Below are 72,089 nucleotides of genomic sequence, written 5' to 3' on the forward strand. Positions count from 1 at the left end.
CTTCAGAATTTACTCACACTTTACCAGTTTGGAAACCCCATGAACCGTTTGCACTGTCCGGTGTTACAAATACCAGTGCAGAGGAGAACATGAATGTTTCGCTAGAAGTCGCCACAGTTTTGGAATCGAATTAGTGGGGTCCAAACTTTATGAGGTAAAACTGCTACTTACTGCCTGCTTGATTACTTTTTAAGCGATCATTTGTATCCCCAAGGATCGCAATGCGCAAACAGCTACTAAGTACATATGAAAAGGAATTAGACATCACAGGAGTGCACATTGCAAACAATTGTGGAAAGTCTAACATGAAACAGCAATGAAAAAAGTAACATTGATTGCTATTAACGATAAATAATTTGCTTGATACTATTTGAATAAAAAATGGGTATACCCTGCATATTCTTCAGTGACTTTGATCAAATCTGTCTATCTATCTATCTGTTATATAATACCTCACATATCTATCTATCTATCTATCTATCTATCTATCTATCTATCTATCTATCTATCTATCTATCTATCTATCTATCTATCTATCTATCTATCTATCTATCTATCTATCTATCTATCTATCTATCTAATGTCCATTTTATTTGGAGCTTTTCACAAACATACAGTTTGTCGCACAGAAATACTTGTGTTGTGTTTACAGCAGGTTCCCATTCCAGTCAGAAAACATCTGGTGAGCTTTGTGACCAGATTTCCTTTTTTAACATACATATAAAGCAGATGAGTTCACAGTGAGTCACCAGTATATGCACTTTGCAGATGTTGTGATCACTGTGAACTTAAAAAATATAAATCAAAGGTTATTTTTTATTACCTAAGCAAGGTGAAGAGTCAAAATAGCAGAAAATGATAGAATATCTGGACAGAGCTGCGACTGAGTTAACAAATAAGAGGTAAAACTACAAGTTAAAAAAAAAATCTTGAAATAAATATTCAAAGAAATATGCTTCCCCAAACTAAACAAAAAAGGAATTTTCTTGGAAACAAAGTGTAGAGAACTAGAGCCCTGACAAAACTATTAAAACATAAAACAAAGGATCAAAACATTAAAATTTAAAACCTAACCACACATCTAATTACAGAAGAGCAGTCCAGTGTACACGGCTGTTATAAACTAAACATGTCACATTCATGCCCACTCTCAAATTCTATAAATTAAATGTTATACAGACAATTCAGATGTGAATTCAACAGTGTAGGTTCATTGACAGCAACATCTGCTGACACACAGTGGAACTACAGTTTGTTTGTACTCAAATTATTTAGGACCTTTAAGAAGGTGAGCTGGCTAATAATAAAAGTAACAAGAAGAAAATAAGTCTTGATTATCCTCCAAAATTGCAATGATAAGCCATACCTACTGTATGTTGTTACAGGATTATATTACAAGACTTGAAAAGCAAGGACTGAATAAAAGTATACAGCTGTGAAAATACATAGAGACACCTTGCAAACATACACTGAGATTTGTTTGCCTAGATGAATGATTCTAGTAAAATTATTTAAATTTAAGGGTCTGTGCATCAGTTTGATTGCTGTGTCTCAATTATTTCGACAAATGGTACATCATAAACATTTCGAGTTATAAAACACATTGCATTGGTCATTCCAACAGGCAGAGCATTACAAACATGGGTAGTAATACAGGTAAGACCATTATAATCCTAAAGAAAAGTCAGGAGCATATTTAAGAGAAAAACAAATTTAAAATACTTAGGAAAAATAATCAAGAAATAAAATAAAATGCCTCGATCGCATAACAGATAATGTGGTTTGAAAACTTTATTCAGATTTAAACAATCGCTTTCCACACAGGTCATTTTCCGAACGCCTAATAGTAAAAATGAACATCATTATAAAAGATTAGGTTTTAATTCTATCATAAATGTATCCACTGGACTGTTTTCCATTCTGTTTAGAATATAATATTTTAAGGAGTTAAACGGCGTAGGTTGGGTTCTCAGGCTCCTTTTTCTTACATTTTTTTTTACTTTTGCAGAACAGAGAATCCAATTCACAAAATGAACGTCGGAGGGCGCATTTAAACTAAAATCGAAACTTGGTGAAATGGCCATCCAGTTTGAAATAATCAGATCCTATTAACCGGGATGCTCATTCTGAGCCGTTTTAGAGTGGATTTTGGATTTTCAGTTGATGCGATCAGCTTGCTAGACAAATGCACGCAGGCTGAAATGAGAAATCTGAAAGCCTGGGAAACGGTACCTCGTAAACCTGGCGTATTATTGGAAAAAAGATAGATAGATAGATAGATAGATAGATAGATAGATAGATAGATAGATAGATAGATAGATAGATAGATAGATAGATCCTTTTCGTATGTACTTATTAGCTGTTTGCGCTTTGCGATCCTTGAGATTACAAACGATCGTTTAAAAAAGTAATCAAGCAGGCAGTAAGTAGCAGTTCTGCCTCAAAACGTTTGGACCCCACTATTTCGATTCCAAAACTGTGGCGACTTCTATCGAAACATTCACGTTCTTCTCTGCACTGGTATTTGTAACACCGGGCAGTGCAAACGGTTCATAGGGGTACCAAACTGGTGAAGTGTGAGCAAATTCTGAAGTGTGACTGTCAAACGAATTTCGGTAATTTTGTGAAAGACTGGTGTCCAGTCAGGGGTGCGCTCCTGGCGTGAGACCCGCATGCGGACATGTGCTCAGTCCTTGAAGCCGAGATGTGTGGTCTTACCGCTCGCTGCCCTGTTAAATACGCTTGAATTGGTTGGCTGTCTTAGTTACCCATTTTTTGGGAATTTGTGTTGAAACCTGTATGGTTTTACGAGTTTTTTTCTCCTACGATGGGCAGTAGCAAACGTGCACATCTATAACGTAATCCCTTTACTATTTACTGGTCTATTGTGTGCTCGTATGGAGAACAATCCGGGAATGTCACGACCAGCAAAGGACGTGAGGCCGTTTTTTTGTTTTTTGTTGGGTACACGTTACAAAGATATGGGTGACATATGAAGAAATGTCTGAAGCGGGAGAAGATGTGGTTTAAGGCTTTGGACGTTCAAATCCTATCACTGTGTGACTATGAGCAAGTTACTTCACCTGCCAGCGCTCCAATCGAAGAAGCAAACATACATGTAACCAGTTCTGTCTCAAATGTTGTAAGTCGCCTTGGATAAAAGTGTCAACCAAGTAATAAGTAGTTTAAACATCTTAATTCTGAAATAACACATCTCTTGCACCAATATGGTAAAACTAAATAGCGACATCGGTGATGTGCTCATGAAATTTCTTCCAGTTTACACGAAGACGGCAGCCTGGTTTCTGATAACAATTAAAAAATAATATTAAATTTTAAAGCAGTTGTTTGAAAGTAACAATATGAAAACGCTTTATCGACCGCTAAACTGTCGTTTCGTGCATTTATTTGTGGGAAATATATACTTACAGGTGAACATATTTTTGATAGTATTAGATTTCTTCTGTGTAAGTGATTTCCTTTTATTTTTGTATTACAATATTATGACCTGTGCAACACTTTAGTGGAAATAACAACTGGTTAAGGGCCTATTGGGATGAATGCCTGGCCGGGCAGATGGATGGAGAGAGGATGAAAATCGGCAAAGTAAAGGAATTATCTATTATCTGTATTTAAATGGGGGCTCTCTAATATCTCGCTGCGATGACTCTCTTTGTATAAATGGCAGTGCCAAAAGTCACGCCTCTCCTCTTGGGACTGCACCCTGAAACCGTTCGTACATGCCTTTAATGTGTCAAGGTGACCGCCTGTCATAGTCTGCGGTTTAGTGGGAAGGTGAGCTGAGGCAGGGGCGGGAAAGGCGGGGCTCACCTGTCATGAGCTCTGCCGGGGGCTGGAGAGGGTTAAATAACAGGCAGAGGCGAGCAAGCCAGAGCCCATTTCTGCCTGCCGGGTCACAGACGCTCCATAGCAATGCTCTGGAAGCCAGAGGCGCAGCATCAGCGAAGCAGGAGTGTGAGAGCTCATCAGCCCGCAGCACACCGGCCAGTGGAAACTGGGGCAGGGACCCTGTAACGAAAAAGACCACGAAACTACAGAGATCCCGACCAAAACACAGTCTTGGGTAGCACTGGAGTGAAAACGACGGGACAGCCATACGGGTGTGCGATTTTTGGATAGCTGGCCAAGGAATTAATACACTTTGCATTTCAACATGCGGGGTGCCGTGGAGGAAACTCTTCTTGTATTAATAGGTAAGATTGACCGCTACTACTGAGAACGTGCAAAGGATATACCTGTGACCTCCCTCGAAGAAAACCTTCAGAAAAATAACGAGCTACACGAGTAGATGCTCTTCTCTAGTCGAACCTAGATATTTAATATAAGACTCTCCGTGGCAGTAGTGAGAGAGATAAAGAGATAAAGAGGGCAGTCAGCGAAAACACGCGTAGCTGTTCATGAGGAGATCCTTTCCAGTTGGTTCGAGAGTAGTTTAATGAAAGGATACGCACTTCGTACGAGTTATGCAGTGCAGTCGGGACTCAAAATGCCACCGAGGGCCTTACGGCTCCTCCACTATACACTCTATAAGGGGCCCTCACCTTATAGAAAACACTGACCGGTTTTAATAAGTTTAGAAATAAAGAAGTCTTAGATCGCATATTGCCGGTTGCTTAAGAGTTTACATCTGATCCTCTTGACTAAGCAAGAAGAAAATTAACGACGAAGAAATAATACTAGCGCTTCCATCACATAGGATGGGGATTAGTGCCAGCTATGGGAACCAGAGAGAACGTTATAGTTGTCCTGGGCACGAAACCATGCATTCGGCTAAAAGAAAAATGTGCAGAATCTCACTTACATAAAAGTTTGCATTTAACGCAGAAAGCGAAAGCAGTGCTGCTGCTGCTGCTGCTTCTATACTCTTAAAAATAAATGTTTAAAACCTGTCTTCAGAGCGATGCTAGGTTTCATAAAAATCATTTTATTTAGATCCACTAAATCACAATGTATGGAATAGAACAGAGTTGTAGTTTACTCATTTTAAAAGGTCTCTTGCTGCATACAAAGACGTATGTTTTCTTAATCTGTCAGTATCTTGCTAGGTCGCTTAATATACATTAAAGGTCTTGTGTACTCTACATATTAGGAAACTTCTCACAGCCCAAGAACCCCTGCTAGAATGAAATAGTTCTTTATCGAGCGATGGTTCAACGAGGAACCACGCAAACCATTGACTGGCCAATAAAGAACCGTTATTTTTAAGAGTGAGAGGAGAACTTTAGCTGTGCTTATTCCGTATTTAAAAGTCGCTCTTTTTGAGCTGGTCGAGGTTTAGGCCTTTGCAGTCACTCTCATCCGTCCAAGTGTGATTGAGTTAAACAATCCCGAGTCCGCAAACGCGATTAATCCCGTTGCTCCACACTGTTGACGTTATGATAACTCAAGTGTCACATTTTTAATCTCTGTATCCGGTTACATTATCGACTGGGTTAACTCTTATTTAACATTCCTTGTAAAATGCTCATCATTGATGATTCATTCAGTGGGCAACAAGAACGAACATGCAGCAATTTTTAACCAAAATCTGGATGCAACTGTTTTTTTTAGTAAGTAAAAAGAAGACAATTAGTGGTGATGGTTGATTTGTTTCGAACCTAGTTTTGTAAAACATGACTTGTTTCTATGGAATTTTATTTGATTTTAATTAATTGAAAAAATAGAAGACATTAAACGTAAGTTGATTCTTTGAAAATTATTTTAAAAGATCGAAGTAACGAGTTTTTGACACGTTTTATATAGGTTTCAAATGATCAACGGTTGACCGACCTGCTCCATGTGAAACTATTTTTAGATTAAGTGCATTTAATTCTCGCTAAAATATCAATATTCCAGACTAATTTTTTTTTTAATTTCCTAATATTATGCTTTTTTTCGTATACTGAAAAGATTCCAAATGGACTCGGCCTACTTAAGTATCTTGTTCGTAAACTGTGGTGCGGGAAAGTAAACTTAGGACCCTACAGGTTTCAAATGAAATAAATTCCGCAGTACGTTCTTTAGATGCTAATCTCTAATATATGTTACATACAAGGGAGAGCATTCAGCAGATCCACCCGTTCGGTCAGCTAATATTTAAACTGCCCCATATAGTCTTGAAAGCTGCCACACAGTCTGTTTCGGTTATGTAACTCGCCATTCAAACTTACGAAGTACGCCCTTGTTTCCGTCTCTTAAGCGCGTCCACGTTTTACCCAATATCGATGGTACGAGTCCCCGTTCACTGTTCCCGAAAAGAAAGGGTTTTTGAAAATATACGTATCAGATCCCATAGGCCCTCCATATAATGTGTTGTTTTTATACGTAGGATATATTTGGCACTTGTTATATTAATTTTTTTTGCACTTCGATGATGTTTTTATGTTCCATTGTAATTATACAAACTAAAGGCACAATATAAACTAAATATTGTTGAGAAAAGATTCCTTTTCTTCGTCGCTCTAACTCATTTTGTGCATAGAGACACGTTTATGTTTTTGCCTGTACCTGCTGGTCAGGCGCTATAACAGAAGGTCTCAATCTTCAGCTGGTCAGAAGACGAGCAAAGACAACATGTCGTCCCGGTACAAAATGCAGATGCGATTAACGTAAGCGAACTGAGAACAAACTTTATCATTTGTCACGTTGCAGTGTAAAATCCGTAGTCACTTATTAAGTAACGGACTTCTGCGGGAAGAAGATGAATTAAATGTTTTTGATACAGCAGGGCGTAACACAGAGAGAGCAACTTGATTAAAAAAAAATTAATTTGCATTAAATAAACATGATGATTTCGAACAGAAATCTGTTGTTGTTCTGGGTACATTTAATGTACGTATGTACACGCCAGATGTAGAAAATATTAAAATGTATATTCAAAACCTTAAACGTGGAAAAATTCCAATCCAGTTTCCAAACCCGCTTATCCAGAAAAGGGTTGCGGGGAAGCTGGAGCCTGTCCCAGCAAGCATCGGGCACAAGGCAGGAACAATCCATGGGCAAGGCGCCAGTGCGTCGCTGAGTGAACACTCACATCAGAGACCAATTTGGCAGACCTGCATGTCTGGAGGAAACTGGAGCACCTGGAGGAAACCCATGTGAACATGTGAAGGACATGCAAAAGCTATGCAGGGAACACTTGGTACTTGAACCCAGGTCTCACCACCATGCCACCCTAGGAAAACTACCATGACTGAAAAGCCACGTATGTGAATAGACAGGCTCCTAGAATTAATCATATTTTCCCTTTTATTAATTATATCATAGCTCATATAACTTCTGTTTTCACTCTAATATGTACAAGACATTTAACTCAGACTGTCAGAATGTGTTGAACTATAATATTCTGCATGTTACGGTATTTACATTAAAAACTATACCTACCATGCATCCCACAAATAAATGGATCCACCACAAATAATACAGGAAAGTTAGTTCCCAGAATAAGAGACGATTACCAATGTGTATTTTAATGAAAAAGTCAGACTATTCATCTATCCATTTTCCTAATCGCTTTGTACAGGGCTAAGTAAGCAGAGAAGCTGGAGCCTGCGGGCACCAGGGAGGAACAATCCTTACTTTATAAGAGTACATTTTTATTTATCCGTAACCTCTTAGTGGAGGGGTAGCCCAGGGTCTATTCTAGCATTGCTTGGCGTGGGGCAACCAATCCCCGACAAACACACATACAGCCAACCCCACCCATATATATATATATATATATATATATATTTATATATATATTTATATATATATTCTCTGTATATTCTGTTTTCTTTCTAAATGATGTCGTTCAATAGTGTCAGACAGGAACAACAGCAAAATTCTGATGGGACTCCAATCATTTGTCGGGTACTGTAAAAATTCCCAAGCAGGGATAGGGTCCCCCATCATGGTGTGTCAAGCGCGATGTTAGAGTCGGAAGGTGTCTTTACACCGTTTCAGTTCCAAAACAGCACTACGCCAAATCGATATTTTACTCGCTTAATCCTTTTAAAACTAGCCCAAATAATACGCACAGCTGATCAACCTGTTTGACTCTCAAGTTCTGTAAAAGCCCTTCTATGGACTGTGATAGGAAGGCAAGGGACGCGAAATCCCTACCCGTGCATGTTCCATCTCTACCTTGTAGTCCAAACAGAATCTTAACACGGACTTGGTCCATTGTTAATACCAAAGCGCTATCACCTATAAGTATCGATCAATCCATAATTCCGAAAGCAGTGTGTAGATATAAAGAAAAAAAAACTGTCATGACTGGAGACAAACCGGGCGGATTGCAGGACGCCTCCTGTTTTGCCACACTGCGCGGCGTTTCCTTTGCTTGGGCTGTAATTGCCTAACTGCGAAATTTAGGACGAGAGGAATTTATGGGATCAAAGTAGCGGTGATTGGTTTAAGTCAACCCCCGGGCGACCATAAAACACTCATACACTTAAAGGAAACATTTTGATTGTCTTGCAAACCCATGAATCGATCATTCGCGCATTCATTAACTTTTAAAGGGCATTGTACTCCACTTACAATTGCCTCAAAACGTGGCGGTGCAGGCAGAGAGAAAGGGACAGAAAACCGCAGGTAACCTACCAATCAGCCAGGGCAGCGGAAGTGCGACGTCCTTTGATCTCCCGCCTGCGCGCGAGGGCGCGGGCGCGGGCGCGGGCGCGGGCGCGCGCTCGGCTAAAGGGTTTGGAGTCATAAAGCACTTTACGCACTCGAATTCGTCTTGGCAGCAGGCTGCGGTAAACACACAGTCAGGCCACAGGTGAGTTCAGAGCCTGTTCTCATGAGCCCTGAGGCTCATTTTACCTTCCTGCATGACTATTCCAGGAGGTGTCAAGTTTGTTTTGTTGCTTGCTTTCTCCACACGCGGTGCCGAGGGTGTGAGAGGTTGTTAGGCGCACAGGGGAGAGAGATGGTGACCCAGGCTCGACGTTTTCATTTTCCGCAGTGTTAATTTGGTTTGCACTCTTTCTTTTTCTTTTTCAGGCTTCCTGCTAACTGTGGCCCTGGGATTTGAGAACACCACCACAGCAGAAATGAAGCGTAAGTCCCAGGCTTCTATTCTTCCATATGCATGCAGCCAAAGGAGAGAGGAGCCACTTTGGGACCCAGACGTAAATTGTGGCCTTTTTTCACCCATTTCTTGTGCTAACTTTTTTTTTTTTTTTTAAACCTGCGACTCTACATAATGTTTAGATACACATCAGTGTTTAAATTTTCACTTCTCAGAAATTCAATTAAAACATAGTATGTTGCAAAAAAAATACAAATGCATGAAACTTTGGACTTTATTTTCTTTTCAATTGAAAATTCAAGTGAAGTGAAATGGTAACTTTTTTCCTGCTTAAACAAACAAACTTCAGAGATGATTTATAAGAATGACTAGTCAGGTAATTGGAATGTTTAGCCTCTGGGTAGTAAACATAAGGTAAGGAAATTGGGATTGAAAAATGCAGGGTGAAGATCAGGAAACAATATGCAAATCCAAAAGTATGACAGCTATATGAATGAAAAAAATCTTTTCTGATGATGAGTTGGCAGTGAAATGCGTGTTTTAAAAGCTTCTTTGAAATACAGGCTGCGGCATCTTTCTCTTCGTCTTTCTCAGGTTTACTTTATCCTAATTCATGAGGTGCAAGGTCATTGCAATGATGTATGCATTTACCATACTTAATGATGAAATATAATGTAATATATTATGTTTGAATTAAATTATCAATCATTTTCAGAGCATGTTTTTTTTAGATTAGGACAGTAGGGAGTTTTAACTTAACTTGACAGTACTGGGTTTCTGGCATGACCCAACAGTGGATGGAATGCACGTTCATCTCTGGTCACACACCAACCTTAAATCCTCTAATGTGCACTTATTTTGGGTGTGGGAGAAGACCCAGGTACTTGGAGAAAACCTACATGAACAAAGCTGTATGCTCCATTTAGACTTGGTAGTTACCGTGACCCCACATCTTTAGGGTTTTCGGAGGTACCTGGAGAAACCTTTTCCGGACATGGAGAGTGGGTTCAAATTTGGCATAAATCCTAATCAAACTGGTAATTGAACCCAAATTACTGAAGTTATGAAATACAATACTAGTTGTAAGGGAATTTTGTAAAGAATACAATTCAGGAAAATGTAGGGCAGAGGTTCTAAGGTTCTGTTTTAACTTGGAGCCATAAAGGGGTAGGGGGGTGGGGGGGTTGCATGTTCTCCTAATGTATTAGGTGGGTTTCTTCTCACAGTCAAATTCTTGTTAGACGGTGTGGTGACCATTGGTGTTACATTCTTTGTGAAGGACTAATATCTCATTCAGGTTTGGTTCTTGCACTCACAGCTGCCAGGATGAAACACAGTGCAACCCTGTGCTTAAATAAATAAATAAATAAAAATGGTGGATGGGTGGAAGTTAGTTAAGTATGTTCAAGTCACATATTAAGGCTAGTCTTTCATGGGTGGAGGTGGCAGTGGCCTTATGATTTCTTTCAGAGGATTTAGTGATTTGCCTTAGGGCACAGTAGTGCCAAGAAAACAATCTCTCTCTTAATGTCGGCAAAACCAAAGAGCTGGTCACAGACTTCAGGAGGCAGATGACAGCCCTGTCTGCATGGGAGGGGATGCTGTGGAGAGCATTCACAGCTTTTAATTCTTGGAGATCGCCATCACTGACCTCAAGTGGACACCGAACATCTTGGCTGTTGTCAGGAAGGCTGTCCAATTCCTTTGTTTCTTTAGTTATTCAATGTAGTCCACCCTCTGAGGCTGCATAACATCCTGGTATTGCACCTACTCGGCACAAAACTTAAAGTTGAATCACAAAATTAGTGATGCAATATTCTGTACATACACTACACAAATGGTTTTAGGAAGACAAACATCATTATTAAAAGAGTTCAGCCATTGTACATAATAATTTTTCTCCCTCTTCCATCCCAGCATGTGATTCAGGATAATTAGCACTAGGACCATTAGATATTGGCACAGTTTTTATATTTGGGATATAATGCTACTCAACAGCTCTTTGTACTTATAGCTTCGTGAATGTATGTTTCTTTATTTCATCTGATGTTGTATTCATTGTGTTACACTACTGTCACTAGTCAGTGGGGAAACGTGCAAATCCAAATCCCAGAATGCTATTTATACATGTTTGTAAACTTGAACAAATGGGTGCAAACTGAGTATCTGAAGGCTGACAGCCAGTAACATGGTTACCTTTGTTGTCTTCTGGGTGGTTCTGGTAACTCATTTTCTTGGCTTGTAGGTCCACCTCAAGCAGCAGCTTTCCGCTCACACTTTGATGATTGCCCGGATTCCCACAGCCAGTTCTGTTTCCATGGTACCTGCCGCTTCCTGGTTTTGGAAGACACCCCTGCTTGCGTGTAAGGTCACCTGTTCTTGCAGTCTCTTATGGCTGTTCTGTTTACACTTGTTCGTGAGTTCTTTCATAAAATGTGTTCAGTTAAATGTTCTTCTTATATGAAGTTTTTCTGTTGATCTGTTCTTCCAGATTATTTTTTTCTTTGTCTGCCCAGCTACTGTAGTTTTTAACTATCCAAGTTACCCAAACATTTCTGCAACAATTCAGTAATTATTTACCTTTCTGATGCTTATCTTTCTGATTATAAAATAGGTCATTACGATAGCAATTGACAAGAAGAATTCATAGTTAATTGTGGAATTATGGTGTTTGAGGATTCCTTTAGAATGCCTTTGTCTCTTGCATGATTTGGTTCAAAAACTAATCAGCACATTGTCATCTCATAATAGGCTTAAGTTTCAAGTTTGGTATTTTTCTGTCCAGCCATTTTAGCTCTAGGCCAGGGGTCCTCAATCACAGTCCTGGAGGGCCATAGTGGCTGCAGGTTTTTGTTCTAACCCGGTTACTTAATTAGAAAACAATTCTTGCCAATAATTTAATTTCATGGCTTGTTCGTGCTTTAACTCTGCTATGTCAGGTCATTCTCGTATCCTAGATTTTCTTCCCCTTTCTAAGAATATCATCCAAATGATTTGAAAGCAAAAACGGAGGAGTAATTCTCAGTCCTTCACTTTTTTCTCTTCACTTTCCTTCCAAGTATTTAATTAAACCCAATAGTGCATGATAAATACACACAGGTGTAAATAAAGCTAAATGGAGAAATGCTGCTCTTTTTTATCATTTGCATGTTATTGCTAATTAGGAGCAATTAAAAACCAAGAATACAACTGTTTAAGACTAAAATAAGAAATAAGGGTTCAAAATCTTAACGAGCGAGACAAGTAAAGTGAAGCAGAAGTGTTACTTGAACAATAAGTGCTTCTTATTAAGCAATTGGGATGGAGCAAAAACCTGCAGCCACTCCAGGGCCATGATTGAGGACCCCTGCTCTAGAACATCCTCAAGAGACTGTGACAGACCCATCATCAAGATATCGATGTTTTTGGTATCATGGGACTCTAAAACGTCGAGATCCGTTGAAAACTTGAGGTCAATATTTGTGGCGAATCTAAAGTTTTTGCTCCCCCCCATAGATGATAGGTTTTTATGGGGGAGGAAGCACAGCAAAAATAGTGTAGGCTCTATGAACCACTAAGAGTTCTGTCAGTTTCTTTACCTACAGTCCATTCACCACATACTGCACAGTTACCTTCATATCTGCCAAGGCTATTTTGCCTTAAAATAAATTAATCATGGGTTGACCCAGGCCACTGAGACACATTTTTCAGTCTTATCAATGCGTCACAATGACTTGTGCCTTAATAGACTATCACTGCTCACGGCTAACACAAGCAAAATGAGTGCAGTCAATTGCTTCGATTATGTTAAGAGACCTGTACGCTGCAGCAAATTGCCTTTTTATGTTGGCAAAAACATGGTATGTTATATGCATGTGCACCCATGCCATACAAAAACTGGAAAATGGCAAGCATGACAAACTGAAGCTTGACAGAGATATTCCTGACCTGTAGGAGAGATCTCTGAGAAGTAACAGGTAGCCAATATGAATTGACGAAAAATCAAGAAAGCTCTTTAGAAGTTCTTATTGTATTTACTATTTGTTTTTAAATGTATGTGTTTTTGATATGTAAGATGCATTGTGATAGTGCACTTTAATGAACGGTGGTAACCAAAATGAAAATTGTAGAGAATGGGTGACTGACAATTTTTAATTGAATTATTATAAAAAATCCTGCTAAATAAAGTATATGGATTTCCATCTGTAATCCATAGAGAAACAGGACCTTCTATAGCTGCTGCTGTTTGCATTATTTGTTTTTGTCTGCTTAGTTATGTATTCTACAATGCTCTGTCTGTACATTTTTTTTAATTGTAATTTCTCCAGTCGGTTTGCCCTGCCTTTCAGTTGATTTTGATTGCCTATCTGTCTTTATTGTATCTGAATTACATTTATTCGGGCAAGCCTACAAAACTGTTTTCTTATGCATCAAATTGCAATTAAGGGAAAAATAAAAACACAGTAGCTGGTTGGAAAATGACTGACTGACAATTCACAAATGAATAGGGACTATTCCATTCAGCATGGATAGTTAACATGTAGTCTGTTGTGATTTTTCATAATAGCTCCTAGAACTATTTTTCAATACTTGCATCATTTGTAATGCTTTAATACAGTAACTTTGAAAAAAAAAAATTTATTTGTATATATTGAATACAAGAATGTGCTGCCTTCTTTACCATTTCAACATTTTTATTTAGAGGGCATTCGGCTTAGCGTCTGAGATGCCATTTTCCTTGAAATAACTATTATAATTTTTCTTTGGGCAACAACTGAAAAATAAATCCTGCATGTCCACCAGTAAATAAATGCAAACTTGTATGTATGTTCTTTGCTTTTTACTGTTCCAGACAGTTCCACTTAATGATTAAGGACATGTCCATAAAGTCAAGAGGTTTTATTATTCCCATTCAACTTTTGGCTCATTCTCCTATGACCTATCTAAACATCTTTGTTAGGGTTTTACTATATGAGTAAATTCTATTGGCTGTAAATCTTATAAATTGCTTTAATGGTTTATTGGGGTGTTTCAACAAAATCTTTATTAAATTTATTGGACTAAAATCTGTGTACATTTATCTGTACACTATCTGTGCTAGGTGGGTTTTCAGATCTCATTCCTGAGGACCTCAGTGGCTGCAGGCGTTTGTTCCAATCTCCTTGTTTTAATCTGAAGCCAGTCCTTGCTGATAACAGAACATGTTATTTAATGTTATGGCTTGTTTGTGCCTTCATTCTGCTATTTGAAGTCATTCTTGCATTGCAGATTTTTCTTTTTTCATAATATTATCCTAGTCCTTTGTGGCCCAGAATAGATTAGCAATTCTCAGCCTCTCATTTTGTTTTCCTTCTTCAATTTCTTTCCAAATAGTTTATTAACACAGAGGTGTCAATGATGAGTACACAGGTGTAAGTGAAATTTGTTGAACTGCTGATTTCTTTGTTATTCACATCTCATTGTTAATTAGTTGCTGGTTTGGAAAACAAAGCAGTTAAAATGACTACAGCTATTTAAGATTAAAAAGTAAGCAAAGCTTGAAGAAGAAAGTTGAATTAAATCAAGCTTAAGAATATTGTTTGAGCAATAATTACTTAAGCAGCAGTAATTGCTCTTTAGTTAAGAAATGGGGTTGTAACCAAATCTGTAGTCACTGCAGCCCTCAAAGATAGAATTCTTACTTAAATTTGTCCTCATGTTCAATCTGACAATTCAGCTTACTGATATCTATGCATTATCAGGCAGTCTGAAAATGGCAGTATTATATCCTGAGTTGCTCACTTCTACAATACAATAATGCATGATTCTGTAGCAGAGCTTAGCTTCCTAACTTGGTGTTTATTGTGTGGTACTGTATGTTCCATAGTAATAGCCATCTAACTTTATTTTCTTGATCTTCCCTTGTGTTTAAGGTGTCATCCAGGATTTATTGGAATGAGATGTGAACACGCAGATCTACTTGCAGTTGTTGCAACCAATCAAAAGCAGCAAACCATTGCCACCTTGGCTGTGGTGTCAGTAGTGGGATGTGTGTTGCTCATTCTGCTCCTTGTCCTATTTCAGTAAGTAGTGTAGAGTCTCTTGCTTTCCTTCCACATCTCAAAGGCTGGCAGGTTAGGTTGTCTGGCATCTTTAAATTAACCTTTTGTGCAAGACCATGTGTATTCCACTTGTTCCCCTATCCGGGGTTGGTTTCTGCCTTGTGTGTGATGCTACAGGGATACTCTCTAGTTCCACCCAATAACTGGATAAAGTAAAGTTCAAGAAATGGATGACATGAACTGTGGCACAGTAGTTACGACTTTGAAATTACAACGCTGAGGTTGTGAATTCAAATCCTGCCACTGATGCTGATTGACCACGAGCAAGTCACATCACCCACCTGTGCTCCAGCTGGGGGGAAAAATACATAATTAATTGTATCTCTCAACTGTTGTAAGTTGCTTTTTGGATAAAGGCATTGGCACAATAATAGCACAGTAAGTTTTAGCTATGTATTTTCATTTCACCATCCACATGTTCCTAAGATCCATCCAAACTGAATATAGTGTGAAATCTAACCATTTAACAGACTGAGTTTACTTCATGCTTGTCTTCTTGGCAGCTGTTCAGTTTGTCATGTGGCTTATCAGTTTTCCTAATCCTACAGATAAGAAATAAAGAAGTTGTATGGCAAGGGTGGGAGCAGTGTATTTTCAACAGGGTGTGCAGGTTCAGAGTTGTAATTGGTAGGATATGTGATTGGATCACTCTGCTCTTCAGGTGCTAGCATGAAACTTGTAAGGTGATAACCTATTTCTCTTATAGCTGTTGTCGGAAACGCTATGCCTGTAGTTGGAGCCATGCCTTGACCTGTCGCCATGAGAAACCAGATGGTCTCCTCAAGGGTGGAGCTTCCTGCTGTCATACGGAAACAGGTAATAATGGCCATTGCATCACTAGTACCAGGCAGGGGAATGCATTGAGATCCCCATGAGTGTAATTGTTGCAGTTCTTCCTCTTTGGAAAACTCTTTGCTGCTTGTGTTTCAGAGGGATTGCAGAGAGACGGAGGTCAGATTACAGATAATATTGATGCATTTGGACAGGCAATTGAGGGATTAGGGGATTTGCAATCAAGCAACCTGTTGTCCTGCTCTGTTAGCAAGCTATAAAGAAAAATCAGATAATTGCTGTTAGCGTTCAAAAAAAGACTAAGTTTGCAATTGAGTGGCTTTTGTTAAATTTAATTTTATGGGACCCTCTGTAAACATTGAAATTCCCAGATAAGGATAGAAACTTTTCCACTTGTCAACCAGGGTACAGTAGAAAGCATATTTTTAGAAATCTAACCTGTGCATTTTTATTTCTTAGCACCTCACGTAGAGAAAACAAGGCCCATTACAAAGTATGCAAAGGAAAATTCAGTTATGTAAAATGAGCATGGCTTTAGCACAGATGCATAAATACTTTTGCAATGTGGAATTTTAATTGATAAATCAGTAAGTGGTGACATCTTAGAAAACTGGAGGTCATCAGGTTAGTGGTAGTGGTAGGGTGGAGTCAGCAAATGATGATTGTTCAAGAGGAACTGCATTGCCTGTAACACAATCATCTGTATTATAGCTGTGCACTGCCCTGCTTACTGCATAAAACCGCACAGTCCTTCATTTCCGGTTTACAGTGTGTGACAGCCTACTTGATAAAACAGACAGACAGCTTCTACTAAAAAGCCATGCCTTGTTCTGGTTAGTGCTGTTTATTTTATGACAACCGATGATCTTTCTGTTGGACACTTGGAGCAGAGTCAAATTTGACTTGCTATTTTGGAAAGCCATGTACCCCCAGAGGGCTATAACCTCTAGGGTCCGTATAAACTGGAGCTTTGTTCTTCTTGCACAACTAACCTTGGCTTGACCTTACTTTGCTCAGGTAGTTGAAAATATTTTAAATTCATGTGCATAATTTTACAGCATATTAACCACTCTGCAATTGCCTTGGACAGACTATTTATCTGAGATATTTATTTTTCTGCATTAGTATTAACAGAAGGAGAAAACTTCAGATTTTGAAATGTTAATTTTTCCGGAAATAATTTAACAAAATACAAAAATGTTTGTGTAAGATTTAAGAAAGGAACTAAAGTAATAGTCACTTTTCAGGTAATACCTTGATTAATTTATAGCAATATGGCCCGATGCATGATTAAATAAAGATAACAAACATAATGACATAATAAGTTGATTGAACTAAACTATTCAAAACAAGTAGGAGTAGGAAGAATCAAACTGGGCATAGGACAACTAAACCAAAGAGTATTGGTGTGGCAGTATAACCTTCAAATCATCGATTCTTACCTTGACAAGAGTGAGCATCGCAACAGTATATAAGGTGGTCATCCAGCATCAGGAAGGTCTGTCACAAGTAAAAATTTTGTGGCAAAGAAGAGTTTCAAGGTCTCCTGAAGATATGCAAGAAAATGGATAAAGTTCAATGGAACGCAGTGGTCAACCGAATAAACACTGCAGCAGCAGACGAGAGAAATGAAACAGACATCCCAGAAATCAGAAGAAGTCCAACATTCTTTTTAGCTGTGAACTTGTAGAACTCCCTGTTACTCTAGAATGGCAGTGGCTCCCTGTGGGTTTGGGGTTGTATTTCTGCAAATGGATTTGGTATTCTGGTCAGAATTCATTTAATCAGTGTTGAGAAGTACACAGGGATTCTCATCTATCACAACATACCATCAGAGAAACATCTGACTGGTCCTAGCTTCATTTTGCAATGGGACAATGATCCAAACACATGAACAAAGTCATAAAGAACTTTCTTCTGCAAAACAAAATGTGCATCAGATGGTATGGTCTCCACAGATATCTGATCTCCACACCATCTGGAATTACCTGGAGAGAGGCAGAAGCAAGCAAGACAGCCAAGTCTACAAAAGAACTGTGGCAAGTTAACCCAAATGCTGGGAATAAACCATCAGCCATTTTTTTTTTCTCCACATAAAACTGCACGAAAACATACCAAAATGAATAGATACAGTTTTAACAGCAAAGCAAGTAGCAAATATTGATTTGATTTAGATTTAAATATATGCTACTCTTTATAATACATTTTTTGATATTTAGAAACTTTTCATTACTTTATTTTTGGACAGGTTCTTCACTTTTTTTTTTTTTTTTTTTGCATGTGCCAAAGATCTCTACACACTACTTTACCTATTTTGTGCATTTGTCACCATCATGCAAAAGCTCCAGCAATAACCAATGTGTATGTTTGTGCATGGTTTCTTTTTTTTTTCCTTTTCAAAAGACTTTGTGACGCAGAAGAGAACTGCTGAGGGAGATTAAATCAGTAGTGACTTTCATCTTCCTCAGAGAGCCTATTATTTTGCTTTGCTTAAATATATTTCCTAGGGACAATCTAAAAATAAAAAAATGGTATACAATTATTTGTAACAAATATCAATTACATTTGGAATTTAGAAAGAACTGCATTCATTCATGTTGTTATAGGTGCAACTTGGAAGTGTGCCTTTTGGGTCTTAGTATTCCCAGATACTGTATTTTTGTCTACTTGCTGGTATTATTTAATGAAGCAGTGCTCCAGACATGAGGCAGAAAAATTGGAGGATGGATGAATGAAAATGACCAACTGTCAACAATAAACTCGTCAATGTTCTTTGAAGCACTATATGTTTAGAGCAGGATCAGAAACCTTGCAATCCATGATCTCAAAGTTTGGGGCATTTAAAATACTGAACACTACAATTGGTTTAATTCAGTAATTGGTCTGATTTAAGACTTCTTAGCATAGTTGTTTTCAGACAGGAGGAAAATAAGGTTTAACTGTGCTTGTCTAAACCTGGCTTCATAGGAGGTCAAAAAGAGAGATCCTAATTTGGTCAGTTGGAGCTTGGCCCTTTTTATGTGAGAAAGTAGATAGGCTTGTTTTAGAAGAGGGAGATGCAAAGGTAAAACAGCATGATTAACCTGGTCATCTTTGCAGTAGTCATTGGTGGATGCATCTAGGCAATTTTTTATTTGTGTGTGTGTGTGTATATAATATGCATGCATAGGTGTGATCACAATCTGATATTTGGGTGGCGACATACCAGGTAATGCTTCTGGGTGTTTGGCCAGTCGGCTGATAACTGCTGTTTCCTAGTGGTAGGAAACCAGATTGTGATTAGACCTCTGATCTACACCCGGTCAAGTAAGTGAACCAGCCGCCATGGCGCAACGTTTGAAGCTTTGAGGGTATAATATAGTGGCAGGGGGGATATGGCAGAAACGCTTTTAACAGTGATAGTAACCTTGGTTATTTTATTATGCTTGTTAATTGCTAAATAAGTGTGATGTCGCAAAGATTACACCGTTGAATATTTGTTGATCCAGCATGGTCTGCAAGCCAACTCTCACTATACTGCCAATATTTGGCAGCTGATGTCACACTTTATATCTTCCTTACCAAGAAATGGAGCAATACAGAGTTAGTTACCTTGCTTCATAATTGTACTGACAAAAGTTACTGCTGTCTGCATTTACTGTTGTTGCCTACTATCGAGAGTGAGTTTTGGTTTATTGTGTGAAAAGGCGCTATATAGGCGCCTGACCCGACACAGATGGACACGAAGGCACACACAAAAATAAAACACAAATTTATTTTTCTTTATCTGGGGGCATGTCTTCCCCATGTTCCCCAGCCACAGCACAGTCCCAAAAACGGCAACACAAAAAACCCACTTCTTCTTCCTCCACCACTCCTCCCAGGCAACCTTCTTGTCATCGTTGTTGTTGTCGTCCTCCTCCTCCCGATTCTGGCTCCCTGAGTAGTGACTGCAGGCTCCCTTTATACTCCACCCGGAAGTGCTTCAGGTGGTAATTAACCTCAATTAGACTGCACTTCTGGGTGTAGCTGCATTGCCGCCCATACGGGCTCAGGAAGCCTTGTAGTGCCCCCCTGCTATGGGCCCCGATGCAACGCAGGGGGGCTGCCACCAAGTGTTCCGGGGGGCGTAGAGTGCATCCCATGGCTGCTCCCCCGGATCCAGCATTGAAGGGGCCGTCCGCCACAATTGTTATTGTGTATTTTAAAGTTTCCCAGTGCCCTTTGTGGTTAAAATTAGTTGCACAATTGTATTAGTGTTATTAAACATTATCTAGAGCTTTCCTCCTTTCTCAGGATGACAAAGTCATGAACAACCCAAGGTGGTTTCTTGAAAATTTGGTATTTGTTACAGAAGAATGGCATCACAACACCATACTCGCTAGACAAACATATCTAAAATATATGCCATAAGAAAGCTGTAGCCTATCCCAGAAGTAAAAGGAGCAAGGTTAGAGCCCATGCCCAACTAAGATACCAGAGATCTAGAGGCCTGAAAGATGTCCAAGTGACAATGGGTAGAATATGTAAACTCCACACAGATGGCACAGTAACTAGAAATCCGCTAACCATTCCAGTGTACGTGTGGCAGTTTTTAGAACCTAACTGTTCAATTCAGTGTCACAGTGGGTTTATGTTTCATAGTGACCAGGCTCTGAATTGGAGACAAACTTTCATGGTTTGAGATTTTGGATTCTGAGTGAGCTCACAATTTGAGTTTTGCTTTTTTTACAGAATTCAGTAACTTTAATTTCCATTCAATTTAAAGTCACTGACATGTTTTTCTGTGGTGTTGATTTGTCTCTTATGCTTGCTTTTAAAAGTGATTTTTAAAATTAGGGTGTTCATTTAAAGTAACCAAACATGGCAGCATGCAATGAGCCCTTTAAATAACCACCACGTTTTCATGGTAACTCACATCTGACCCTTTTAAATGTAAATTGTGTGAAGTTTTGAAAAAGAATAATGGCAACATACTAATGAGTTAAAGAGTAAGTTTACTCTCACGGACAGTCTTGTAGTATTACTGCACAACATTGCTATGTTTCATATTTCAGGTTATTTTCAAATCCATATACTGTATTATGCAAAGAGGTAAGGAAACAAGTTAATTTATTATTAGCCTCTTGATTGTTTGCAGTGAAAACCTACTAACACTGCAGGTTGCCTGTTGAATTACCTTAACTAACTTCAAGAAGCTTCAGAGGGGTTTGGAATTGGCTGGTACTGTCAACAAGGTTGTGCATTATTAAATATTACTATTTTTTTTTTTTGGTTTCGGGGGTAGAGATAAAGCAAACTAAAAGAGGTTAGCAATCTGATGTTTGCCCCAAGCTGCAAATGGATGTTTTCCTACTTGTCCATCCTTACTTTGATTGCCAAGAAGAAGGTTTGCATCATTGTTGGAATGAATGTATGTATTGGTTTAAATGTAACAACAAATAGTTGATGGGGGTTTTAAATATTAAGTAAATTCTTCCAGTTAGTATTCAGGGCATAGGTTGGTTAAGATCTATTTGTTGTTCTACATTACACTGAAAAACATCACCATCAGCTCGAACTACTTTCTAAAAATAAAAGTACACGTGTCGGTCATATCTGGCATCCACATCTAAGGTGTCCATGTGACCCATGAGTATCACAAAAACATTCAGTATCAGTTTTTAATCTACCATTAGATTACATTGCTTTTGGGAAGGAGGTTAAGCAGCACATTGCTGAGTCAATTTCCATGACAGGCTGATGCCACCCAACCCCACAAACAGTAATGAACTGATACTACTCGCTTACTCAGGAACAGTTTAATGTAATGTATGATGACTATTTATTTTATAGTTTATGTTGAAGCTGCCTATTTTTCCATGGCTTTTCTAAGTCCTGAATAGTTGTTCCATGGGTTTACTAGATTTCATAAGTAAAGTGATTCTCTTAGTGCTTGCCATCATTTTTGGTTGCATCTCAGAATACTAATGCTGTATGTACTGATGTAACTCTGATTTTCTGTTTTGTCTTACAGTGGTCTGAATGGCTATCCATCCCAGTCAATGGCAACTCGGTGGTGGAACTCCAGGTTTACCTCATCGCCTTCAGTTTGGTTTTACAAACGGAAGAGAACTTTTAATTGGTGTCCTTGGTGTCTTAACGGACGCTGGAGAAAAGGAGGAGCTGTAGGAAGCCAGTATTGTGCACGTTGTGCCCTTTTCCCAGTTACTCTCAGTGTATGACTATCATGGGGCTGTCCTCTTCAGCAGCGCTGTTTTTAAGCTCCTTTTTTGTTTCTTAGCATTTGTATTCTGAGCCCAGCCAAGGTGGAATGCACCAAGTGTGAACGAACCTTGATATTCCTGGATTATGGAGGTCTGCTGTTCTCACTAGTGGTTTTTTTTTTTTTTTTTTTTTTATGAATTTTAATTAAAAACTCCTTCTGAAGGCCAGAGTAAAACAATAACAAATGTCTAACCGGACATAAAGAGGTGTTCCTCTAAGGTGATTCCTGACTATCTAGGACCTGAACAGCAAGAAATGGCCTCCCTTTTATAGTTGGATGGACATCTACGGGACGCTCTTGGAGGTTTCCTCTTTTGAAGTTTCTTCTCAGTCACTTAAAACCAGAAACCGGATTTGTTGACTTGCTGGCTTTTTTTTCCCCCCCAATTGGAAGTGCTTCATTAAAAATCTACCTGCATCTATGCTTGTTAGAGACAGAAGTGGGAATCGTCATGTTTTGAGGTTTCAAATGGACCTGAGCATTTGTTAATTTCATCTGGTGAAACTCTGAGCTTCTTTTTACAAATTTAAGATCACTTCAGTTCTTCCAACATGGTTTCATTATTGTACTTTGACATTTGTAACCATACCTGGGAGAACCCAATGCTCTCGGCTCCCAGCTTGTCACATTTGAGACTTCTTGTAGCTTACAGTATTGGAGATGCATACCAGCACGTGTCTGACATGCAGCATCACTGTATGTTCCATGTCCACTTAATGTTACTGAAGGCACAATGGTAACCATTGGCTGCATTCTGTGTCAGAGACCAGTCAAATTAGACTAAGCTGTTTAACACAAGCTTCATATTACAGCTAACCACATTCACGGTTTCAAAGCTGTTTTTGTCACAGTTTTTCACCAAAATATTAAAATGAAACATAATCTTACCACAATTTATAAGTAGCGCACTGTTAATCACCTGTAATTCCTTCCCACCCATAGCCCTCACCTCTCATTTCTGCACAAATACATAAAACCTTGTACCACATTCATTTTATCACTCCCAACTAAGTCACAGCAACCTCCATTGCCATCTCCCTAGCATCTGTTAACGTTAATTTTGAGTGATTGCTGCATGTCTAGTAAACTCACAATCTTCTAAAACGTTAAAGTAAATTATGTGATTGAACCATAGGGGAGTGCACACATAATGCTACTGGCAGGAAGGCAGGAAATGACTTGTCTCGTAGATGTGCCACTGGGTCTCTGGCACAGTGCAGAGTTTGTCTTCTTTATTGGAAAGTGACTGCAGAATTTTGCAAAGACCTTTTTAATTTATTTTCTGTGTAAATAAACACTTTCAATATGTATGTCATATGAATGGAATGAAAGATTATTTTTTTCTGCAAATCTGGAGCGTGGCATAAATTTGAGTGTGATTGTTGGGAACAGCACCACATTTAAAAAAAAAAAAATCTTTTTTCAGATAACAACTCCGGTAGTGTCAGGTGCCTGGCAAGAATCAATCCTGAATGAGATGCCATATTCCAATACTAATGAAACTGACAACATTTGGCAAAATGACAAGGACTACGGTTACCAGATCATCTCTGGTACATTTTAGCTCATTAATCTTCAATTCAGAATTGGCTCTTTAACTGTCTGTCTGTGTGTGTCTATATTTCATTTGATTTAAAATAATAAATAATAGCTATCAAACAAAATTGAAGTTGTGGGATCCAGTGCTGCCACTAATGGCTTGGCTATAGTTTTCATTGCTACTTTTAGAAGAATGTCTGGGGAGGAGCTGGTCTTGTACATTGACAAACCTCTCTTGCCTCACCCACAAATTGTAATCGTTGGCCTGGGATGGTTAAAACATTTTTTTGATGGTAATATGTATGGAATGAAAACTATGCCTGAGAGTTCAAAGCTTCTTTCTCAGTTAGATAAGACACCGTGATAAGGTGGGCAAGTGCAAGCTTGTTTCAGTCAGCTCTGTCTTTACAGCACCATACAAGTGCTGCTCTAGATGCACTGCCCCTCTTCTGCCTTTGGCACTGTGACTTGCTTTAGGATGATGCAAAATTCATGCTGCTTCCTGAGATTTTGCTATTTTGCAGTTTGGTTGATCAATAATTAATTGTCTTTCATTCAGGCCCCAAAGGGCACTTGTATAAATTGCTACACAAAAGGGCTGGGTATAAGATACTTGCAAAATCAAACTGCTGAATAAGACTTCTGTGCACTTTATAGATCTGGGGATGCATTTGTCATATGGTGACTTTTATATCTTTCATTGTGAACATTTTTACAAAGGCATTCTTTCTACAGCTGGTATAAGCCTGGTATAACAATGAGATTCAGTTGTGGGCACTGAATTTCAGACTTTGTGGTTTTCATGCCATCTACTAAAGCTGAGATCTCCAGGGCTGGTTGTTATAACACAATCATTTTCATTGACACTGTGTTTCAAATAATCAATCAGTACTCAAACTGAGTTGGCCTTGGGTGAATAAACAGTGATGTACTTGATGCCACAGGTACCCAGGCCTTCCTTTTTCTGGCCACCATAGGGAGTGAGAATGGAATAGGAAAGCCAAAAGAGAAATGGATAGTGGAAGTGTTTGAGCTACACACAACTGTTCCATGTAAAAGACACAAGAATAAGAACATTCTAATACTTGCACCCATTTCCTTATCTTCCATTTTCCTAGGTAGCCAATGCTCATGGAATTATCTTGTTTCAAATTAGTGTTTATTCAATATCAGTCCCTCATGGGACCCACTTGCTTACATTGGCTAATTTACTTAATGTTGGTTCTTTAAAATGTGGAAGGAAACTGAAGTACCAGGTAAAAACCCATTTTGGCAGTTAACAGGAACTGAACCCTGGTCTTAAAGCAGTGACACAGCATTGATACCACCCTGATTAAAATACTATATTCTTAAAATATTAACGGAATTGTTAAATGCTAGGATTTCAGTTATATAGTGGCTACCAACAAATTTCTTGGCACAATTTCTCTGAAAATACGCTTTAGCTTCTTTACAAAAATTGTAATTTATGTAATTTACAATTACAGCACACCAATATGAAGTGACTGGCTTATGGTAACACAGTGAGTCAGTGGAGGGAGCCTTGAGCTTTACAGTCCAAAGTCTCAAGCACTTGGATAGACTGCCTAACTAAAATAGAGAGAGGCATATTTCTGTGTTCTGATTGCCTGAGGAGAAGATGAGTACACCTTATTTGAACCTATGCCAGTGATGTTTTTAACCAAACAGCACTCTATACTGCTGCAAAACTTACATGGTGGTCTTCAGCTTGTGTTTAAGTGTGTTTCTAATGCTCATTGTCACAAAGTGGTCAACATGGCTTCGTGACAGCACTACAGTTGTGAGTTAGTTATGTGCTTGTTACTGTCTGTGTGAAATGTGCAAATTCTTACCATTTATATCATGAGTTTTTCTTAAAATGTTTAATTATCCTCCCACACCCCAAAGGCAGGTACATTATCAATTGTCTATCCTTAATTGAACCAATGTGACTAACTAGGTCCCGAACTGGAGTCCTGCCCAGGGTTGATAGAGTCTCAACTGGAAATGCAGGTTAGAAAATGGACATAGGGATTCTACTTCATACAAAAGTTCAAGCCAAACCAATTTAAAAGTCCTTCTGAGGCAATTTTTTTTTAATTCCTTGTGCTCCTCTGTGTCAGTTCTTTAATTAAGTGCTGTCTTTTAAATCTGTCCAGACTCTGCTTTTTATTTGCTTGTTGCTTCATTCAGGTCTTCAAGCTAGAATCCCTCACACTCTATTTTACTAAAGAAAACTAATGGATGCATTTTACTAACTAGAATGGAGCTGTTCTCTTGAGTTTGCTCATCTAGACATTTGCATTTGTGTAAATTATTTTTTGAGATATATGTTTTTAAATAGTTCAATCATGCATCCATTGTTATAAATGAATCTGAATAAGTGACACTTGTTTGTTAAGCTCCCATTGCTATATGCAATGATGGCACCTCTTGGTTATTTTCAAGGTTGTTATTTTAAGAGAATAAATCCCTAAGCAATACATTCTTTTGAAGGTAGTTAATAAAATAATCTTACTATAGCACATTTATATAGTAAATTTACATACATTTATTTGGCAGATGCCATTACCCTCAGCGACATACAACATTTTGTGTTATAATTAGTTACATTTCTTTTTCCAATTGGAGCACAGGCAGGTGGAGTGACTTGCTCAGGGTCACACAGTGTCAGTGGCAGGATTTGAAGTTCAGAGTCTTATCCACTGTGCCACATTGCTTAGTAAATGCTATTCTACTGTAAACTGTTACAAGCATAGAGCTATACAGTCCAGTTGTGTCAAGCCTGTTTTGACTATTCTGCGTCCACTGGAGATGCTTACAACATTGGCAACTGACGTGGTGTTGACCTCTCTGATCCACAAACTATTTGTTGTCTATTGGATGAGCTATCACTGTTTTTTTATTTCTCGCAAATTTCTCAGTAAACCCTTAACACAGTTGTACAAAAAAGTCCTAGACAGTGGCCATTTGGGAGATAGCTTGGTAATTGGCAATAGGTGTGTCTATGGTCAGCCTCACTAAGGTCACTAGTTTTGCCCATTCTAATGCCCAGTTGAACAATAATTGATGCAAGAAACACAGTTGTGCCTCATTTATACCACACATCACTATCATATGTTGGTGAATATAGAATTTGTGTGACGGTGTATCTAATAAACTGGCAACTCAGTGTGTGTGTGTGTGTGTGGGTGCATAAATATATAAATAATATGGAAAGTGGTAACTAGAATGTTATGTGACTTATGTGAGTCACACACTAAGTCCATGGTGAAACAGGTTGAACTACCGATGGTTCACTGTCCAGTGTCTGAGCCATTGATACCTTACCCTTCAAAGAGGCTCTTGTGTGGTGACACATTCATTTTCAGTTCTCAGTTATCCTAATTGGTAGAATATAACAACATTCTGGGTCTTAAATGTGGTTCAACTATAGTTTTACACTCTACAGAAGAAGACCACAAGCTGAGCAAATGGGGGGAAATAAAAGGAACCATGATTACCACTACTGCCTCACAGCTATAGGAACCAGTATGGAGTTCGAACATTCTCATTGAACATTGTCAATATGGGCTTTCCTCTTGAGCTCTGGTTTCCACCCACATCCTAAAGACTTGTAGATCAGGTTGAATGGCGACTCTAATTTGGCCCATTATGATAGAATATGTGTGCTTGAGCCTGTGCTACGATGGACACTTGCTTAGTCTTACGTTTTTCCTCCTGTTTTGCACCCAGTACTGAATGGTAAGGCTTCAGCTCTCTATAAATGTGTAATGGAAAAAGCAGGTTCTTAAAATTAATGGATGGATTAAATGTGACAATTGGCCTTGGGTAAAAACAAAATGCAATTTGTCCTTTGCACAAGATTAAAGTGCCTGCCTAGACAGGCACATAACCACGTAATTAGGTGGGCAGGCAGTGAAAGCTACCAGATAAGGCATTGTATTATAAAACACATGGTTGGTGATTCAATCCATGCTTACACCACTGCTCAAAAGCACATAGCTAAACATAAGCACATTGCCTAAAGATTGTAGTGTGGCTACTACTGGACTGCACATTACATTGTTGGATCAGTCTCCACCCCGAATCTTGCAATGATTGCACACAAGGGCAACAGTAAACGTCAGCAGCTTGCGTAATAGTAACAGTGTGGATTAGTGGCTAAGGCATTGGGCTGTTGTGTGAGGCTGTGATTTCTGTCCTAATTCCTAAATACTGCCCTAACTGTGAACAGCACTGCAGCATGTGAACTATAAATCATGAAGTTTCTCTTTCAATCCCAAACCCACCCCGATTACTGCAATAAATGTGCAAAGATCATGTGGCTTAGTGACTGTTTGGACTGCCGGTCAAGCCCTGTGCCTGAATACTGCCATGAATGTACAGACCACTGCCACTCAAGATTTCTTAGTAGTTGGACAGTAGCAGTAATTTTGTTCAAGTAGCTAAGGCAATGGACTCTACACCATAAGGCTAATGATCTGCATGAATGTTCAAGATCACATAATTGAACTTAAGCAGTTTGCCCAGTTCCAGAAAAACTTACCAAATACGTCCATATTTCAAGCTAAAACAGTTGCTGAGTATTGATCCGCATCTTGCAATTACACACACATTGTAAAATAGTTTATAATATCATTTTTAATATATAAAAACACCCATATTATGAGATTCGGACATTTTTAAAGAGGACCATCTGTGCGTGATAGCTCAGCACTTAGTCTTACTGCGTTACAACCTTTCACCTTGCTGTGTGGTTAATCTCAGAAGACCAAGTCATAGTAAATTTTTTGTATCTCATGGATGGCTTTGTTTTGATTTTCTTCTGTCTTTAGGTGAGAACTCACACAGGCAAATAGAAAACATTCCTTACCACAAGAAAAATCCTGTAGTACCAGGAATATACAATAAAATAATTTCCAGATCCCTGTTGTTGGAGACATGCATCAGAAACACGGAAAGCGCAGATTAATACTTGATAACTTTCTTAGCTTAAAAAGTGGACATATCTGATAAGTTTTTATGCTTTTCCTTCATGTCCCACACCCTCCATTGTAAAGCATCACAGCAGGCAACTTTTTTTTTTAACTTATAGAAAGCACTTTAGAACAATTTTGCATGGTGTGGCAAATGCATACATACCTTATTTGTGAAGAAATAACTTTGATTTGAAAAATACCGAGCTTATCATTTAAAGTATCCTCTACACTACCATGCTCTGTGTGATTGTTGAACCACTGGATTCCTACTTAATTGATGGTATTAGCAGGTGGACAACATGAGGCATAGAAAGAAGAGTCTGAACAAGACTCCTTTTCTATAGCTAATCCAGATGGTGCAGTTTCATTTCTTTTTGCTTCCTTCCTAAGTCTATGCACTGTATACCAGGTCAGGTCAGGTCGGGGAGCATGACTGGTACAGCGTGTAGCTGCCCCCACCACACAACGAAACAGCTTGGAATCCTGGTTGACAACCCCCCCAGGCAGTTCCACCCTCCAGAAATGACCATCTACCTGCCGTAGCCAGGAGTTACATGGGTGTCCTCTTGGCCTGGTCCATCCTCTCGGGTCCTCAACAATAAGGATCCTGCGAGCTGGATCCCCTCTGGGAATCGCAGCACAGGGCCATAGTGCTGTAACTGACACTCCCTCACAATGAAGGTAATGTGTCTCATTCAGGTATCTGTGAGGAACTGCTTGTTCGACACAAAGTCAAATCAGCAGTACCAAAGGATTCTCTGAAGAGACACAGCACCAAAGGAGTCCAGTCTTTGTCTCACAACCTGTGGAAAGACAGCCCCCAGGCACAGACAGACGGACAGACAGAGACCAAATGTCCAAAAACACACACATTTATTTCTCTAAACACACCTGCACCCACAATATAGTGCACAAACCCCAAAAGTCTCTCCTCTTCTTCTCCTTCTCTTTCTCTTCACTCGCCTCTACTCCCCTCCTCACAAGCTCCGTCTCCTTCCTCCCAACTCCCAACTCCGGCTTGTCTACTGGAGGAAGGCGGCCTCTTTTATAACAACCCAGATGTGCTCCAGGTGCTCTGTAACGATCTTGTGGTGATGCTTCCTGGTGTGGCAGAAGTGCCCTCTCGTGGCCCAGGTCCTTCCAGGTGTCCTGGCTGGGTATAACCCCCAGCCGTCTGCCACAAACCATATAGCAAAACAGGAAGCACCAAGACTCTAAAGACTTGGACCTACAACCTTTTGCAAAAATATTGGGAGTGCTACACACCCCTTTCCAATGATCTCATAACCCCTACCCCCATCCCCCATACTCTCCCAATCCATCTTCTGACTTCATAGGAGGAGTCACCACAGACATGAAAGTCACTGCCAAGGTAAGTAAACCTATCAATGCAGTCGACATTCTTTCTGCAGACAGACACACTGCTGATGGGTGCGCCCAAGAGGTCTGGTACTGTACTGTACTGTATTGTTAAAATTTAATGTTAGGCAGTGCTATGGCTCCTTCTGTTTTACATCTTTGTGGAACTGATTTCTAAACCCATGGCCTCTTTGTATTCCAGATTAGTTTAGTTATTACTGTGTCTAAATTATATAATATTTACTGTATATATTGCTGTCCCAAAAGGTTGCCACAGTTTCTGTTTCAAATTCATGCCTCAGTAGTTTGTTCCTGACTCCTTCAACTCTTTGATAACAGAAGTGCTTCCCAGCTTCAATCCTAAATGACAGAGATACTTTTGCAAATGATGTGAAACACTAGTGTGGACAAAGATTGTTTTTGTTTAAAAACACCACTGCCAAATGAAAACGTAGTAGTGTGTTTGTACCACCTGTATTGGACCCTGCTCAAGGGTACACCATGTCCTCTTAGGACTTTCCTCTAAAAAGCAATTGACTTTAAAGATATTACAAGGTTGTGTCCCATCCAGAGAAAAAGGGTGTCATGGAATTTAGATAACTGCCGGACAGCGACTAGCAATAAAAATTCCAAAATGGAAAGAAGGAGTTCTAGTCTGATGTCCATATTGTCCAAAAATGTGGATTGTCCTCAACCTTGGAAAGGATATCAGAGCTTGGCAAGAAGTGACCATTGCAAAATGTTGTAAAGCCACCTTGAGATCACAGACTTGTTAATGTTGGGGCAAGGGCTCAACTGGCAAGAGTTGGGGAGGCCTTAGTAAGGATAGAAATGGAGAGCAACTAGAAGTGAGAAGAGGAATGGGATTTTCCATACATGTGAGGTCAGCAAATTGGTGTACCACTCCACTGGTTAGACAGGGACTGACCTCTGTAAAGTGCAGTAAAGCTGATTTGTTGCTTTTTCAGTATTTTTGTACTTTCTAAAATCTTCATGCTTATCCCACTTTTTAAATTGTTATTTAATAAATATGCAACTTATTTTTTTTTTTATTCTGGCCTCTTTGGTGTTATTTTGGCAAGGAAAATTATCTCATGAGCTTTTAAAATGGACAAATTTGAATTGCTTAGCAAGCTTTTCACATTTTTCTTATTTTCATGAATGTGCCTGCCATCTTTCCATCCTGTTTCGCCTATGAAATACTGGGAGAGAAAAGGTTTCATCTTTTTAAAAGCAGGCATGTTTTTCACTATTAACAAGGCAGCAGACGTCCGCTGCCTGACGGTGACATTGTGTGCCCATGTGGTTTCCATGTAGTCTTACTAATTGCTAACGTGTTCAACAGCATCAGGTTAGGGAACTGCATATGCTGTCTGGAGAAAAGTACAGGTCTGTCATTAGCTTAGCATATTGGTGGTACACACTGTAATGGCCAGCAGGGCATTGTTACCCCAATTAGCTGTTCTAGCTGTCTGGAGGCAGCTAGGTCTTCTGGGAAATCAGATGAAGCAGGATTGTGTTTTTATTAGTTTATTTAAGTCTCTCCCCTTTTCACTTTGACTCACTGTTACTTAACACTCAGTCTGCTCCAGCACTGACCCAGTGCAAGTGCCTTTGGGTGAGACTTTCCCTGCTCCTCATGTTGAACTTGGAGTGAAGAAACACTTATCCAGAATATGATGACATTTTGTTAAACAGCCCCCAGGTCATTTGAATGAAGAGACCCAGTGGTGAATGACAAGGACTAAGAATATATCTCATTTGTTTATGGTAGCATTATGAAATAAACTAAAAGTTGGTCCACCCATTTTCTGACCTGCTTATCTATTTCAGGCTAGCATTCAGCCAAGGGCAGGAGCCAAAACTGGGCACAATACCAGTCGATTGCAGACATGCTCACACCCATCCACATTCCCAATCAACCAGTTTCAGAGCTGCTTTAACCTACACGTCTTTGGGATCTGTCAGAAAAAGAAACAGACTACTGAAGAAGAAATCAATACAGACACAAAGAAACACTAGGAAATTCCGAACAAAGAGCTACCTACTTGAACCCTGAACTAAAGTCTCAGAAGAGGTGAAGCCACAAGTAAAACACCAGTCATTAGTAACTAATTGTTTCAGTTTAAATGTAAAAGGCATCTACTTTAAACAGATTTTATTTTATAAAGCTTCTATTTTTAATGAAGGCTGTGTCATGGCCAGAAAAAGTCATTGTGTCCATAATAAATGTTGGGGAGCCAATTTGGCCAATTCAGTTTCAGGTTTCTTTACAAGTGAATTCAAAATGACAATCTCACCTCAGATAGCTCAGGAGCTCCTTATGTGTCCCAGCATAAGGTCAAAATGTGACATGTCACTCCGGGCACGCCTGCATTTATCTCATCTCAACCAGAAGGGGCAGGTTTTTCTCTTGCCTGAGTGAGCAGGGGGTCAGTTGCCCTCACTGGGGTTCTTCTGATTACTGCAGATGGAACAGTGCCTCCCCTCTACCTGGAGTGGAATCGCTTACCTTGCTTAAGTCCCGAAGGTGATCCACAGGCACGCAGGCATGACAAGTGGAAGAATCTTAAGTGCCCAGTTAGTGTTTGTGCAATCTCTATAAGGGCACTCATGTCTTCTCTGTCTTGTATCTAGCGCTGCTCAGATAGGCTTTGGCCCCACAGTCTCCTGGGATTGGAAAATAAATGAATGAATATGGGAAAGGGAATTTTACAACAAAAGAACTAATAAATGGCAAAATGTCTCTTTACATAAAAGGGGCACACCTGCTATGCTGATATTACAACAAAGAAATGCACAGTTTTACCTGCAGGTCTAATGCTGTTCTTTGTGACCACAGAATAATTCAGTCTTTCATCTCAGGTCAAGTTATAGCTTTTCCATTATCCAGTATACAATCCTATTTTATTCATATAACCATATTTATAAGGTATTGTATATACATTCACTGAGTAAATTATTAGAACCACTATGCTAACACTAGGTAGAGCCTCTTGTTGCTCTCAGAACAGCCTACATTTTCCTGGTATGGATTCTGTAAGATGTTGGATACATTCCTTTGAGATTCTGGTCCATGTTAATGTGATTTCATCATTCAATTTCTGCACATTTGTCAGCTGTATATTCATGCTGTTCATATCCTGTTCTACCAAATCCCAATAGTGTTGAGGTTCATTAGAATATTAGAACATTAGAAAACATTCTGACAAGAACAGGCCTTTCAGCCCAACAAAGTTTGCTAATCCTACCCACCTAATTTCTCCAAGATAACATCAAGTCGAGTTTGGAATGTCCCTAAAGCCCTTCTTCCCACCTCAGTACTTGATGATTTATTCCATGTGTCTATAGTTGTCTGTGTAAAGAAAAACTTTTTAACGTTTATGTGAAATTTACCCTTAACAAGCGTCCAACTCTGTCCCTGTGTTCTTTTTAAACTTGTTTTAAAGTCATAGCCTTAATCCACAGTACTAATTCCTTTCATAATTTTTAAAACTTCAGTCATGACACCTCTTCATCTCCATTTCTATGGTAATGTTAATTGTGCTGTCATAAATGTGCATCAGAGGATCACCCTCCAAGTTCTTCCTAGGTACAGTATTTGATACCACCACACACCAAGAAGGGGCACTGCCGCTAACTGTCTTGTCCTTTTCTTCTTCCACAGTACCGAGAAACCACCAAGTGAGGGTAAATGACTCTATTCTTTTTGGTCCTTGGTCCTATCAGAACTTGCTCACCCAGAAGGATGAGTGACTTCTGCCCAGAGTAACCACAGCGAAGGAGCTCTGTACCTTACAGAAGGCAGACAAGAAAGCCTGATTAGTTCCAGCTACTTTATTCCTGTGGTGATAGTTTTGTTTCCTTTTATGCCATCAAGCGTTTCTTTTTTGTTTGGACTTGGAAGTAAATGGGGGTGCCCTAAAAATTCAAGCCTGTTATTACCTTGGATGAGCACAGTGCTTATTGTGAAAGACATTATGTAAAATGAAGAATATCATTGCTGACATGGGGCCACACATCCATGCCACGAAAGCTAATCTTGCCCATGTAGTGAACTGATCTGGCATTAGCATTAATCGCCCTGACTGACATCCCATATCCCATCAAAAGGCAGTCATGCTCACCACCCGTTTACTCTCAGTTGAGGCTCTGGCAGCACCACATCTCTAAAAATGGATTAACAGGATAACAAAACAAACAGATTTAGTGCTACCATGATGCTGGTTTTAAACAGTTGCCTTATTTTTCTGAACAAGGGCTGCAGAAGCACCATAAGAAAAAGCACAAACCATGATTTCCATGACTAGTCCCCACACTCAATCTCGTTTTTTTTAAAGACTGTACACCTTTAGAAGGTTTACAACTTAAATAGGCTGCCACAATTCAGCAGGGAGTGCAGATCTGCTCAGGGCTCTCTGATTTTAAGAAGTAGTGGGATACAGTTGACTGCCACTCAGTGCCATTATGGGAAAATTGGATTGTCGCAGAGCCCCTTAGTCAGCCCTGCTTTATCCTCTAAAGCCCTTTGTAAATTAAGCAGCTCTTCTCCCTGATAAAAGCAGGTGCACCCGAGAGGCACACCAGTGCCATAGCGAGGCTTGGAGTGGACACAGATAGAAAACAAGGAGCCTATTGTCACCAAAGAAACAAATGTAATATTTACCGTGACCACAACACAGAAGGCCAGCAGTGAGACATATTAATGAGGCACAGAGGATGGGACATCAGGTTTTAAAGATTATGAGGAAGAAAGGAGGTGGCTCCAGAAAACCATAAATGGTTTGTGAAAGGGGCTTTAGAAATAAATAAGTTCAATGACTTGTTGGGAGCAGAATCACAATTCACAGACTGACATGATATGGGACAGTCTTGCTCTAAATGAGAGGAGACTATTCAGTCCATTAACTTTGCTTAGCTAAGCTGTGCCAATATTTCATCCACATGTTTCTGACAACCGTCAAGGTCTTCCCATGAACTGCATGATTTAATAATCTGTTTCACATTTCCAGGACTGTATATGAAGAAGTGTTTGCAATGCTGCTTTAACTGTCCAGCATCTGCATGGTGTGGGCTGATTCTCCATGTTTTTTTGCCTTACATATTCTACTACGTGGCTGCTCAGAAAACTGCAGCAGAGCATCATTTGGGCCCATTTAAATCTTGTAGCATTTCCATAGTTAAGGGGATGCTCACTGACATAACGTTCTTCATCAGAGATCAGCCATTTCTGACAGTGTCTGAGCTGCCTGATTAAAGCCTTAGCAGATGGTATAATGCCAGAATAAAGGACACAGAGCACGTGCAGTGATTGTCCTTAATGCCATTGTCAAGGCCATGCTGCCAGGTAGACTAAAACTGTGGTTCTTGTAGTCTGGGCTAATGCCACAAATATTATAGCCACTGACAGTCCATGAGGTACCAATTTCAGCCATGGAGAAAATGGAAAGAGCAATCACAGTAAGCATCAAGATACGGCGTGGAGTTCAAGGGGCCATATATCAACAGTGTCCTTAAGTTGTCTCTCACTAGCCTCACAGAGGAGTTCAAGTGTGCCAAAGTAAGGCTTCAGAAGACACTCAATGAGACCCGGGATACAGTTATCAGCAACAACATACCAGTCCTGGCATCTGTTAAAAAGTGAACACATGGTAAGGGTATGCAGCAAGTAACTTTATATCTCAGATACTGGGACATTGTGGGACATGTTCATGTTGGAGGAGGAGGCTTTGGGCTAGGAGCAAGTCACCTAGTCTGAAATAAGGCCACAGCACCAGAGCAGAGAACTAAGTGGAGGTGATAAGGTTGGACGAGGCAGTCTTCCTAGCTTAACAGGGTCAGTGGACTCGGCGAGAAAGTGTGTTTTCAATGGGAAAGTGTGGAACACAGGAATGAGCTAGAACTCTGTGCTCCATGCCAGCATTCCTCAGGCACATCCTAACAGGGTGTAAGATCAGCCTTACTCAAGTGTGTTAGACTTTGTAGCACAACCAAGTTCTAAAGTCCAATGCTTCAGCCCTGAAGACCAAGTAAGTTACCATTAATTCTTTGCCCCCCCCAAAAAAGTAGTGAAAAATAACCTTCATTCACGAGGGGAAAAACACCCAGGAATATCTCCTCACCCCCAGAGCTAGGCCAGTTAGATTCAGCCCTCTACTGGAAGATGAAGGTAGACATTGGCAAACAGCTCCTCTTTCCTTTAAAGATGGCGGTAACCACTCTAAGGCCTGACCAAGTGCTCTGGTCTGTCTTCAGTACATACGGTTTACATCACTGAGCTCTCTGTACCCTGGAAAGATTCAGCAGGTGATGCATAAGAACATCAGAAGTTATGTTATGTGGAGTTAGCTACAGAAGAACAACTTCGGGGCTTGAGCACTACAGTTTTCCCCTGTGAAAGTGGACTGCAGAGGTTTTGTGTCAACCTCTACCACTAGGCTGCTCAAAGATCTGGGGATATGGGTCCAAACCTTACAACATACTATCAAATCTGAATCAAATGTAGCAGAAAAGAGCAGTCAGTGGCTTTGGTTGAAGAGACATGACCTCAGTTACGCTCCAAAGTAGCAAAGCTGAAGATTAGGTTGACACAGAGAGTGGCAATTCTGGGATTCCAGAAGTCACTGTCAAACCCTCTAGAGAAATAATAAGACTAATTGGTAAACCAGTTTTCAATACTTAATGGCCATGAGTGTTAGTTTATGTATGTCAATGTGACTGTGATGGAGTGACCCTCTGTCTAAGACTGGTTGCTGCCAGGAAAGGGTTCCAATTCACAAGATCCTGCTCAGGATCAATCCAGTATGAATATAATTTTGCTGTACTAACATTATTGATGCTTGTGAGAATAATATCTAGTCTAGATCCTCTTGTATGCTGCCCTACTAAAACCCAGTGTTACTTAAATTGAGGGTTCTGGCCCCAGTTGGGTCGCAGACATGTTTATGATGTGTCACCGTAACATTAGCCAAGTTCGTACAAGCACAGATTCTTTGGCGAGTGATATATTGCCTGTATTTACGATGTAGTATGTTATTTACTACACTGATCTGAGTATGCGATCCAAGACATAGCCTATAAACCACACCATGGGCAGATCACAGACAGCTTTACTTTCTATGGTTTGAAAATATAATAAATATTCCCATGACCCCACCACCCCTCAAACTACTTGTGTAAGAATCAAATAGAGGTGACTGACACTGCATAAGAAATGGGGAAGAGTAGTGATGCTTGACAATTTTTAATGATGTGACAACAGATAATACCAGACACATCATAATATGGGACAAACACATTATAGTGGGTTTGGATGCTTCAGTGTTTATATGAGCCCACTCAGAATTCAGTGTTCTTAAGGATATTGCAACATCATCAAACGGATCAGGACAGCTTTTTTCTTAGATGGCTAATGAATGAGAGATAAAACCCATCAAATATTTCAAAGGATAGTCCATGAGAGTCAATTGGAAGATGTTTTCTAACCTGTGAGTAATAAAATAAATTCCATTACTGGCTAGAAAAATGACACAAAATTCTCTTACCCACGTTTTTTCTGACAGCCACCAAGTGGTTGTTAGTCTAGCAGGGCCCACTCACACTTACACCATTTACACTCACATGGGGGCCAATTAACAGGCCTGGATTAACCACACAGGCAATAGGCAGCGAGTCCAGAAACGAGCAACAAGCAAGTAGTTTCATCTAAAGGGTTTCTATTGAAAGGGCGCTGGCACACGGCGATCCTCTCTATAGGGTCTACTCTTCTAGATGTCCTGCTTTCTTTAAAAGCCCGCTTATACTTAGCACCTCTAGAGCAGCTGCTAAGGTGTGCATGCAGTAAATTTCGTCCTCAGTTCTGGCTTGTGGACTTTGGCGTCAGTGATCACGTGCCTCCAAAACTTTGTAACCGCGCGGTCCTGTGCGCACCGACTGGGCATGCGTTAGAAAAGAACCCATGCGCTCATTGGACGAACACGTGCGTGACGTGTCGCTACCCTCATTGACACACCCCGATAATAAAATGCACACTGCGATTGTCAAATAATCACAGATTCATGGCGAGTGATTGCCCAGACCCTGGGGAATAGGCGAACATTTTTATGGGCAGAAATAGAAATGTCTGCAAGATCGATATTTAAAGGCAAACAAAAAACTTGGGAGGAGAAGCCGTGTTATTCTGCTACCGCGCCGTAGTACCGCGCTGAATTAAGTATAAACAGACCAGGGTGCACGTCCTCTGCGCATACAGTTTTTTCTGACTCTGCGGTGATGTGGGCGCGGTGGTAAAATTTCGAGGAGAGGATGATTACGTGGGTGCCAGCACGATGGATAATGAGCAGAATATGACGCAACGGGTAATCAAAGCGCAAAGAACACAAGCATAAAAGTGTATCCGTTCAACTTGTAGATAGGAGAGGAAAAATTAGAGTCTAGAACATGTAGATAATAATCCAGTGATACTAATAAAAATCCTGAAGGTGTCAAAGAATAGGAAACTTAGAAATTTCACCTGTCAAATTAAAAAATATATGTATCTCTCAAATAAGCCTACATTAAAACTTGAGTTAACCCTCCGCAAATCCTGTCCTGTTGTTCAGCAACATCAATAACTTAATGATTATACTCTTCACATTTACTCCTTCTCTTGCCACTCTCAAAAAAGTTCTCCATAGTTAGAAAAGCAGACGCCGTGCATTCATGAAGCAATAATTTTGTGTTACTGTATTTACATACATTAACAAAGAAAGGGTAAAGACGAATCATGGGCACATGATTATAGTTGTATATGGTTCAATTTAGAGTTCATTTTAATTGCATTTTTGATTTAAATATTATATTGAATTATATTTAAATATAATTTACATGGGTAAAGACTGGCACTGCAAAGATAAAAAATATATTTCTTTTACAGTATTTGTACAGTATGTTTATTGGTGGTTTAAATACAGAACTACCCTAAATCAGTGTTCTGTGTTCTATCATTCAAATGTGATGTTATTTTTCACTTGTGACATAGCTGTGACTCTTTTTACAAAAATGTGAAATGCAAACACAAAAACAGTACCTATGTGTTTTCCGAAATGTCACACCTCAAACGTATAGCTTTCTGAGAGGTGCATTCGGCAGTGATGGTTCCACTGCAAGCATCTTTGTCACTTGCCATTGTGTGCTGGCAAATTCATAGATGTCCTGGACTGTAAAGAATCTGAAGTCAGCATATCACTGCTATTCATGTTTATAAGGTCACATTTGTCTGATAAATTAATCTTTATTAATTTTGCAGATTCATAAGAAGAAGTTACATGTGGCAGAATTAAGAATGTTGAGATGGATGTGAGGAGATACGAAAAGGACAGAATAAGAAATGAGGCAATCAGAGGTACAATAAAAGTGGGAGCGATATCTAAGAAAGTACAGGAAAGAAGGCTGAAGTGGTATGGGCATGTGGTGAGGAGAGACAAGGAATAGATGGGCAAAAGAGTGATGGGAATGGACATACAGGGGAAGAGAAAGCGAGGGAGGCCATAGAGAAGCTGGATGGATAAAGTAAAAGAAAATCTGAAAGAAAAGGACTTGACTGAGGAGGAGGTGCAGGACCGATTTGTATGGGAAAGGTTAATCAATCATATCGACCCCACATAGAAGTCTGAAAAGATGAAGAGGAAGACGAAGAAGAAGATTCAGTATAGATATCAGGAAAATTAATGCCAATACCATGGACTGATTCGGGCAGTCACAGGTGTGTCAAGTTGCTGCAAACTGCCTTATTCCAATTCTGAAACTTTTAAAATAAAATGTTGCCCACAATTTTTAATGTTAGTTTATAATAATAAGACACTGATATGTGTGTAATTCTTGAAGGTTCATACTTAGCTTTGTTGTATTGTTTTTGGGCAACCAGACTGAAGTGCCACCAACAAGCCCTTAGGCCCCTCAGCACTCACATACGGCTCTTACTTTACCTGCCGGCCACGGACGTGCACAGACCTGTTACTGAACATTGACTGTAAACGGAGAGAACCGGCACTTTACAAGACAAGATTTTAATTCAAACAGATTAGTGCCTACATTTATTTTTGTATTGTTCATTGCACATATTGGTGTAACATCAGGGGCATTATAATATTCAAAATCTTTAAGAATGTAACCCTTTTTTGTTTTTAAAATTTCTCGCCTCCTAAAAATGTGACTGAAGCTGATGTGAGCCAAATTTAAAAGAAAAAAGAAAATGATTGTCCTCTTTTACTGTATGTATCATATGCGACTAGCTAACTGTGAATATTTACAGCCACCAGACTCTCTCGCCCACCAGTCATTACCCCCCCTTTACCACACAATTATAATGACACATCTTGTCATCAGGCATTTCCGTCCTCAGGGGTTGTCAGGGTGTTGGCACCAGTGAACTAGCTAATACCTTATTGCACCACAAATAAACAATCGATTCTTGTTATTCAACCTCTTGACCATATTTTTGGCATTGGTCTACTTTCCTGTTTAATTTTCTGCCCCTCTCTCTTCCAAACTGAAAGAATGGGGTTTCTCCAAACTCTGGGGCACAGCGCTGTATCTCTTGCCCTGCCAAAGCCCATTTACTTTATTCTGATGTTCCCTGTTTAATTGTTATGCTGCACAAAATTGAATTATTTTCAAATGGCAAAAACTATCCTCTTTAATAAGACCCCTGTGTGCGTCCATGTGTCCGTGTGTGTGTGTCTTCCGGTGAAGTGCGCATGCACACGGCACGGTGCAACGCTTCAAAGCAGATGCTTCAAAGGCCGCCTGACGCATCACACAAGACAGAGAGGGCGGGACCTATATAAATATTGCGTGGCTGATCTAATCAGATTTCGATAAATGAGGTAAGACCTAAAACATAACGCACGAAAAATCCAATCAGCTACTGAGACGCGGAGACCAGCTTCCCCAAACAGTTGGGATTAGTGTTTGTTGTTGTGCAAGTGTTCACTCTGAGGATGTCAGATTTGCGATTAACAAACTTGGCCCGGTAAAGTGTAAAGTGTCAGTCGTTGAAGGGGTTTTCCTAAATATATAAATTTTCATGATATTACAATAGGATGACTTTTAAAAGTAGATTTATTTTCGCGCACATAAAATCCGTTGCGGGGAAGACGCCACACATACAATAATCAGCTGCACGCCAGCACAGATTAAAATACTTGCTGGGCAACTGCACAGTACTTGCTGGAGAGACGTTATTACTGCGAGAGAAAATTAAAGGCACACAATACAGTGACGCATATTACAGCCACATACAAGCAAGTATTACTGTAACAGAAAATAGACGGTCCCTTGCCATTTAATACAGACTGTTCCTACTAATGTTTATGCACTACTGTTCTAGCGCCCGTTATTGTAACAGGCTTAATGTCTAGTACTTTTTTAAATTGTTAACAGTAGCAATAAACAAACCTTACCTGAATGATTCCATCAGGTGTCTTCCTTACACAAAACAAATCCCCTGAGCTTCTAGGGGTTCAATCAGCAAAAGAAAGTGGATCAGTCAAACAATAATGGTCAATTGGGTATATTTGGTATTGTAATGAACTCGCTGATGTGGCTGATTGATTGATTGATTGATTGATTGATTGATTGATTGATTGATTGATTGATTGATTGGAGTAATCACACTGCAGATGACAGGTGGAATTTGTGTGAATCTAAAGCAGAAAAAGGCATATGGGAGTGAACGGGGTGAGTCAAGGCTCGAGATGGTATTTCTGTAGGCCCTGCATTATGGAGACCAGTTAAGGGAAGTGGCTATTCAGCAAGGATCTTCATTTTAAAAAGAAAATGTTTTGGGTTTTTCCAGTTTTTCTGTTGTTCTTCTGCTCTCTGTTCAGATTATAGATTATTCTGCTTTTGTATAATTGGTCTATGGTAATAAAAGTGTTTTTTTTATTTAATTCCTCTATTTCTTCTTGTGTATTTCCTGCATATTTATTACCCCACCTTCATACATATATAGGTCTTTATATTGGGGAAAGGATGCTAAGGATAGAACTGCCAGGAAAGAGGAAAAGAGAAAGGCCTAAGAGAAGGTTTATGGATGTGGTGAGAGAGGACATGCAGGTGATGGGTGTAACAGAACAAGATGCAGAGGACAGGAAGATATGGAAGAAGATGATCCACTGTGGTGATCCCTAACAGGAGCAGCCGAAAGAAGAAGATACATATATAGATCTTATTTTGTTTGTATTTTTGGTCAAAAAAAGTGGATAAAGCTACTTCAAGTAAACATTTAAAAAGCCAAAGATAATATTTTGGAAAAAAAGTAAAACTGTATACTGTGATTTGTCCATTTTGAAAATATGTATGTAGGAAAGGACAGCGAAATTGTGATTCTATAATCTAACAATTACTACTGATGACAGAGATTCTAATAGAAATTCACTCCTATGGGCCTTCATTTGGAATTTAAAAAGATGGATGCAGATCACAAGTGTCTGTTATATGGAAATTTATTTGACTTTAGTCCTGGCTACTTACTTATTATTTTGTCTTGCCCTGTAGTGTACTCAACTTTTTGTGTGTGCAGATGGGTGGCACACAAAGTGCTGATGCCAAGGAGCACTAGACAGTTTGTGACAGCCTTACCAATTAACCTAACTTGCACATCTTTGTGAATGTGGGGAGAAAACTGGGCAAACACAGGGATACATACAAACTCCACATGGAAAATGGCTGGCATGGAATTCAAACCTCTGTGCCACCAAGTAAATCAGGTGCGGTACATCCAAGTCAACCTATAGCCAATTTAATCAATTAATACTTTGCAAAACCCATCTCTTTATAACTAATGCATGATCAATCATACAAACATACATGTGCCTACAAAAGTTTAAAATTTATAGGCTTAAGTAGTGCAGTTTAGTCAGCCTGATTATGTCAGGTATAAATGTTTCATGGCAAAGATAATTTAGTTCTACAGGCTGATTTCCATGAGATGAAACACAATCCTCTTTTACTTGCTATTTGAATGTTAAAACAGCAGGACATCACAGACAGGCAGATAGTTTATCTAAAAAGGGCTATAAAGCTAACAGTGTGTTCACCTTCTGTTGCATAATGAAACTCTGGAACAATGAGAAAGTCGGGGTCAGAAAGTTCAGGATGTTAGACAGACTGATGCAGAGTGAGCAGTAATGACACAGCTTTGAAAGTCAACAGCAGAGACTTTGTAATGTTCTGTATCAGACAGGAAATCTGAGGACTTTGCCACTTAAACAAATATTGCATTATATTCATATATCAATCCTTACTTTACATAACAAGCTTACAGGAAGTAACATTATTTATTTATTTTCTGAAAACAATTATTTCAGCGCAGGGTCATGGAGGACACAGGAGCCTATCCTTACAGCACTGGGCACAAGACAGCCCTGGTAGGGATGCCAGTCCATCACAAGCACACACTTACAGGTGTATCTGGGTCAGTTTAGAGTTGCTGATCAATCTAAGCTACATGGTTTTTGGATGTGAAAGTTAAACTGGAGTACCTGAAGAAAAGCACCAACTGACACAGGGAGAACATGGGGAGTACATTCAGCAGGCCCCTGACTCCTGGAACTTTGCCCTTTGCAGCAGCACTAAGCCTTCTGCCACACTCAGCTCATATTTATACAGTATAATATTCAAGTCTAGAATTTTTAATCCATTTCTGGTTGTGGTTGGGCTAAAGCCTATCCTTACAACATAAAGTTGGACATGTAGCCAGGGCATTATCTGTCCTGGTAAGAAACCTGATGATATCAGATTGATCTACAGGTCTCGCTTATTTACACACTTCATTGGGCCAATTTAGAGCTGCCAGCTAACCTAACTAAAAATTATTTAATGATACAGGAAAAAAAATGGAGTAACTAGAGACACAGGAAGAATGTGCAAACTCCCTTCAGACAAAAAAATAGCCACAGGTCCTGAGCCAAGGACTCTGGAGTCATGAGATAGCAGCCCAGACTGCTGTGCCATCATGCCCTCATGTGTAATAGAAATACTCTAAGACACCAAATAACATCCAACAGATGAGCACCAAAAACATACAACATATACATACATATACAAATGTATATACTTATATTAAATTAAGGGGTTCCCAGGCGGCAGGGCAAAGGGTATCACCACAGAATATATAAATATATACTAGGGGGCTTTGCCCCCTGCTCACTTCGCTCGCCAACCCTTGTGTTTGGTTAATCGGATATACAATTTAATTTTTTTTTCTTTGTAATTGTTTCAATTTCATTATTTGCACTTTTACTTTAAAGCTTCATGAAAAACAATATTTTTTGGAGACACATTGTGAGATCGCAACGTATAACTGCCCGTGAGTGAATATTGTTTCTGTTTCTCTAATAAATAATTTATTGATTGTCATAGTAAAAGCTATTCTCACGGTAAACTGTAAACATTTCAATACGAATGGCATATCACGATCTCCTTTGGTGTGTAATGTTATTCGCGGAATATATACATTACCTTTCTTTTTGCCTGTTAAAATTTGCATCGATTCTCAGTGATCATCACTATACACCTGACCGAATTGTGTATTTCTTGAAATTTATCTTGTCATTGCTTAAACTGTTCTGGGACCACAGATTCTCATAGCGTATGGTCCATTATTGTGTAAATCCACGTTTTGTGCATTGAATGATGCGAATGCGAAAAGACTTTGTTGTTTACACTTTTTTTCTGACCTTGATTTGTCCTGCTATTTTTTCAACTACACCTAGTTTTGATGATTAATCACCTTTTGTTTGCGGTAATGCGATCTTTTCTATTTATTCTTTGATACTGTAGCAACTGACATGATAAAGTGTCACAAAAGTTTTACTTGAACAATCGCCGACTTCCTAACCCCAAACACAACTTTCTAGCACCCTCTCCAAAGCCCCCCCTTACCGCATCAATCAATACCCTGCTGTCAGTCCTCCGTGCTGTACTCCGCCCTCCCTCCATCGGACCTAACAGTCACTTAAAACCAAACAGCCCTCAACCTGGCTGGGATGCTACAATACTTTCGAATTTTACTGCTTTCATATTCTGTACCTTTCTCTGCATGTGTATCGCACCATCGTTTGTTTGAGCCTTTCGAATTCCACTGCTTTCATAATCTCTTATTTGTCTTTTTTTCTCTCCAACGTCTCTGGGTCTCTATTCTCCGTATTGTCCTTATACGCTTTATATGTGCTGAGAGCACATGATCTGTGTGTACTACGTACTTTTACACCACTGAGTTTTTTTGGATGGGTGTGCTCTTATATAATATCTTTTGTAAGTAGGGTGTGTCTTGCAAGAATCTCATGTTCCACGTACCTGCGAGACGGCCCTGGGACAATATCTTGGCACCAAGTCTCATGTTTACGGTCCCCGTGAGACACACCGTGGCAAGTCTCTTTTGTCTCACAGGTCTTTTAAATGTCTTCCGAGAACTTCCGAGAAGATCACGTATTGTAACCTTGCTTTTGCTTTCCAGGAATTTTTTTTTTATAATATATATATATATATATATATATATATATATATATATATATATATATATATATATATATATATATATATATATATATATATAAACTGCTCAAAAAAATTAAACGAACACTTTGAAAACACATCAGATCTCAATGGGAAAAAATTCCTAATGGATATCTATACTGATGTGGACTGGGTAATGTGTTAGGAACAAAAGGATGCCACATCGTTTGATGGAAATGAAAATTATCAACCTGCTGAGGGTGAAATTCAAAGACATCCAAAAAATCAAAGTGAATAAATGATGCTGCAGGCTAGTCCATTTTGCTGAAATTTCATTGCAACAACTCCAAATCATACTCAGTAGTTTGTATGGCCCACACATGTTTGTATGCATGCCTGACAACGTTGCTCCTAATGAGACAACGGATGGTGTCCTGGGGGATCTCCTCCCAGATCTGGACCAGGGCATCACTGAGCTTCTGGACAGTTTAAGGTGCAACCTGGTGGCGTTGGATGGACGGAAACATAATATCCCAGAGGTGTTCTATTGGATTGAGGTCAGGCGAGCGTGGGGGCCAGTCAATGGTATCAATTCCTTCATTCTCCAGGAACTAACTACCTGCATACTCTTGCCACATGAGGCCGGGTATTGTCATGCACCAGGATGAACCCAGGACCCATTGCACCAGCACAGGGTCTGCCAATGGGTCCAAGGATTTCACCCCGGTACCTAATGGCAGTCAAGGTGCTGTTGTCTAGCCTGTAGAGGTCTGTGCGTCCCTCCATGGATATGCCTTCCCAGACCATCACTGACCCCCCACCAAACTGGTCATGCTGAACGATGTTACAGGCAGCATAATATTCTCCATGGCTTCTCCAGACCCTTTCACATCTGTCACTTGTGCTCAGGGTGAACCTGCTCTCTCTGAAAAGCATAGGGAGCCAGTGGTGGACCTGCCAATTCTGGTATTATATGGCAATTGCCAATCAAGCTCCTCGGTGCCGGGCAGTGAGCATTGGGCCCACTAGAGGATGTCTGGCCCTCAAGCCACCCTTATGAAGTCTGTTTCTGATTGTTTGGTCAGAGACATTCACACCAGTGGCCTGCTGGAGGTCATTTTGTAGGGCTCTGGCAGTCTTGTTCCTCCTTGCCCAAAGGAGCAGATACCGGTCCTGCTGATGGGTTAAGGACCTTCAACAGCCCTGTTCTGCTCTCCTAGAGTAACTGCCTGTCTGTCTCCTGGAATCTCCTCCATGCCCTTGAAACTGTGCTGGTAGACACAGCAAAGCTTCGGGCAATGGCACATATTGATGTGCCATCATGGAGAAGTATTGCCTCATGCTACCAGTAGTGACACTGACCACAGCCAAATGCAAAACTAGTGAAAATACAGTCCGAAAAGATGAGGAGGAAAAAATGTCAGTGGCCTCCACCTGTTAAACCATTCCTATTTTGGAGGTCATCTCATTGTTGCCCCTATAGTGTACTTGTTGTTAATTTCATTAACACCAAAGCAGCTGAAACTGATTAACAACTCCCTCTGCTACTTAACTGACCAGATCAATAGCCCAGAAGTTTCACTGACTTGATGAAATTCTCTGATTGAAAAGGGTTCCTTTAATTTTTTTGAGCAGTATACATATATATATGTGTGTGTATTTCTCGACTGTCATTATAAATAGTATCAGTTAAAAATTTAACACCAAATAATTATTAATAAAAATAGTAATTCCACAGTAATGTTAATTATTAAAGGACTTTTTCATGAATGTCAGTCCTCTACTGAACAAGTTCACTCACACGACAATGGCAATGCCCTGAGAGATCCATAAGCCCACCATTTTATGGTAAACCAATTATTACTTTTACAAATACCTGATTAGAACTGCTGCCAAAAGACAGAGCCACTAAAGGCCGCCAGATGGATTGCATTCAAGGCCACAGTGACATAGAAATCCAAAGGAGCTAGAGTTTCTTACAATGCAGTATGGCATCTCTTTGGATTCAAAACATTTTTAACGCTAATTACTTCTCTGAATAAGTACTTACAGCTTAAGTAAAATGTGTTATCAGAAGCTGTTTAGTGTACACTCTGTTCAGGGTTCTTTTATTTTTCCCTTTCTCAGTGCTGCTGGGAAAGGCTCCAGACCAATAACCCTGAACCTGATTAGCCTTCTTTATTAATGGATGGATGTTTAAAGTGAACAGATTTCTATCATTTACACAACTTTATACTGTATAAAGAACACCAGCCTGCCAAGCCTTTTATTAAATTAGTTTACCACTTTATTCATTTTCAGTATATGTTATATATTACTCTGGCCTAAAGATTTTTTGTGAAAAGGTTAAATAAACAGAGATACAAGATAGATCTATTGAAACAAAGACGTTTATTATTCAGAGCATAGCTTTGCCTCTCTTTATTTTTATTTAAAGCAGTTGTGACAAGAAGAGACTCAAGATATTGCTAAGGTTTGGGGCAGCCACCAGTATAATGTGTTCCTGGCTGCAAAAGTAAAAGGTTTGGTAGCGAGTAATGTTTACAAGACAGAGTCCAGAACAGAACTCCCTCCAGGGGAAGGGAGTGAGATTTTATAGGATGTCTGGGGGAAGTGATGTCATCCTTGGGGGCAAGACCGAAAGTGATGTCGTCCTCGGGGCTTTGACCGGAAGTGGCGTGTCCCAAGTCGAGGCAGTGGTTCCTGGTGGGATTTCCAGGGAAAGGTCTGCAGGGAACTTAGAAAGAGTGTTAGTGCACCCCGCTACCCCCTGGGCGGATGTGTTACCAAGCCCTTCAACTGCCTCCTATTCACACATGTGTGACAAGACTCCCCCCTCAGCCCAGACCCGTCAGGTCGGGCAGCCTGCACTGAGAGGTTGTGAGCCCGATAGAGGGCGTTAGCGTTGGCATGAAGAGATCCCTGCCGATTAACGAGCGAAAACTTGTATTGTTGCAGGTCAAGAAACCACCTAGTGACTCACGGATTCGACTCCTTGTGAAGGGCCATCCACTTTAGGGGTGCGTGGTCCGTCACCAGAGTGAACACCCGACCCAAGAGGTAGTAACTGCGTAATCGCCTACTTAATCGCCAGGCCTTCCATCTCCACCGTTGAGTACCTGGTCTCCCGGTCCAACAGTTTCCAGCTTAGGTACATTATGGGGTGTTCAACACCGTCAACGCTTTGGCTCAACATGGCTCTCAAGCCTGTGTCCTAAGTGTCCGTCTGGAGGACAAATTGAAGAGACAAGTTAGGGGCTATGAATATAGGTGCTGAAATCAGAGTCTGTTTCAAGTCACCAAATGCTGTTTCCGCTTTGTCAGACCATACCACTAGTTTGGGAGCTCTTTTCTTCATCAAGTTGGTCAAGGGCTCTGCTCTCTTGGAGAAGCGAGGCACAAACTGGCGGTAGTACCCAGCCAAGCTGAGAAATGATCGGACTTGCAGCTTGTTTTGCCATGTCAATATGGCATTTAATTTGGACCACTGTGGCTTCACAGTACCCCAACCCACCAGGTAGGCCATTTATTTAGCTTCTCTCAACCCGATGAAACATTTCTTGGGATTGATTCGAAGCCCGGCCTCTCCTAGTGCCCGCAATACCACTGTGACCTGCTATACGTGCATCTTCCACGTGCTGGAATAGATGACGATGTCATCCAAGTAGGCACCACAATACATGTTATGGGGTTGGAGCACTTTATCCACCAGACACTGGAAAGTTGCAAACGCCCCATGTAACACAAATGAAAGGACACAATACTGCCATTGCCCGCTAGAGGTGCTAAATGCTGTCTTAGCCTTTGCGGACTCCGTTAAAGGAACCTGCCAGTACCCCTTCATCATGTCAATTGTGCTCATGAACCTAGCTGGTCTCAGCCTTTCGAGGAGGTCATCCACGCAAGGCATGGGATAAGCATCGAACTGGGAAACCTGATTAAGCCGACAGAAGTCATTGCAAAACCTCCAACTGCCGTCGGGCTTAGTGATCAAGACGATGGGACTGGACCAGGGACTAAAACTTTCCTCAATCACTCCTAGTTCCAGCATTTGCTTGATTTCCAGTTCCACCTCAGCTTTCTTTGGCTCCAGTAATCTATAGGGCTGCTCTTGGATGATCACCCCAGGCTCAGTCAATATGTCATGTGCAACCAGAAAGGTCCAGCTGGGTTGTTCACTCACCACCTCTGGGACGGAGCGGATAGCTGTTTCCAGCTCCTGCCTCTGCCTTGAAGATAATTCCTCGCAGAAATTAAGGGGATCCATTTGAGCAAAGAGTGAGCGGGGCTGACCGGAGGAGGGATTGGGTTTCCTCTCCTCCCACGGTTTCAGCAGGTTCACATGATACACCTGCTCGCTTGGTCGACAATTGGGCTGTTTCACCAAATAGTCCACCAATCCCTTCCTCGCCTTAATTTCATTAAAGCCTTGCCAATGGGCGCGTAATTTGGAGTGAGAGGTGGGAACCAATGCCATGACCTGATCCCCCAGACGGAACTCCCAGAGAGTCGTGCCACGGTCATAAAGGTGGGCCTATGCTGCTTGCGCCTCCTCCATATGACTCTTTAGAATTGGTCTAATTTTATCTAATCTATCACGTAACTGCGTGATATATTCCAGAATATTTGTCGAGGGATGAGCCTCTCCTTCCCAGCCTTCCTTTAAAATATCCAACATACCCCTGGGCTGTCGTCCGTATAACAACTCAAAAGGTGAGAAGCACGTAGAGGCTTGGGGGACTTCTTGATAGGCAAAGAGAATGAGGGGGAGGAGTTGATCCCAATTCCTCCCATCCTCACTGTCCATCTTGTGAAGCATCTGCTTGAGAGTCTGATTGAATCTCTCAACTGAGGATGATACACCGCGGTTCCTAAGTGCTTAATCTTCAGTAACTTGGCAGTCTCCTTGAACATTTCCAAGGTTAAAGGCATCCCTTGGTCCATTAGGACTTCCCTAGGGATGCCGGAACATGCAAAGACCCTGACTAGTTCCCATGCGATCGCCTTAGAGGTAGCCGAGCGCAATGGAACGGCTTCTGGGTACCGGGTTGCATAATCTACGAGGACTAATATATAATCATGTCCTTGGACTGAGGGTTCTAAGGGTCCTACTATAAACCCCAATTTGGTCAAAAGGAACATCAATCAGGGAAAGGGGAACAAAAGGAGTGCGGCCTCTCTTGGGAATTTGCCATAGTTGACACTCCGGACAGGAAATGCAAAAACGGCGAACCTTCTCATTAATTCCCGGCCAGAAAAACTGGAGCTTAACCCGCTCCAATGTCTTTTCGGAGCTGAGATGGCCTCCAAGGAGGTGGGCGTGCGCTAACTTGCAGACCTGCCGCCGGTAGGCCGGCAGCAACTTCCGACCCCCCCCCATGCTCCGCAACCTGATATAACAGATCATTTTCTATAACGAAGCAAGGTCCCTGTGGCATGGGCTAATGCATGAGATGGCCATTGACGAGAACCACTGCATTCTTTGCATATTTCAGAGAGTCATTATTCCATTGTTCTCTCTTGAATGAAACCAGCATTGCTTTAAACTGAAATTGCAACTCAGAGAGAGGGTCCAGTCTGACCTCAAGGGGTGGACATTCCTCCCGAGTTGCCGGGGAGCTGATAGATGATGTAGCAACCCTTGACGGACCAGGAGTTTCTGCGTCACCCTCTTGGCCCTCTGTCTCACTCTCTGCTGGCCGGTTACACGGCGTGGAGACAGCCTGAGACGAGTCACTTTCATCTATTGCGAGGCTCAGTGGCTGACCAGGAGCACTCAGCAGTTCACCGCATTTGTTGTCAGACCAATCCCGCCCTAGAATTACAGGAAAAGGTGGATCAGGAAGAACCGCCACAGTGAGTCTTTTAAGGGTTCCTCCCTGACAAATGTAACACCAAGCGGATTTATACACATGGATGTCTCCGTGTATACACCTAAGACTGCTCTTTCGTTTAATCCACTGTTGCAGTAAAACATAACGGCGAGCAACGACAGACACATTACTGCCGGAGTCAAATAAGGTCGCCTCTTTATACCCATTAATGAGTACCTCCCCGGTATGGGTAGCCACCAGAGGATTGCTCAGGGCACACAAATATCCTCGCGTTCCCCTGCAGTCCGCCTCGTTCCCGGGCAGGTCGCACGCTGGGCCGTCTAGGGACTTCAGGACAGGCTCTGGATTGTGCGGGAGGGACTTCTTAAGTGGGATGTAGCTCCTATGGATTCCACTAAAGGGACGTTCTGCCCCCCCAAGTTTTGAGGCCGGCCCTAGGGTCTTTACGAGCCGTATAAGCTCCTCCATGGAGTGGAAGTCTCCCCTGGCTGGCTGGGCAAAGTCCTGGGGTAGCAAAAAGCAGGCAACCTGCTGCACAGTTTGGAAGGGGGTCAAATCGAATGGCCGTAGCCACAGACCCACCTTATTCCAGAGAGCCATAGCTTGCTCAGGGAGTGACCCCTTCGGATCGAACTCCCAGTATTGTAATACCTTCACCTGCTGGCCTGGGGAAAGCCCATCCTTATCAGGGACCTTGGTCCCGATGAGCGGCTCAGCTCTCCCACCCAGAAGAGCATAATGAGCCCCTTTTGCGTCCTCCCCAGAAACCAGCCCATACCTGTAGGTCCCTTCCACACTCTCAACCAGATAGGGCGTAAGCCCGGGTTTGCCCTTGTGCAGCGGAGCCTGCACCGGGTCTTTCCTGATCCCCTGACGCACTCACAATCCAGAAACTTGGCCCCAGTACTTTCCTACCTGGGTTGTTTTAGGGTCCTGTCCCAGTTTCTTCTGCCAACTATGCCAATGTGATAAGAAGAGACTCGAGACATTGCAAAGGTTTGGGGCAGCCACCCGTATAATGTGTTCCTGGCTGCAAAAGTAAAAGGTTTGGTAGTGAGTAATGTTTGCAAGACAGAGTCCAAAACAGAACTCCCTCCAGGGGAAGGAAGTGCGGTTTTATAGGATGTCTGGGGGAAGTGATGTCATCCTTGGGGCCGGGTCCAGAAGTGATGTTGTCCTCAGGGCCAGGACCGGAAGTGGCATGTTCTGAGTCGAGGCAGTGGTTCCTGGTGGGATTCCCGGGAAAGGTCTGCAGGGAGCTTAGAAAGAGCATTAGTACACCCCACCACTCCCTGGGTGGATGTATTACCATTATTCTCCAAGCCCTTCAGCTGTCTCCTATTCACACGTGTGTGACACAGTATTGAATTAGAGTTAATTTCAAAGCAAAATGCAGACAATGTTTTTGTTTAAAAATGAACTACATAAATAAGCACACTATAAAACAGAATACAATATTTGATAACAAACACTAAACACTAATATGTATCATGAAACATTACATCAGTGTTTTACTCCATTTCAATAATTAGATTTTTATGGGTGTTTATATTTCACTAGCTGTGTAAGCCTGTGCTGTGAAAAGCCTGGAGTCCTAGAAACTATTGAAATTGTCAGAGAAAAATCGAAATGTAGAGATGTCAGGTAACTACTCTGGGCATCTCTCTCCTAGAAGGATTCGTTTTGCCGATGTGCTCGTCTCACTTCTGTATTAGTCGCTAAGCGAGTGACTCTTTCTTTGGAGGTTTTGTTTTGCTGACATGCTGGCCTTGCTTGTGTATCCTTGGAGGTGGATCCCTTACCCTGACTCCACCTCTCATTTCCACGCTGGACAGACAGACACACACACTTCTTCATGTATTCGTTTATTTACAAGATAGTTGGACTTTTCCAGATGGCACATTTCAAAATAGCTTGTTATTTTTGTTAAAAGGTCTTTTTTAAGCTGTTTTTGTTGTCACTCAATAAATTGATCAATCAATCTTTTATATATGCTGTTGCAGTTTTTTCAGAACTACTTATTTATATATATCATTGCTCTTTTTCATGTGATTTTTATTTTATAATTACCTTTTTATTTATCGTATTACATTCCATACACTCCTGACAACTGAGATTGCCAGCCTAATTTAACACCCCTGGCTCTAGTATTCCAGAGCTCTTTCTGAATTGCACACAACCAAATTTTATTAATTCACAAAGTCCCAACGGTAGCGAGCTCATGTTAACTAGCAACAGATCAGCAAATGGTAAATAATGCTTTCCTCGATTCTTTGCAACCCAATGGAGCTGACTAATTAGATGACATTTTAGCAACAATAATAACGTACGGCAGAACATAAAAGGTCCATTTGAAAGCCCTACTTTATGTTCTTGATTTTCCTTTTTTTCCCCTTTTTTCTCTCCATTTTGAAAAACCACTGGTTGATCCAAAGGCACCATCATGGGTAAATCAGCTGATTCTCATCTGCATTTATGCATAGCAGTTTTAATTTACATATTTAATGTGTATATTTTGCATTATTGTATAATAAAATGTAAAGGATATTTTACAAACACTATTCCCTTATTATGATTTTGTTTTTTTCTTTGGACTAGTTGGCAATTTGAAAATAAACAAGTCCCAATAAAAAAAATACTAAATCATAATTTTAAAACTGAAGCAATATAAGCTTAAAAAGCAATGGAAACTGATGACATCTAGCCTGAAGAAAGGGCCTGAGGTACGTGAAAGGTTTCATATTATAACCTGCTCGGTTAGCTAATAAAAGCATCATTTTGCTTTTTTATTATGAGAAGTGGAAAGTCCTGCTGTTGTTTGCTCCTGCTCTTAGCTCTTTTGAATCTACTGTTTGTCAATTGTCTGGACCTATTCCTACCACCATTGCAACTGTCTACCAGCCCCCTAAATCAAAAAATGTTTTTTAAATGACATTGCCATCTTTCTTACCCATTTATCTACAATTTCTTCAAACTTAATTCTGTTGGGGGATTTTAATATACATATGGACAATATCAATATCCCTTTCACTAGAGACATTTTATCTTGCCTTGAGAGTTTTGAATACCAGCAGTATACTGATGTTCCCACCCATTGTAAAGGACATATCTTGGACCTGATCTGCTGCTCTGGTGTTGTCCCTCACGATCTTACAGCAGATGAACTCACTATAACTGATCATTTTCTCCTTTCATTTAATGCTAAACTTACTTTTTCTATTACTAAGCTTCCCTTTCTCATATCTTTCCGTAATATTAAGAATATTAAATTGGATTTTCTTTCTTCTAGAATTGATTCCCACATGGACATTTAGAATTTATCCACTGTTGATGAATTGGTCTCATACTATAACACTGGACTCAATGGTATTCTCAATTCTCTTGCTCCGTTTAAAACCAGATCTGTTTCCTTTTCTTTTTCTGCCCATTGGTTTACACCTGAGCTTCAGCTTTTGAAAGCCAAGGGCAGGCAACTTGAATGGCTACATAAAAAAAATTGGACTCTTTATCCACAAAGAGATGAATAAAAATCACGTACTTTATTATAAGGACTGTATAGCTCAAAACAAATCCAACTATTACACTCAGTTAATTTCTCTCTCTTGTCCTTCTTATTTCTGCTATAACTCACTCTTCTCTCACTACTGGTACTGTTCCTTCATTTTTTAAAACTGCTGCAATAACCCCAATACTGAAAAAACCTTGTGCTGATCCTCCTAACTTCAATAACTTCAACCTATTTCTAATCTGCCCTTCATCTCCAAAATCTTTGAAAAAATAGTAGCTATCCAACTTCGCTTCCACTTATTTCATAATAATTTATATGAAGAGTACCAGTCTAGTTTTTCATCCTCTCCACAGTACAGAAATGGCACTTGTTAAAATTACCAACAACCTTCTTATGGCTACTGACTCTGGTTTAATTACTATTCTCATCCTCCTTGACCAAAGTGCAGCCTTTGATACTATTTGTCATACCACTCTCCTTAATAGATTGTCTTTGATTGGCATTACCCACACTCCACTAGATTGGTTCAGATCCTACCTTTCAGGCCACACTTAGTTTATTCAGCTTAAAACTTTCACATCCCAACCCACCACTGTTACTTCAGGTGTGCCCCAGGGCTCTGTCCTGGGGCCTCTTCTTTTTATTATTTACCTCTTCCCCTTGGCAATATCCTCTTTCGTAAATATAACATTAATTTTCACTGTTATGCTGATGACACCAAACTGTATGTTGCTAGTAAACCCACCTCTTCTTTTCCACCATCTTCGCTCATTGACTGCATTGCTGAAATTAAATCCTGGTTTTCTTCAAATTTTCTTAAATTAAACAGTGACAAAACTGAGGTTTTCCTCATTGGTACAAAATCATCATTATCCAAACCGATAATCTTTCACTTGTTATTGATAACTCCTTTGTTTCCCTTTCACCAGAGGTAAAGAGTCTGGCTGTCATCCTTGATAGTACTCTTTCTTTCCAATCTCACATTAATAACATCACCCAGTCTTCTTCTTACTTCCACCTACATAATATTAATCGCATCCGCCCACAAACCCCCCCACTCCCCATACCACTGCCATCCTTGTTCACAGTCTTGTTACTTCTCGTCTGGACTATTGCAGTTTGCTCCTCTTTGGTCTCTCTAATAAATCTCTCCATAAGCTTCAGCTGGTCCAGAATTCTGCTGCTCACATCATTACTCGAACCCCATCTATTCACCATATTATTCCAGTCTTGCGGCAGGTTCATCGGCTCCCGATTAAGTTTCAAATTGATTTTAAAATTCTGCTGTTAACATTTAAGGCCATTCATAATTTCGCCCCTCCATATCTCTCTGACCTTCTTCATGTTGCCATTCCCTCCAGTAACCTTAGATCCTGCTCCTCCATCCACCTGACCGTCCATCTCGCTCCCCTAACCAACATTGGGAGTAAAACATTCAGTCGTTTTGCTCCCAAGCTCTGGAACTCATTACCTACTGAGCTTAGAAATATTGGATCATCTTCAACTTTCAAATGTAAAATTTAAACCCATCTGTTTAAAATGGCTTTTTCTTTATGATTGCAGTGGCTTTGTTTGGCCTCAACTTTTATGTAGTTTTGTTTATAATATGCTTTTTTATTTATTGTTTGTTCTGTTTCCTTGAGTGCTTAGAAAGGTGCCTTTGTATAAATAAAATGTATTGTTATTATTATTATTACAAGAGTTGCTGTGGGTGACATCTTAACAAGCAGCAATTCATGGACTCTGGAAAGCTTCACTCTTGTGCCTATTTTTATAAAAGGTTATCCCCAAGGAACAAAATTATGATGTAGGAAATAGAGTATTATTACCCTTAAAATAATCATTAGAAGAATATAACCATTGGCTGGAGCAGAGCATAAAAATGTATTTTAATCGGTGAAAAGATTAAATGCGAGACAAGTCAAGTGGTCTCTGTTTTTCATCAGGTTCAATTTGTTATTTCCTATAGGGTAGAAGATTGTAATTTAACGGCAAATGCCTTTTGCTGACAATTTGAAGAAGTAGAACTAATTGAAAAACATGAAAGCATCTTGTGAGAGGAAAGGTTCCTTGTAGCTACAGTTACAGAGATACTTAAAGATTTAATACTTCAAATAAGGGAACCTCAGCATCACCATCACTTTTCCAAAATCTCTTCCTGAAAATGTAGAATTTTCTCTACAGCCAGGTAGGCAGTTTTGGTGTCACAATTTATTACTTGCTGAACAAATATGCTGTGGCGTAAGAAATATTATTTCTGGTGGCCACTTATGGTACAGGGTGTTAAAGACTATGTCTAGGCTTGTAAATTAGGTTAAGTCTGTTACTGGTAATCTCGTAGGTCTGTTTCACCCTTTACAGCCACCGTCTAAGCCCAAGAAAGAAACAATAATATTCCCACATCATCACAAGGCTATACTACAATTCTGGTGGTTGTACTGTAGAATGGGCATGAAATGTGCCCATTTTATTTATATTAGGAAGCCATTCTCTGCTAAGGAATTGATATTTTTTTTAAGAAATTTTAACAATTACACATAGCATACCAAACAACTTACATTAAAACTCCACAAATATCATCCTCTTTATCTATAATTTCAATTAAGACATACTTCACATTCACTCCTGATGCATTAAATAAGTTCTCCACAATTGGTCACTCACTAGAAAAAATATCTGGTTGTCATGCATTGATTGGATGGTGATAGTCAATTTTTTGCATAAGTCACTGGAGATACAGAGGAATCATGGTTAAATGTTTAAAGATAATTACTATACTTAGATTCTGTTGGATTTTGTAATTGTATTAGGCAAATCAATTTACATTGGTCATGCTAGCTCATTAGCGAGAAAGGTTTATTAAAGGAGTTCAGGAGAAAAGATATAGTCAAGGTCAGGAAAAGCGTCAAAACCAAGGAGACTACCACATCTTACCAACCAAAACAAGAATCAAAAGTCTTAATCAAACATTCAGGCAGAAGTGAAGACCAAAAAGTGATTGAGAAAAAGAGTTGTTTCAAACAAAATACCAATCATCAAAAAATGCTTTTGAAATCCACAAACTTGGGTGATGTAGTGCTCAAAATGGCAACTTTTAACCCATTTTCTTTATTGGTACCAGTGGTTCTCACAAGCTTTGAGGACATGCCTTCTAACAACACAAAGCTGTCCAAATGAAGGGATGACCAAAAGGGTGTACATTATAAACAAAGAAAATGGTGGTTAAAATTGTATAAAATAATTTAAACTAATACGAGATTCAGAACCTTGGGCTCTAGAAACCCCCAAAAGAAGTGCTCAAACTCATAAATTGACAAAAAAAAAATAGAAAAAAATGAACAATGAACCCATTGACTACAACATCAGGAACCTAAATTTACTTCATATACATGGTAAGATTACAATTGTGCTATCACTATCATTGTAAGCTACCTCTAGGCTGGCAGTTTAAATACAGAGTTACCTGTTTGAAATTATGTGAAGTATATAATGCAGATCAGATCTTTTTAGGCAAAAGTGAACTGCATGTCAATACAGCCCAGCTACTATGTGTTCTCTGAAATGTCAGTCCTCAAGCATGCATTTTTCCAGATAAATGTTGCTGTAAGTAGTCGAATATCCCTCCGTGGCACTGTGAAATTTCAAAACTATTACTTTGCATTTAACTTCTCCATATCTGTTTCTTTGAGCACTTGCCTTCATGAATTGATGAATTCATAATGTTTTGCACTGTAAAGAATTATAAGTCAGCATGGAGCTGGGGTTTTTGGTTATCTATTAGGTTGCATTTATCTGAATAATTCAATTTTATTAAGTTTTGCTGATTCAGGATAGGTGTTGACGAACAGTCATATCATATTTGAATTACCTGAAAAATTACTTAGAACTGTACGACAACTCTAGAGGGCGTAGCAGCCACTCAACCCAACACAGACAGATGCAAGAGGCACACTTATAAAAGCACAAGCTTTTTATTTTGTGTTCTTCACTTGTGGGCAAGGTCTTCCTCGTTTCCACAAGCCACAACACGGTCACAAAGCACAAACAGAACACCTTAAACACAATACTCTCTTTTCTTTTCTCTCTTTTTCTTTCTCCTCCACTCCTCCTCAGCAAGCTTCGTCTTCCTCCTTCCGACTCTGGCTCACCGAGTTCTGTCTGCTGGCTCCTTTTATATGTTACCCGGAAATGCTCCAGGTGCTTGATGGCCTACTTCCAGCAGTGTGGTGAAAGGATCACCCATACGGGCTCCGGAGCATCTGCAGCACCAACTCTATCTCCCATGAAGCCCTGCGGGAGTCTGAGGCACCATTGCCACCCATGGGGGCTGCCATCTAGTATTCTGGGGGAGGTAATGCTCTGTCCACACCTGCTCCCCCAGTCCTTCTAAGGAAGAGAAGTCCTGGCTGAGCAAGGATCAGGCCAGCTATGACAACTGTTAAGAAAAAAAAAAAAAACAGATGACAGCCAAAAATCAGAATTTAGCAAATCTGAATTACAATCAATAAATTGTTTGTTAGCCTGTAGCAACACACTAGTGTTGGATCAGTACTACAATACTGACTTTGGTATTAATACCAACGTTCGGAACTCAGTACCTGCACCAAAATAATAACAAACCAAATAACAGATAACTCTGCATGGTTTAAAGCCTTTGTTATTATTTAATAGAACTGTCCCCACTTTCATTCCAATTTTGGGTGAGTGCCTTACTCAGTTATGATTAAAGTGGAAGCTTGGAAAAGAGAACTTGTTGAGAGAAGGGAAGAAACCGTGGCACAGTATGCAAGACATTCCAGTGAGGGCTTTGTCCTGGATACTGACTAAGAGGCACTTAAGACCGTATCCCATTATAAAGAGAATTGGCCTGGTGTCTTAAATGTTAATCATTCCAAGCTATTTCAAGATTAATTCAATGTTCTAGATTTTTTTTACTTTAAAACCAGTATATTCTATCAAGAAAACAAGCCACTATGGCCCATTAGCAAAATAATTGATTAGGCTCAGAAATACATAAGAGACCTAAGCTTCTCTTTTTATTTCAAAACATTCCAATATACATCAATAAATCATTCTTTAAGTAATTAGATTCAACCATAACCTCATTTATTTGGAACCTAAAACATTCACGTATGCAACGAGCAACTCTACAAAGTGGCATGGTTCTACCTAACTTTCAGTTTTATTACTGGGCAGCAAACATACAAGGCATAAAAACCTGGACACAAATAAATGAACAAACACAGGCTTGTTCCGCAATAGAAGTAAAATCCCTGCTTTGTGCCCCAATAAATGCAAGGTATCGCCATAATATACTAATAACCCAATTGTGCTCCAATTGCACTCACTCAGAATATGGAACCAATGTAGGAAACATTTTAAGATAGAGAATCTTTTATCGGTCGCACCTCTGCACGAGAACCACCTTTTTCAACCTTTGCAAACATATCAAGTTTTTTATTTCTGGAAAGCATTTGGGATTAAATTGCTTAGAGATCTTTATATAGACAACATCTTTGCATCCTATGAACAATTATATTCCAAATTTTATTTTCCAGCAACACATTTCTTTCACTATCTTCAAATTAGAACACTTTGTCAAACAGAACCTGTCTGATTTTCCCCATCTACCACCTTCCTCTATGCTGGAAAAAATATTGCTCTGTCTTGAGGACTCAGATAGCATTTCTACAATATATAAAAATATTTTACAGTCCCTGCCTTTCAAAAATCCAAGAGGACAATGGGAAAAGGATCTCTCACTCAACATATCAGAAAAGGAGTGAAAGGTAGCAATGCACATACTGTAATTCACTCGAGTTCCATATGTGCAAAGCATACAATTATTCAACTCAAAATTATATATCTCACTTGAAGTTGTCCAAAATGCTTCCAGAGCAAGATCCAACTTGTGAACACTGCAATCAAGCCCCAGCCTCACTGGGTCACATGTTTTCGGCCTGCACCAAATTAACATCATTCTGGACCAAAATCATTAAATGCCTTTCAGACAGCCTTGGTGTCACAATGCCTCCTAACCCATTAACAGCTGTGTTTGGTGTTCTTCCAGATGGGCTTAAAGTGGAGAAGGACAAACAAACTGTGATTGCCTTTACTACACTTACAGACTTATTTTGCTAAACTAGAAGAATCCTAACTCTCCTCTTTTAAGTCAGTGGGTAACTGATGTTTTATACTATTTGAAATTGGAAAAAATCAAATTCTCACTTAGAGGAGCTGTGCAGAACTTTTTCAGAACCTGGCAGGATTTAATCAATAATATTTTAAAATAAGCTCTTAAAGCACCGAGGAAGCAGATTCTCCCCCCATTTCTTTTTCTTCTCCATTTATCTGTATCCGCCTATTAAACTCATCAATTTATTTATTTTTACTATTTTTAAGTTTTTTTCCTTTGGCCATGCTCTCTTTCTAAGGGGTGGGGGTTGATTTGTTTTCAATCCTATTTTTTTGTAAAAATTGATCTATTTGTATGGAATGATTACAATAAAATCAATACAATTTATATATATAAAAAAAAGAAATAGATAAGAGACACTTAAAGGCCACATTCACATTACCAGCCTCATTGCACAGTTCCAATTGTTTGCTCAGATCGAATTAGCCTATCTTGACGGTTCACATTCACAAGTTCAAGTGACCTGTATCTAACTGTAATGTGAACACTCTTATTTATGTCCTCCAAAATGGAATGAATGCACACATCTACAGTATTGCACACATTACACACATTGATTCATTTGTGCACAATTAATTCATTTGTGGACAATTCATCTGCATCACAAGCAACAAAAAACATCATGTTTGTGAAATGGCTCATGGTATTGAAACTAACAAAATAGACGTGTTAGTAGCTAGTGTAGGCTTGCGCCACCACCATCTACTCAAAGCACCATGATGTTCCAACAATGATGGATGGATTAAAAGCCAGAAGTCTGTATGACCATCAGCATCAAGTGACTCCGTGAGAACCCTAACTACAAAGCGGACTATTTCATTTATGTTAGGTAGAATGCCCAGAGGGGACTGGGCGATCTCGTGGCCTGGAACCCCTGCAGATTTTATTTTTCTCTCCAGCCTTCTGGAGTTTTTTTTGTTTTTTTCTGTCCACCCTGGCCATCGGACCTTACTCCTTTTCTATGTTAACTAATGTTGTCTTATTTTAATTTTGTATTTTGTCTGTTATTTTTCTTTTCTTCATTATGTAAAGCACTTTGAGCTACTTTTTGTATGAAAATGTGCTATATAAATAAATGTTGTTGTTATTGTTGTAGTGTATGCATCCAATTTTGTTATGGAGAACAGCAAACAGTTTGTTACTTATACATGATTAGGTCAACTGGGCAAAGAAAATCCAAACGGCCAGCTTCTGCTATATTCACAGCTATGGATGGATTTGCTGCACCAAGAGATGCAGGGGTAAGAGAAAGGAGACAACAATGGTGGGACTGTGACTGTTGTCATAGCTGTAGCTCTCCTCCATTGTTTTTTTGCCTCATTGCCGGTGCTGACTGATCATGACAGTAAATAAATACATAAATTATTCATGTCACATGGCCACAAAACAAATATGTAGGACCACATATGTAAGTGACTCAAATCTGATTTGAAAAGATCAGATTTCTGTGTCCACACAGCCCTGAAAGCATCAGACTTGCTGTCACATTAAGTCAAAAAATCAGATTTGAGTCACTTCAGTCTGGTAATGTGACTATAGCCAAAATCTCAAAAAAACAAAAACTAAGGTAACATACAATCTTATAACAGGTAAATTAAATTAAGGAAATATTAAGAGATAACCATTTAGAAATATTGCTGTTAAAATAGAGGCAAGTCTACAAAACCACAGCGACAAGTTCCCCTTTTGTGAGCTGCAGTGAACGTTTGAACTAAGATATGTTATAATAAGGAACCCTGCTATTGAACTAATTACCAAAACATTAAAATGTCTGTATTTTTCAAATAATTACATAGTAAGGTTGGAATGTTTGGCAATTACAACTAAAATTAGGACAAGAATGCTATTAAAAATGGTTAATCATACAAGGAAATGTACTTATATCAATTATATAACGTTGAGATTAAAAATAAGGATAACGGGAAGTAGTGAATCACCCCATAATGAATGCTATTTTTAAGGCGAAAGATACAGTAAAGAGGCGTATTGTTTATAACAAAGAGGTGTGTCAGTAATAATAATAATAATAATACATTTATATAGCGCTTTTCTCAGTACTCAAAGCGCTATCCACACAGGGAGGAACCGGGAACTGAACCCACAATCTTCCACAGTCTCCTTACTGCAAAGCAGCAGCACTACCACTGCGCCACCTGTACACAGTGGTACTAGGAAGGGAAATTGGAAATTTCTTTTAAAAGAGGCAGTATAGTTAATTTATTCATCATTTGCATCTTGAAGACACAACAGAAGGGCGGAATCGGCATCAATACTGCTCTTTTCTCTGTTACTTACACTCAGAACTAGTGATGAGCAAAAAACACTGAATTTGCTTCACTTCAATTTTGGAGAAGTCACTGAATTATTTGTGAACTTTGCCAAATTCAGCAAACTTCATTGTAGTCAATGGAGAAGGAGAAACACAACTAGTTTTGAGTAGATTATAGAGGTCCAGTGTTTTTGTTAATTGTCCCTGATGACAATGGATACACCTGCCAAGTAAGCTGGACCAATTACTGTGGCCAAAAATGTGACCTGAGCTATGAGGCAGAAGTTCTGACCACTGCACTACTCTGAGAGAAAATGAACGAAATATCTGGACAGCAAAATGTCTTACAGACAGTGGTAGACCGGAAGCATGAATTCACTAAGGCTTGCCCCCAACAGATTCAATAGCGGGTACTCATTTCTCTCAATCCATAAAATACAGTGTGTTTGTTTTTCTTTCCCTGCTGCTTTTGGCTCATTCACTGCTGCTACTATTAAATAAGTGCAACACTAAAGCACATGGAGTCTTCACTCCTTCTTGTTTGCATCAACTGCAAGGCATTCTGGGAAATACTATTAAAGGAGGAGGTCAAATACAAGTCCATACAAAAAGACATTACTTTTAAGACATTGTACACACCAACACATTTCCAGTTTCCTTTTATGTGTGCATTTTGGACTTAAATTTATTTGCAAGTTTTCCCCTAATTTTGTTGTATAAGCACTATATGTATGGGGGGCTCTCATCCAGCATTGGATGCTACAGCTACGTGATGTCACGCTGACCTCACAAAATATCATAAGGTGCTGGGATTAAAAACAAAATGTTTGTCTAAGCTGGCCACATGGTGAATTACCAGGAAAACATTTGATGAAGAAGGTCAACAAAGAATACAGCATAGTCGCTGCAAAAAAGGCTTGGGTGAATTTCCCTGATCAACACTACTCATAACCATACTGCTGAGTCTAAACTAAGCAGACATTACATTCACTTACATTCACGCTGACACCTTTATCCAAGGTGACTTACAACATTTGAGATACAATTAGTTGTACTCCTTTGTTTTTCCAGTTGGGTTACAGGTAAGTGAAGTGACTTGCTCATAGTCACATGGTGTCAGTAGAAGGATTTGAACCCTCAGTCTTAGGGCTTGAAGCTCAAAGTATAAAGTCTTAAACACTATGCCACACTGCCTACACACTAACATTAAATATATTATCTAATCTATTATTACTCTCGTGTAAAATTTTATTGTATTTTGCTTTGTAATTTAATGAATAACATTTTTTACATTAATTTGGTCTAGAGTTTTCCTTTTTCTGCTCTCAGAGGTTCATTGAAGAATAAAATACGGATAGGGATGTGAACTACAGGGCAACAGGGGCTTCGGGCCAGCATCAGGTAAGCAAACCTTTTAAAGCCCCCTCACCAGGTACTTGTTTCAGAGGTCTGTGACTGCACTGTTTCTAAGGGCCTTAAGGTCACCAGTGCCTCCAGATTTCTCACCCCTTAGCCTGGGAAAGTGAGGCGGATAACACGAGTGTCTCTCCAGTGATTTAGTGATCCACTTCATGAAGGAAGTGAATGAGAATCATGTGACTACTTCTCAAGTAATAATTCAATTCACGAATCAAATAAAGGAGAATTGTGTCACTCATTTGTTAATCAAATGAATGAGAACTGTGTGACTCATTCTTGAGTAATCATTCAGTTCTAACTCGAAATAGAGAATGATACATGTTCGATATATTTCGTGAGTTGTAAAAAGCTTGTGCAAAAAGCAAAAGTGAACACAGATAATTGTTAGACCAACACTTTGATAAGGTTCAGTTTCGTTTGACTAATTTGTTGATTGGACAAAGGAACATACACATATTAGTTTAATATTTTTAATATGTTTTATCTTCAGGCACTCATTTAACAAATTATTAAGACCACTATATTAATACTCTATAGGACCTCATTTTACTCTCAAAACAGTGTCAGTTCTTCATGTCATGGGTTCCACAAGATTTTGGGAACATTCTTTAGAGATTCTGGTCCATGTTGACACGATTGCATCACACAATTTCCGTACGTTTCTCAACTGCACATTAATTAATTCTACCACATCATATTAGTTTCAGATCCAGTGACCATGAAGGCGACTGAGCTAATTTGCTTTGTGCTTTGTGGCATGACGTATTATCATGCTGAAAGTAGCCATTAGAAGTGAGGTAAATTGTGGTCATGAAGCGTTACACATGGTCAGCAGCAATACTCAAATTAGCCGTGGCATTCAAGCGATCATTTTTTAGTATTAATGGGCAAAAAGTGTGCCGAGAAAACCTTCCCCACAACATTATACCACTACCACCAACATGAACTGTTCACACAAGGCTGGTTGGGAGCATGGATTTCTGCTGTTGGCACCAAATTCTGACTCTACTATCTGTGCGCCTCAACAGATATCAAGATCCATAATACCAGACTGCTCAGTTTTGGTGAGCCTGTGCCCACTGTAGCCTCAGCTTTCTGTTCTTAGCTGACACGAGTGGAACCTTCTGTGGTCTTCTGTTGTTGTAGCCCATCCACTTCAAGGTTCAATGTGTTGCATTCCGAGATGCTTTTCTGCTCACCACAGTGGTACAGAGTAGTTATCTGAGTTACCATAGCCTTTCTATCAGCTTAAACCGGTCTGGCCATTCTCCTCTGACCGCTCTCACCAACAAGGTGATTCCATCTGCTGTTCAATGGATTTTTTTTGGTTTCCGCACCATTATGAGTAAATGTTAGGGACTGTTGTGTGTGAAAATCCCAGGAGATCAACAGTCACAGAAATACTCACATCAGCCCGCCTGTCACTGACAATTATGCCATGGTTGAAATCACGTAGCACTTTTCCCAGTTCTGGTGTTTGATTTGAACTTTAACTGAAGCTCCTGCGCTGTATCTGTAGGATTTTATTCATTGTGCTGCTGCTACATGATAGGCTGATTAGACAATTGCATAGATAAGCAGGTGTATAAGTGTCCTTAATAATTTGCTCAGTGAGTGCACATTCTGTTTAAAGCAATTCCAGTAATGAATTGTATGAAACAAGCAATTAAAACATTCTAATATTAATGTGTTGTTAGAGTACTGTAGTTGTATGATGAACGAGAGAATCATCAATGACAGAGTTCTCATTCACTGATAATGAATTAGTTCTAATTAGAAAGAATTATTAGTGAAATTAACGAGAATCATGAAGCAGATGAGCGGTATTTGCACATGCACATCTAAACAAAACACCCTGACAGTTTCACGCATGTCTCTTAGCACTCCAGTTAAGCTCTACAGAATTGATTCACTTGTCCTCTCAAGTCGATTCTCAAGATTCACAGTCCTCAAAACTAATAAATTGTTTACAAATAGTCCATCACTACCAGAGGTGAGTAGAGTAGAGAAAAATTGTACTCAAGTAAGAGTAACGTTACTTCAAAAAAATATTACTCAAGTAGAAGTAAAAAGTAGTCATCCAAAAAATTACTCAAGTAAGAGTAAAAAAGTATTTGGTGAAAAAACTACTCAAGTACTGAGTAATTGTTTGGTCATAATAAATGATTTATTTTTTAGAAATGATGTAATAAGACAGACAAAAATATGAAATAATGTGCAGATTCTGCTATTTCCAAATAATAAAATAAAAAATGAGTAAAAATAAATAACATCTTTACAAAATAAAGATGCACAAATAACACAAAGTTCCAAATCTCAGTTTTTCACAACAAAGCTTTTGAAGCCAATACCTACAGTAGGTAACATGTATGTTTGAACTGTGACAACTACTTACAGCGACAAGATATACTGTACACTGACAGTATAATACTGCATATTCACTTGCCGTCCAAATAGCACAGTTGATAGAAAATAACATTAGAACAAGGCAGCTTGTGCACGTACAAGAAGTCTCACTTTACCTTGACTGTCTGTGTCTGTGCATGTTTGGTTAGTGATGGTTAAGCTTCAGCAGGAGTTGGCTCTCATTTTTCATGTATTCTTTCTTTCCCTATCCGCTCTTTGGCAGGAGTTTGTACCACTATGCCACCATAGTTTGTGTGTGGTCATGTGACTGCATGGCTACATCTGATTTGTGAAACGGAGTCTTGTGATTATTGTTGCTACGTCTGATTGGTGAAACAGTCATGCAGTAGATCCACTGGCGGCTTCTTTCTGGCAAAAATACAGTGTATATAATGGAAAAAAGTAACGATTCGAGTGTTTCCCAGTGTAGAGGAGTAAGACTAGCGTTTCTTCTTCACAAATGTACTCAAGTAAAAGTAAAAAGTATGGTGCAGTAAAACTACTCTTAGAAGTAGTTTAATTTTTTTAAAAAGTTACTCATGTAAATGTAACGGAGTAAATGTAACTCGTTACTACCCACCTCTGATCACTACCAGGTATCAGTGACATAAATCATGTGTGAGTCTCATTATTAGCAAAACAGGGAGAGATATTAGTAAGTAGGCAAGTTAATGTTAGGAAAATCTGCAAAAATAAAAGAAAATTCTGGTATGGCCTCACTAGCATTTTCATGCCAAAGACACAACTGTTCCCAACCTTGTCATTGCTTTATGAACACAGAAGACTCATGACCAGCCTTAGCTCAGTTTTCAAACTGTCAGTCAGTCTTCACTTTGTGTGATCGGCCTGCAGCTTCATGGCTGTACCATCTGAGTCGGAAGATCAAACCCCTTAGATTTAATGTGAAACTAAAAGAAGAAACATTTTAATGTTACATCAAAGCTGTGTACATTAAATTTATGGACTGCCAAACAAATGCCAGGTTTTGAATTCACGGTTCATATCTCTACATACTAGTGTTGTGGTCAGGACTTGGCTGGGAAGTCTAAATTTATAAATTGCAAGCCAGTGGATGCGATTCACCTTCAAAACGGGATTAAGCAGATCAAAGTAAAGCAATTAAGCTCTGGCTATGGACTTTGAAGGCACCCATCTTTACTTCATTCCGGCCCTGTTTTAAGGATTTTAAAGCGCACATTACAAGCCCCGTGTTTAGGCCTCGGCTGTGATGTGGTCTGTGTGGCAGCCTCACTGTCATCGCTACCTCCTGACATCAAAGCTGTGCCGGCATTCTACTGCATGTTCTAACTCTTCTTGGGTTGCAGGGCGGTGGACCGTCTTATCTCTACTAATGGTGTGAGTCAGCCGGCTGGTTTCAGGATCTGTTCCCTCTCTGTTTTGTCCTAAAGTCACGGACAATGAAACCGTATGCCCCTCCTCTCTTGAGGCACCCCTTTCAAGCACTGCAGGGCCCTCATTGATGAGCCGCCCACGATGGGAGGGGGACAGCTGTTTCTGTGGGCTACCTGATCGGCAGGTGGGGGTGGCGGGTTTTGCTCATCAAAAAGCAGGTGTTATTTGAACCACAAAAGACAGCACTCATCTGTCAGCTGATAACTGCCATGATGGCACTAATGAGGCATCGAATGAAAGGGACACTCATTGTCTCACACTGGTTGCTGTCTCACTTTACCAGCTCTCTGGAGCATTGCAGACTTTTGACAGAAAATCTGACATTTTTGAAAAGAATGCTATAATACAACTTCAGACAATCTCACCCACTAATCAGTGGGTTGACAATGGAAATGTAACTTTCTGTTGCTGTTCACCTGCTAGGTATGGAGGAGAATGATGGAACTGGTTAGTCTTTGTCTCCCATTTTCTTCAGTATGCCTTATTCTGTTCTAGTGGGGCTGCACCAACATTCCTTGCTAATGTTCTTTGATAAAATAATGTAAATATTATTGTTTAAGTTTGGATCAATGCTGCACATTCTTAAATGTTGTGATAGATGGCCCAGCCGGGATCAAACATGGATCCTTATCCATCCGGGAAGCCATTATAAGGATGGGGGGGAGATTGGTCATTCAGGGTAATGTCTTCCCCAATACTTCAGGTGGCAGCCCCCTGGGTAATGGCACCATTGTGGGTACCCATGGGGCATTGTGGGAACTATAATGCTTTGGGTAAGCCCTGTTGGGTTCCGTGTGTGCCGCCAGGGAGAGCTGAGGGGATTTGTGAGCATTACCTTTTCAGGCTCCCAGCATACCCAGAAGCATTCCCAAGCAACAGCATCGGGGCATTGGAAGTGCCTCCGGGGTTTGTATAAAAGGAGCAGCCTCACTTCAATCAGAAAGCCAGAGTCAGGAGGAGGAGGGTGTCAAAGCTTGCTGCAAGCAGTGGAAGAGACTGAGAGAAGGAGACGACAACAGAAAGTTAGAGTTGAAATGTGCTTGGTGCATTGAACTGTACTGTGGTTGTGCTCTGGGAAACACTTGCTGAGAGAAGAGTTTCCCACAAATAAAATCCCTTCTGTTAGCAACTTCTGTCCAAGCCTTTTTATGTTCGGTGTCTGGGGCGGTGCAATGCCACCCAGTGGACACAATGTGTAAAAATCCTTTTCACTGTGGCCTCAGAGTAACGTGATGCCTGGCTGTGTTAATAAGGATGACCTCCTAAAATAATACAACAGAAGTCAAAAACAAACCTTAATCTATAGATTTTATATATGCTAAGATCTGTCTGTCTGTCATGTGATTACTCGCAAATATCTGGGGGTAGAGTCTTGATCTTGGTCTAAATCAAAAGCTTATGACTTGATACATTCTAGAAATTTAGGTTTAGGTTTAGGTTAAGGTTTAGGGAGCAGCAACCTCACCAAAGTGACCTGTGTTCTTGTGTTTATTAAGACAAAGTGACTGCAAAACCAAGTAACATGGCATGAAGAAAATGAAGAGCAGTGACATCTTCGGAGCATCAAACAAATAGCTGAAGCCAATTACGTGATGAAGAACACCATAGTAGGAAGAAGAAGAGCTGCTAATTGTGTTGAATATCAAGTGTGTGATACAGAATGCAACACTGGCAAAAATGGAGAAATGTATAGCGGTGGCAAAGTGACCTGTGCTAGAGTTTTTACTGCAAACTGATCAAAAAATACAGTGCTGAAAACCATAATTGCAGCAAGAAGTAGAAGAAGAGCAGTAATATCTTCTGAGCGTCAAGAAAATCACAGATGCCAATTATATGACAGAGAACACCAAGAAGAAGAAGAACAGTTAATAGTGTTGAGAGTCACATGTCAGAATGCAACCTTGTCAAAGATGGAGAGATATATGGTGATGGCTAAGTGAAGTGTGCTCAAGGGATTATGGTAAACTGTGACATCTATTGAGTGTCAAGTAAATCACAGAAGCCAATTATGTGATGAAGAACACCATAATTGAAAGAAAAAGAACAGCTAATTCTGTTGAGCATCAATTGTCGGATACAAAATGCAACATTTTTAAAGATGGAGAAATGCATGGCAATGGCAAAATGACCTGTGCTTGAGTGTTTATGACAAACTGATCTAAAAACAAGGTGCTAAAAAACAAAATGGCAGCTAGAAGATGAAGAAGAAGAGCAGGAGCAGTGACATCTGCTCAGTGTCAAGTAAACTGAAGAAGCCAATTATGTGACAGAGAAGGACATACTAGGAATAAGAAGAGCAGCTGATAGTGTTGACAGTCAAATGTCAGTCAGTCAGTCATCATCCAACCCGCTATATCGTAACTACAGGGTCACGGGGGTCTGCTGGAGCCAATTCCAGCCAGCACAGGACAGAAGGCAGGAACAAACCCCGGGCAGGGCACCAGCCCACAGCAGACAGTCAAATGTGGCTTACAGAATTCAATATTGTCAAAGATGGAGAAATGCATGTTAATGGCTAAGCGACCTGTATTTAAGGGGTTATGGTGAAATGATTGAAAATGAATGTGCTAAAAGCCATAATAGAAGAAAGAAGAAAATGCACCAGTAACATCTACATAGCATCAAGCAAATTGCAGAGGCCAATTATGTGACGAAGAACACAATAATAGGAAGAAGAATAACAACTAATTCTGTTGAACATCAATTGTATGATACAGAATGCAACATTTTCAAAGATGGACAAATACATGGTGATGGCAAATGTGACTTGTGCTTGAGTGTTTATGACAAATGATTAAAAAACTAAGTGCTGACCTCCATAATAAGAGGAAGAAGAAAAACAGCAGTAACTTCTACTGAGTGTCAAGCAAATTGCAGAAGACACTTAAGTGACGAAGAACAAGAACCAATAAGAAGACAATACAACGGAAGTACAAAGAAAAGCAAGAAGTGATCCTAAATATAGAGAAAGTGGGCAGCACACGAACACAGTGGCTCACAGGCATGCAAGACAAAGTCCAGGATACAGAATGTTTAAACACCAACAAGAGAGAAATGCAAAAACACAAATGAAAAGATCATCAAACTTGAAATCTGAAACTACCTACCATATGCAGGCATTGCTTTTACATCTTTACATGAATGTTTACTTGAAGTGCTCTACTTAGGAAAGGTAGACCACCAATGTGATCACTATAAAACTGCATTTCTTAATGGTGATAACAAAAGAATGTGTTGGAAAAATGGAAAAGTTCAGCCTGTTTATTATGAACCACACAAAGCAATAAAACACTTTACAACTTCTAAAGGAAGTGCAAGAAGTAACTAATTGGAAAATGTAAGAAGTATCAGCAGCTTCTTATCATTTCCATCAATGGAAGCCTGGACTGATAATGCCCCAGGACATTCGTGTTCAGATTTCACAATCAAGTTCACTATAATATTGGTGGTCTACCATTGGTAACGTATATTTCATTGATTATTTCATGAACGTTTCTTTTTTCAATAAAAAATAATTTTTAATCTCCACGA

The 72,089-nt window shown here is 39.8% G+C and overlaps 1 protein-coding gene across 2 annotated transcripts; it reads left to right on the plus strand.

Moving 5' to 3' along the window:
• Positions 1–3,843: 3,843 nt before the first annotated feature.
• On the plus strand, positions 3,844–23,456 carry tgfa (transforming growth factor, alpha). 2 transcript variants are annotated; one of them, XM_028798340.2, is made up of 6 exons: positions 3,844–4,214; positions 8,989–9,045; positions 11,262–11,379; positions 14,908–15,057; positions 15,803–15,912; positions 21,884–23,456. In XM_028798340.2, exons 1-6 carry the CDS (start codon positions 4,175–4,177, stop codon positions 21,889–21,891), a joined length of 483 nt encoding a protein of 160 aa, XP_028654173.1. In that variant the 5' UTR covers positions 3,844–4,174; the 3' UTR covers positions 21,892–23,456. The 2 variants fall into 2 exon arrangements, with proteins under 2 accessions (XP_028654173.1, XP_028654183.1); XM_028798350.2 differs by lacking the exon at positions 3,844–4,214 and adding an exon at positions 8,498–8,764.
• The last annotated feature ends 48,633 nt before the right edge of the window (positions 23,457–72,089 follow it).

The sequence above is a fragment of the Erpetoichthys calabaricus genome, chromosome 1, assembly GCF_900747795.2.
Source record: "Erpetoichthys calabaricus chromosome 1, fErpCal1.3, whole genome shotgun sequence".
NCBI classification, from domain to species: Eukaryota; Metazoa; Chordata; class Cladistia; order Polypteriformes; family Polypteridae; genus Erpetoichthys; species Erpetoichthys calabaricus.

Coding starts and splice junctions, on each gene's coding strand:
- tgfa (XM_028798340.2), top strand. CDS start 4,175: ATGCGGGGTGCCGTGGAGGAAACTCTTCTTGTATTAATAG. Junction 9,046..11,261: donor CACCACAGCAGAAATGAAGC/GTAAGTCCCAGG, acceptor CTTGGCTTGTAG/GTCCACCTCAAGCAGCAGCT. Junction 15,058..15,802: donor CTGCTCCTTGTCCTATTTCA/GTAAGTAGTGTA, acceptor TTTCTCTTATAG/CTGTTGTCGGAAACGCTATG.